The following is a 72089-nucleotide window of genomic DNA, read 5'->3' as shown; positions in this document are numbered from 1 at the left end:
CACTGGTTTTGTTATTTGATTATTTGTTTGATTTCCCCCTTTGAGATCTGTTTTATAAGCAATACTGGTAGAAGAGTATCTCTGTATAGAATTCATGTTTGAACCAAGTTACGGGGAATGTTGGACTTTATTCGTCGGCCCTCAGATGCACCAACAATATCTTGTGGCATTGCTTCTCTTTTGCATAGGCACATTAAAATGGGAAAATAATACATATGCAAACAAGTTCTTATCTAATAGAGATGGGAACACAAATTTGGTAATGCAATTAGGCCTTATACCCTGAACATTGGCATAATGATTTGGCTTAGACCTCAGAAGAATGAGCATCACCCATATACACCTGAACAATGGATACCATCTACAGAAACAACCACAATTGTCTATAACATTACCAGGATCCAAACCTTTACCAGGGAAGACCTACCACTGCTCGGGGAATTGACTTACTCTAAAGAGTGCTCTCAACACCCAGACGACTCAGCAACAGCCTGCTTGCAGTGCAGATTGCTCCACATCTAATGGTATGCTGAAACTAGAGGACGCTCCACATCAGCCTGACATTGATGAAAGAAAGCATAGAATTCAGAATCTTTAAATATAAGAACCTGATACCAACAATAGCTAAAGTGTGAAAAAGTTTTGCTGGGACCACGGAGAATGACTAGGGTTGGACAGACTGGTATGACTGGAACCCAGAGTAGGTCTTATGCCAATAAACTTCTGGGGTGAGGCCTTCTTGTAATCAGGCCAAGGATTTTTTTTCCATTTTCCCCATATTTTTATGGACCTATTCAAACAATAGCGATTGCCACTATCACACCTTTACTATATTTTTTTATTCTTGTCCTTTAAGGAAAAAAAAATCAATTTACTGAATTTAAAAACAAGTAACTGTAGTAGAATGTCTCAAATACAGGCAGGGGATGGGAAGGGGAGAGGAGAATGTTACACTGGTGAAGGAGGGTGTTCTGTTTGTGACTGTAACCCAACTATGATCATGTTACTTAAATAAAAATATATTAAATAAATATACTGGTATTTAATTTTAGTATCCTGGAATATGAATAGAATGCTCTCATTCTCTCTCTCAATCTCTCTCGCTTGCTCACTCACTTTGTTTCAATCTCTTTCAATCTCCCTTCTCAAACTCTACTTTCTTTACTTTTTAGAATCTGTGGTTTGCACTACTGTTAATAAAGGGATACCATGCATATCACATTATCTCCTTTCAGCATCCCGTTCTTATCCAGAGGGATAAATTTCAAATATCATTGTCGTAATGGTCCCTTCTATATTTGAGCTACACTGCTCCACTATATGTGGCAAGCATCTTAGGAACACTTTATATTGTATTAAGTTCTAATTTTCTTAGGAGCTCTTTATATTTTATAAAGTGATCAAAATAACTACTATGTATAAAATTAAAATGTTTTGACTTTAAACATTAATTTTAAAATTTGTCCACCATATTAGCATAAATACTAAGATATTTTAATAATGTGTATCAAATTACTATTTAGTAGAGAGCAGTAATAGTATAGTTTACTTATAGTAAAAATAATATTTATAATATTTATTGTTGGTCATAATATGGAAGTGAAATTAGTATACTAAAATAACTATTTAAATATTATTAATATTTATAAGTGTTTTATAAATCTCTGAAAATAATTGTTTAATGATGCATCAAAACAGAGATTTAATAAATATTTTACACTGCACATGGTCCCTGAACACAGAGACCTGTTATTTCTAAAACAAATCAACCACTGAACACTTCCAAGTTTGACCCCAAAAGAAAAATATATAAATAAACAATTAGACTCACCCGTATTTATATATTTTGATATTTTTAACCATATTATATATCTTGGGTTTTGTTTTTGTTTTTGCTTTTGGGTTACACTCAGTGGTGTTCAGGGATTACTCCTGGCTCTATGCTCAGAATTGGTCCTGGCAAACTTGGGGGACCATATGGGATGCCAAGGATGAAACACAGGCCTGTCACAGGTTAGCCGTGTGCAAGACAAATGCCCTATCCATTGTGCTATCAATTCAGCCCCATCTCACCAGCATTGTAAGGACAGATATAATTTAAATTATAATATAGATCTTTCATTTTATTTATTTATTGTTGGGGCCACACTGGCAGCTCTTAGGGGTTATTCCTGTTTAAGTGCTCATAAATCACTCCCAGCAGTCTTGGGGAACCATATAAGATCGAACCCAGGTGTGTGCCAGGTCAGCAGCATGCAAGTCAAATGCCCTACCATGGTGCTATCACTCCAGCCTGGATCTTTCATTTTAAGATGTTAAAAGAATGTTTATCATGTATGCTTCATGATGTAAGTATACATACTTATATAAGTATATATATATATTTATGTATTAATAGTATACATATTTTGACGTGTTTTTGCATATTTATACAATCATTCACTTGCCAATATTTAAACATTAATGTATACTGCAGCAGCCCAAGGCTACCAGGGCTACAGGGGAGGCTGAAGATACCCAAGACTGCCAGTGCCCAATGCTGCAAGACTCACAGGGGCTCAAGGGGTCACAGCTGTCAGGTGGGGCCTCATGCCCACCCAGGGATGCCAACATGTAGTGGCCATCTTCCTGTTACTGAGAAGAAAATAACTGTGCTTTTTTATTCCTCCAGGTGTTTGAGGCTTGTATCCACTACCCAGGGATTACAGAGAGGGATAAAGTTTGATGAAACTTTATAGGCCTGAGGTGGCCCAGAGACGCATTGGTACAAAAAGTAATGAATACAAAGTAGATGCAAAACAGGCAATATCTCCCTGATGCGTTTTCTCTGCCCCCCCACCCCGTGGACCAGCAGGTTTTCTTTGGTCATTATTCTGCCTGCCCCAGCAACAGCACGACAAGAGGGTGTGTCCAGGGGCATGTCCAGGTTCAACAGTCATTACAGTGGGGGTATCCAAGAGGAATTTCCAAGACCAACTGCTATACATCTTCAAATTTTATTTTTTTGAATTTTCTTGTTTGTTTTTTGTTTTTATATATGGAGAGTTATCCACAGCAGTCAGTGGAATTCATTCAGGTGACGATCTGCAAAATCCATTATGGTTGTCAGGTGCATTTCTGATTCACTTCTCCTTCAATTCTTCAATTCAATTCTCCTTCAACCCTTCTTGAGCCCACTCAACTGTTTAAGGAAACCAAGGCAAATGTAACTGCCACTCTCACTCTTAGAAGACCTACTCCAAAACCAGAACAAAAATGCTTACTCTTGTACCCAGAAAATCTAATAAGGTGGAGATATCTGCTGAATTTACAACAAAATAAGGGAAAGGCATATTTTCAGTAGAGATCAGGGTGCAAACCATAAATAAAAGAAAAGCAAACACAGTAATTATCATAAAAAATAACCAAGATATACCCACATATTCCAGACTTGAGATAATCCATAGTGCCACAGATGATGAGCCTATAGTACCTGCTCAGAGTCAGAATTGGAACTAACTAACTCAGCCCCATTAAGATCAAAACTAGAGGCCAACAAAAATAGACCCTGTGAACTGCTTACATATCAAAGGTTAAAAATAAACTGAGTAGTGTTAGAAAGACCTGCATGACATGTAGGCCAACATCCTATACTGCTCTTAGTATATGTATGTCAGGCTGACATATACTCACTTTCAGATCACGGCCAAAATTTGCCTGAACCCATCTTAATATCTGCATTGGCAAATGTGGCTAAGTGGTGAGGCAAAAGCTAGATCATTCAACTTAGGAAAATCTGGCAAGAGGCTATCTGCAATTAAAATCACTTTCGATATGTTGTTAGAAGGAGGAGAATATAAAAAATAAATTAGGCTACCATACCCTACATCCTAAGTTATATTAGGAATATTGCTCCAGCTGCATGGGAAAATAACATATGTGGAATCTCAATTTAAAAGATATTTTCATCAATGTCTTCTAGGATGAATAAAGGCCATTTGCCTAATTCAGCAACAAGCTTCCTGAGGTGGTACAGAGAAAGTTAAGAATAAAGAAGTCCACGATCATCTAATAAAGCAACTCACATTTAAAAATGCTAATGAGGACTGCCAAGCCTTTCTACCAATAAAGGAGAAAAAAATATAAAATGAGATACGTTGGTTCCATTTCCCACCAGGCATGGGTAAATGCCCTTGAGGTTTATTCAGTCTAAAAACAGTTTAGTAGACAAAGACACCAGTGAAGAGAATTTAGAGCCCCACCCAACTGTGCATTCTCGAGGCCACCAGCTGGACCTTGCCCTAAGTGTGGTAAAGGTAATCACCAGGCAAGAGATTGCCGATCTGCTTATGTAAACAGAGGACAGACCCAGACTTTCCAAATTTGGGGTAGATGTCTTAATTGTAGCATGTTTGGTCACTACTGAAGGGAATGCAGGGCCCTCCCTACTGCACCCTCTGGAGACCATAATTCAGACCATGCCCACAATGCAATGGAGGTAATTTTGAGATTAGAGATTACATTAATAATTTTCAGCAAATGATGGGGAAATTGGGCAAGGGGTCTAACATAGGCCCCACAAAATTTGGGGAAACAAATCCTACAATCCTATGGCCCATAAACTAACTATAGCCCACCACCACGGAAGTACTGCCCTATAATTCCTTGCTTGACTGATATAACCCTGAATTCAGCAAAATGCCCATACAAACTATACTAAGGAATAAAATGACTGACACCACTGATACAAATAGGTCTGCTGTTGGATAGAAGCAGACTAATAATAAAGGGTATTAATGTCCACATGGGGGTTATAGATCTTGACTATGAGGGAGAACTAATAACTTTAAGAACAGTGCCTACAATATGGATTTTCAAAAAAGTTAGAAAAAAGCACAACTCCTATTTCTTTCATTTGTAATGCTGACCTACTCTTATTGCCCAAGAATTCGAAGATGTGGTCCCATTAATCACCTAGGAGCTTCTACAAACCCTATGATGGCATTCACATATAGCCTGCACTAAAAGTTTGCCCAGTAATTCCCCTATAGTTTGATGGCAAACAGTTAGATGGATACAGGGGAAGGTCCTCCATCATATCTACCTGATACTGGCTGGCCTCATAATTGGGCTTTACAAAAGATTTCTTATGGCTTATAGGAATATGCCTTCTTCTGTTCCACATAGCACTAGGAGACTAAAAGCCATTACCACTGAAGTATAGGCATGTTCCAACCTTATGTGTTTTCTGTGTCCCTAAATCTATGGGGACAGAATTTACATTATCAAAGTGTTGAGTTTACCATTCCACCCCTATAAATCACTTGCCACTCTTCAAGCTCATAATTCAGAAGACCCGTATTTTCTAATCTTGGTCTAAAAGTTACAGTGCCTATCACCACTCCACAAAAAGTGGAAATCTAATCATCCTGTGTGTACATGTCAGTGATCATTTAATGAAATAAAAGTAAGTGCACTTACAAGTTTAGTACAGGAACAATTATAATCGGTACATATAGAAACATCATTTTCAGAATGGAACTCTCCTGTCTTTGTTCTACAGAAAAAAAAAACAGGAAAATGGCTACTATTGATTGATTTGCATAATGTTAATGACATAATAATTCCAATGGAAACCCTTCAGCCTGGCCTCCTTCACCTGTAATGATTCCTAGAAATTGGCATCTGAAAATGATTGACATCAAAGACTGTTGCTATAATACCCCTATTCACCCAGATGACCATAAAACCATTTTCATTCTCTGCTCCTTCTTTAAGTCATAAGTCACCTATGCACAGAATTTAGTGAACTGTTTTACCTCAGGGAATAACTAACTCACCAACTATGTGTCAGTATTTATTTTTATGTCCTTCCAGAGTCAGCTGCCTGTTCCATTTATATTATCTTTTAAATAATCTCTAGTTCACTTTAATATTTACTTCTGATATTGTACCACTATGAATTTTAAACATACATTTTATTATGTATTATTTTTACATATGTACTTATAGTTTTTTGAATATCTCATTTGGCTCTTGTCGTTTTTAACACAAATACAAATGTTTTTCTGAAAACATACCTGGATAAGACTATATTACACTCAAATTGTCTTTTATATTGCAATTCTATGATGATTTCCCAGTATTGGTGAATAAGAGAATTCCTTAAAATATGAGGAAAAACTCAATATATTCATCTGTATTATCTAATATAAATTTTACTTCATCCTCCTCAGATGATTTAAATATGAATCTGAAATAGCCATGTTTTTAGTTTGGTAAAATCTATATCATTAATTCATTAATTTAAATCATTTAAGGAATTTATAAAATGTGTATACATATATCTCACAGAGGCATGCTATTTAAAGAAAAATTGTGGAATTAGAACATTGAAGATTCCATCATTTCTCTAAAGTGGCAGTTATACTGGAAAAAATTGTCTACAGTGACTTTTTTGAAAAGTCTATTATCTATTTGAAGTCCTAAAACAGATTAAGAATTTTTAGTTTAAGTTGTGGCCAATATTAGTCTATTTTAGATTTTAAAATTATAGCAACTACCAATATTCTATACCAGACTTCCTGGACTGAAAAAACAAAATCCATTTTCCAAAGATTTTCTCCAAAGAAAAATAAAACTAGAGAGAACAAGTAAGGAGTAAGCACTTGCCTTTTAGATGAGTGGCATTGGTTCTATCCATGGCACAGTATATGGTACTTAGAGCACTGCCAGGAGTGATCCTTTAATAGAGAGCTGGTAAAAAGTTCAAAATAATGCTGAATATGGTCCCCAAATCAAAACCATCATCATCATCATCATCATTATCATCACCACCATCATCACCATCAAATTTATTTATGTGCATCTACATTTATTTAGTACTAAAGTGCTAACTGAAATAATCCAAATGTGGGAACAACGTAAATGAAAAATAATTTAATAAACAAAGTGTGGAATATAGACACAATAACATACTATAGAACACTAGAAATAGATAAATTATGTAGTTTTTTATAACTTAGATGGACTCATAGAACATAATAGTAGGGGGCCGGGCGGTGGCGCTAAAGGTAAGGTGCCTGCCTTACCTGCGCTAGCCTAGGACGGACCGCGGTTCGATCCCCCGGCATCCCATATGGTCCCCCAAGCCAGGAGCGACTTCTGAGCGCATAGCCAGGAGTAACCCCTGAGCGTCACTGGGTGTGGCCCAAAAACCAAAAAAAAAAAAAAAAAAAAAAAGAACATAATAGTAGGTAAATAAATCAAAAGAAGAACAAGTATTGAATAATTTTGCTTTTCTATAGTATACACAGAAATAAAACAATAAAACAAAAAATAAATTAAAACAACTATTTTATCTCTGAGGATTGTGAAACAGAGGTTAATAAACAATGCAGAAAGAAGAAATATATGGGCTATAGGTTTAATAAGGAGAGAAATTAAAAGTGAACACTTTAGTGGAGCTAAAGTTAAAATAACTTAGTAAAATCTTATAATAATTTAATGATAATTATTATTTTAATTATCTTCATTAACTTCATTTTTTTATTTTTTTCTTCATTAACTTCATTAATAATACATTTCAATCTTCATATTTCCCTTTCTCTCTGTGTGTGTGCTCTACTCAGAAAATGTGCAGCTGTCAACTCTACTTAACATGTTTTTTAATTTCCTGTAAAGCAATATATATTACTTAGCAGGGGTTCTCAAACTTTTTAAACAGGGGGCCAGTTCACTGTCCCTCAGACCACTGGAGGGTTTGACTATAGTAAAAACAAAACTTATGAACGAATTCTTATGCACACTGCATATATCTTATTTTGCAATGAAGAAACAAAACAGATACAAATACAATATGTGGCCCGCGGGCCATAGTTTGAGGACCACTGATTATTTAGCATAAATGGCAAAATTTCAAAGACTAAAGAAAGTATTATAGCAAAGAGTTCTTTTAGACAATCAGGTGGGTAAAGATACAGTAAAAATATAAATAAAGAGATATATTGGTCAAAGAAATTGCTTTGTCCTTCTTATGGAAGACAAAATAACACTAAATAAACAAAAAAAACTGGTAGTCTATTTTATTCTTTTTCAGATTATTACCTTGGAAATGGATTTATTCTTGAGCTCCTGGATTCTTGAATATTGTATTAGATTCACATGTAGGTAACTAAGTGGCAGTAAAGTGGGTAGGGCATTTGCCTTGCATGCTGCCAACCTGGCTTTGATCTCTGTCACTCTAAATGGCCCCTAACCACAGTAATAATGATGCCTTAGAACAGAGCAAGAAGCTTAGCAAAGAAAAAAAAGTTTTTTTCATCTTTTATAAATTTTACATACAATTTTCTTTTCTTTGTGATGAGTATAGGCCATAACTGCAGTGCTCCAGGCTTTTTCCTGATGTGCTTAACAATTGAATAATAAACTTTTTATTAATAACTAAGGAATTTTGTGGATATATTGATGATATAATATGGAGGTGGCTGGGCAATGGATTTTTTTTTGTTCCAAATAATTATATAACATTTAAGCTCCTATTTCCATTCATGATTTTAAAAGGAGTCTTTCCTAACATTTTGATTAACTTTTTGAATTTTACTTATTTTAATATTCTGAATAACTTTTAAAATAAAGTTAAGGGATTGGAGAGATAGCACAGCAGTAAGGCATTTGCCTTGTATGTGGAAGGATGTTGGTTCAAATCCGGCATCTCATATGGTCCCCTGAGCCAGGAATAACCCCTGAGCATTGCTGAGTGTGACCCAAAAAAACAAAATAATAATAATAATAATAATAATAATAATAAAGTTAAAAGTTGAGTTGTATATTATCCTTAAATAGATTTGTTAATAAAGCACAGTATTCATAATCAAAATTTAGATGCAAAAAAATGTTTCTCCAATAGTTTCTGGAGAGTACTGGTCATGCTGTGTGCTTCACACAAATGCTCCCACTATGCTATTTTAATTCTCTTGTATATTCACGTTACGAATGTGTATTAGGTCTTTCTAAATTGTAAATGTACTAATACTGAGCTAACTTCTTCTGAATTTCATTTTAATTGAATTTGCTTCTGAAATCTGTTTACATATCAAAGACAAAATGCCTATAAGTTTTAATTAATATGTATTTTTGTGTATATTATTAATATATATCTGTAGGGGCCAGTGAGGTGGCGCTAGAGGTAAGGTGTCTGCCTTGCAAGCACTAGCCAAGGAAGGACCGCGGTTTGATCCCCCAGCTTCCCATACGGTCCCCCAAGGCAGGGGCAATTTCTGAGAGCTTAGCTAGGAGTAACCTCTGAGCATCAAATGGGTGTGGCCTCCCAAAAAATATATATCTGTGCATATATTTTAGAGAAATAAATATGTAACAGAGTATAGTGATCAGTGTTATAAATATAATAATGTATAATTAATATAAATATTACACAGATAGAAATAGAGTACTTGTACATCAAAGACTGATAATTGGAGTTAAATTTTAAATGTAAAGTATTATGTTCAAATGTCTAAAATCAAATGACAAGCTATAATTTGATACTGCACAAAGAAGTGTCTTTTATTTCCTCTCATCATATTTCACCTTACTGAGCCAAATAGATTAGTTTCCTATGGTTTCCTCAAAATTGTTCCTAATTGTAATTTTAAATTATTTCATCTTTAATTTTGACACAGAATTATTAAAGTTTTAATAATATAAAATAAAAACATGAGGTGCTGGAGTGGTGGTGCAAGTGGTAAGGCATCTGCCTTGCAAGCGCTAGCTTAGATGGATCTTGGTTACATCCCCTGGCGTCCCATATGGTCCACAAAACCAGGACTGATTTCTGAGCGCATAGCAAGGAGTAACCCCTGAGGGTCAACGGGTATGGCCCCCCTCAAAAAAATGCAATTTTTTGGTAAACATTTCTGAAATGTTAGAGTCATGCACATCTTCTAATCAATGAACCCCAGTACAACACATGGAAAAAGCCACAATGGGGCCAGAGAGAGTGCACCATGGTAAGGTATATTCCTTGCATGTGGCCTGCCCGAGCCAGACACGGGTTCAATTCCCGTTATCCTGTATGATCCCTAAGCATTTCAGGAGCAATTTCTGAGTTCAGAGCCAACAAGAATCCCTGTGTGCCACCAAGTGTGACTCAAAACTCCAAAAAAAAAAAAAAAGTGAAAATACCACACTACAATTGTGACAATGGGGAAATGACACAGGCTCCACCATGTGTATAGAATGAAGATGACTTCTCTGATGACCTTAAAAGTGCCACCATCTATTTAGCCTTTCAAATAAAAAACTTCAGAGAAGAAATATGGACTATTCTCAGAAAATTCAAAGAAAGCATATAATTAACAAAAAAACCATGAATATGAATCAAGAGGATATGAAAATAGAAATCAGCAAACTAAAATAAGAGTACTGAAAAGCTTAGTAGGTGAAATAAAAACCTCACTGGAAAACCTCTATAATAGAGTAATAGTGGCTGAGGACAGAATCAATTAGCTGAAAGATGAGATGCATGACAACTCCATGCAACAGAAGAGATAGGAAGAGAGCCTTAAAATATGATCAGACAATGAAAAAAATTCCTCAAATCATGTCAATAGATAAAATAAAAAATCGAAGTCTGAGGCTGGAGCGATGGTGCAAATGGGAGGGTGTCTGCCTTGCATGCACTTACCTAGGATTGACATATGGTCCCCCCTCAGATGGTCCCCCAAGCCAGGAGCAATTTCTGAGTGCATAGCCAGGAGTAACCCCTGAGCATCACTTCAAGTGGTCCAAAAACCAAAAAAAAAGAAAAAAAAGAAAAAGTCTAATAAACTCAACAGAAATAATATAAGAATTAGTGGAATTCCAGAGACTAGAAGCAAATCCCCCAAAAGAATCAGTAGTTAAGCAGAGAAACACTGAGAGCTAACAAGTGCATGCAATCAAATCCTGCATACTCAAAAATTACCAGATAAAATAAAATAAAAGGAAAACACCCAAAGACACATACTAGTCACAATAATACCACAGATAGGGATAGAAAACTGAAAGAAGCAAGATCAAAAAGGGAAATTACATTCAAAAGAACACCCTTAAGATTAACAGCAGACCTGCCCCTAAAAAAACACTCAGAACTGAATGCAGTGGTGGAGTATAGAGACAAAACTCAACAAAATGAATACTTCGTCTAGAATATTTCACCAGCAGACTCACATTCAAGTTTGATGGAAGCACTCACAGCTTCATGGATGAACAACAGCTCAGAAACTTTATAAACTCAAAGCCAGAATAAAAGGATAAACTGAAAGTTCTACTTGAAGACAAGACAGAGCAAAATACACACCAAACTCATACATAAATCCCATGCGAATTACTCTCTCATCATTTGTGCACCATATAAGAGACACAGATTGGCAAAATGGATTTTAAAAAAAAAAGCTGAATCCAACATTCTGCTGCCCACAAGAAACACAGCTCAGCTGTCAAAACAAGCATGTTTTATTGACTCAAAATCAAAGGTTGGAGGACAACTATTCAAGCAAACAACTCCCATATAAAAGCTAAAGTGGCCATATTAATATCAAATGACACAAACTTTATATTTTAAAAAGTTATAAGGGACAGATATGGACATTTTAATAATATATGTTCAACATGAAGAAAACACACTACTAAACATATATGCACCCAATGAAAAACTAGCAAAATGTTTAAAACAATTATTGACAAATATGAAAGAAGACCTCAATAGCATTGCAGTGATAGTGGAAGACCTCAAAACTACCCTGTCATACATTGATAGGTCAATCAGGCTGAAAACTAACAATAATAACTAAATCTGATAGTAGAAAGTGGCTATATATATATGGCTCACCACATCCAGAAAACTGAATACAAATTTTTTCCAATTCATATTGGTAAATCTACAGGATAGATAACATACTGTAGATAATACACACCTCAATAAAATCTAGAGGATAAAAATTATATAAACTACCTTCTTAGAACATAATGCACTGAAATTAGAAGTGAATTACAAACATTCGAACTACAATCTACAAAAGAAGGGAGGGAAGGAGCCTTAACACCTGAAAATTAAACATCTAAATTCTAAACAAACAGTGGGTCAGAGACAAAATCAAAGAGGAAATCAAGATATTCCTGGAAAGAAATGCAAATGAAGACACAAATTATCAGAATTTGTGGGACCCAGCAAAAGCAGCACTAAGAAGGAAATGTATATCTTTGCAAGCACACAGGAGGAAGGAAGAAGGGGCCTACATAAGTAACAAGCTTATAAAAATAGAAAGTTATCAACAAAATGAACCAAAAATAATCAGAGGAAAGTCTGTGTTCTAAAGCTTAGAACAAAAATTAATGAATTTGAAATACAGAAAGCAATCCGAAAGATCAATGAAAGCGAAAGTATGTTCTTTGAAAATATTAGGTTCTATTAACAAATAGCAAACTCAAAAAAGGGGGGATAGAGAGAAACTTATAAACCAAATTAGAAATAGAAACAGAAGATCACTACAGATACTACGTAGATTCAAAATGTAATCAAACTACATTGATTAATTCTATCCCACAAAACAATTGAAACTGGAAAAATGAATAAATTTTTGGACTCATAATCTTCCACAATTGAACTAGCATGATCTAATATATCTAAGCATTCCCTGAGCCCAGGGCCTGTACCCTGAGCCATTACAACAGATCCTGAGCACCATGGACTGGAGTGAATCAGAAACAAATGGGGAAGATTCTGGTTCGAGAAAAACATGTCGGGGACTTCTGCTATGTAGGGGAGCAGTATTGCATAGTCAACACTCTGCAGAAATCAGTGTCCTGAAAGAAGTGTTCAGCCTGCAAGATCGTGGTGCACAAGCCCTGCAGTGAGCAGCTGGAGAAGATAATTTTTTGTTGTAAGCCATCCTTCCAAGGAATTCGTGAGCCAACCTTTTTGTGGCACCACTAGGTTCACTGGCAGAGCCAGGATGGCAAGTGTCATGTAGAAAGGGCTTTCAAGTTCACCTTCCACAACAAGGATTTGTGGCCATCAACTGGTCCTGGTGCAAGCAAGTCTACCACAGCAAAGTATCCTGCTTCATGCCGAAGCACATGAAGGAACCCTGCTCTTGGGCACACACATCGCCCTGATGGTCCCCCTACTTGGTTGGTACTCTAAGCCTGCTGGCCCCAGAACATGCTCAAGGTCAGCAAGATCAGAAACCGGCTTTCTTCAGGAGGAACTCGTGCAAGAATGGGTCAGAGATATATCAAAGAAAACATAGGTAAAACACTCCATGACATTGAGACTAAAGGCATCTTCAAGGACAAAACGCCACTCCAAAGAAGTGAAAACATATAAACAAATGGAATTACACTGAGAAGTTTTTGCACCTCTAAGGAAATAGTGACTAGGGCACAAAGCCCACCCATAAATGGGTTATGGCCCAAAGACAAAAAAAAATTTTTTTTGTAAATGAGAATGATGTTAGATATTTGTAACTTTTAAGAAGTATTTTTACGTATTTGTTATAGTCATATCAGTTTTGTATCAATGAATATGTAGATTAGCTGTTCTATTAAATTTAATATATTACATTTTTGTGTGGGAAGAAAGGCTTTGGGTTACATCAGATCATACTCAAGGACTATTCCAGTTCTTGTGCTCAAGTAAACTTTGATAATAATTGAGGAAACTAGATGCTAGAGGTCATTGTAGGATGCATGGAAAATGAATTGATTCCTTAACTGTCTTTCCAAACCCTAAATGTTTGTAATATTTTTAGCTCTTTATTAAACAATTTTTATTTAAAAATTTGGTGTTTAGACACAAAATAGTTCAGGACTAATACCACCACCACTGTCAACCTCCCTTCACCAATGTTCCAAGGTTCCATCTCATGCCACCACCACAACCTTAGCCTGCTATCAAAACAGGCACTTTTTAAGGTTTGACTGTTAAAGGTTGGATGTCATGAATTCATTGTTTTTGGTTCTGGATTGGATATTTAGTTCTACCTTTACTTTCTTTCTTTTATTTATTGGGGGGGGGGGGTTGGGCCACACCTTGTGACGCTCAGTCCTGGCTATGTGCTCAGGAATCGCTCGGGGACCATATGGGATGCAGGGGTCTGAAACTGCAGTTCATCCTAGGGTAGCACGTGCAAATCAAATGCTCTACTGCTTATGCCACCACTCTGGGCCCTAGTTCTACATTTTCTTAACACCACTAATGTACTTGAGATCTCTTGGTCTCTGTCCCTCGACATTTCATATTTGTCTTTCTCTTCCTCCACTTAATATCTTCTCATCTCCTCACTGTACTCTAGGGCCTAGAGTGAACTCAAAAAATACCCATGTCTAAAATCAGGCTTTCCAAATCAGATTGTATTTTAATACATTTATATCTGTATCTCTAGACCATACATCTAAACACATGTATCTCACATGTATTTACTAAATACATATATAATATACATATATTGGATATATATGTGGACATACCAGGATATATCTATGTCTGAAAGTCTAAAAATCACATATGAAATTTAAATGTTTTTTTTTAATTTAGGGTCACAGAGTTAATACAGTAGCTAAGACAGTTGTTTTTATTTTAGGAAACTTTGTATGCAGCCTGAATTCTGTCACCAGCATCGGTATTGTCCTCCAATCACCAGGTGTAAAAATAAAAGAAAATTAACCATTTTTATACCACAATGTAATGATAGGGATACTACTGTTTTTGAAGGGTAAAATATAACTTATTTTTTTAGATTACTAGATATTAAAATTTTATAAGTGGAGCCAGCTAAAACCATCGGTTATACTGATATACTCTGGTTTTAAGAATTTTGAAAATTAAAATAACCAGGTAAAGAACAGTTCAAAACATATGAACAATAACTTGAGAGAAATAAATATTAAAATTTGTCTAATTTTGCAGTTATCAGACTTAGTAGACCTTTATGCTTTCATACATCTATTTATTCATTCTTCCCTTCATTCATTTACTCATTTAGCCAGCCAATCGATATAAAATCCATTAAATTAGAGAACTTTAGAAAAATGGCTTACTACTTAGTTATAAATCATTCAAAAACTGCATATTATGCTCAAATGAAAGTGTTTAAACTTTAAAGCTTCACTAGATTAAAACTACCTTTTTATTCTACTGGACTTCATACTAGTAAATATATATGATATATTTATCAAATCTCTTACATTTGTGATATAAAATCATTGCTTCATTATTTAAAGTAGCATTTAAAGATTTATAATAATATAAATTTATTATTAACATATTAATATACCCAATATTATCAGTATTATAATATTATTTGGGGGAATATTTAAATTTTTTAAATAATAACACTAGTTTTAGAATAAAGAACAAAATATTCAATATGTATTTGTGGGTTAAATAACTGTTCCTTCTTCATAATTTTTTCCGATACTCTTTCTTAATCCTCTCATTCTTCTTTGTGATTCTTCTAAAACTCCTAACAATTGTATTCATGTTGAATATGTGTTATTTTTCCACATTTCTTTTTTTTGTTTCTTTGTTTTTGTTTTTGGGCTATGTAGTACTCAGGAGCTACTCCTGGCTCTATGCTCAGAAATCCCTCCTGGCAGGCTCAGGGGACCATATGGGATGCCGGGTTTCGAACCACCGTTCTTCTGCATGCAAGGCAAATGCCTTACCTCCATGCTATCTCTCCAGTCCCTTTTTCCACATTTCTAATTTGTCTGTTGCATTACACTAAGAATTTATAAACAAATTATTGTGTAATAATATTTTTAAATTATAATCAATTAAAAATGAAAACTTATCTCATGAATGTCCAATAGTAAAAAGAAAAAAAAAAGAGTCTGGAGATATTCTTTTTCATTATTTTGGGGATCCATATTAAGAAGTACTCAAGGCTTTTCATTTGTTCTTTGTTCAGAGAATACTTCTCATAGGAACGACAAAACCCTAAAGAGTTCTGGGGATCAAATCCAGGTCAAGTAATAGACAAGAATCCTATTTGATGTACTATCATGCTGTCTCCCAAAATTCTATTTTCTATGCATCATATAAAAGCATATTTCTATTCTAGTACAGCCTTAAACATGCAGCTAAGTACTGTAGAGAGAGTACAAAAAGTAGGTTTCTTGCCTTGCACAACACCCATTTTGATTAGATCCTATATACCACCATATAATTGTTTGAGCCTCACCAGGACTCATTCTTGAGCACAGACCTATAAAAAAGACTGCTAATCACAGGGTGTGACCCAAACTTAAAAAAATACATAGAAGGGCTGGGAAGATAGCATGGAGGTAGAGTGTTTGACTTACATCCAGAAGGATGGTGGTTCAAATCCTGGCATCCCATATGGTCCCCCAAACCCCACCCCGTGACTGCCAGTGGTGATATCTGAGTGCAGAGCCAGGAGTAACCCCTGAGCGCTGCCGGGTGTGACCCAAAACAAACAAAAAATACATAGAATACTTTATTATTATCTATGTATCATCAATCTTCAGATTATGCAGTTCCATTTATACTGCACTTAGTTATCTGAGCTCTACAGTTCTAAGATAAAAATAGTTATCTTTTGAAGTTCATTGACTAAGAAAAATAACTAGATTTCAAAACTTTTTTAAATATCTTCAGAAGAATCTTTCTGCAACGAAAAGAAATGTGTATAGTGCTGTAAATTTTCATTGAAATAGAAGTGAAAGGAAATAACATTTTATCAAAGCAAAAAGAAAATACATGAAGATAGTACAGTTGACAAAATGTTAGAGTTTTATATAGCAGACTTTCCTGCTACCTTGAACTCTACAAGGTGTGATTACTGAGTTATGAGCCAGGAGTAAGCCCAAAATATAAGCAGGTGTTTTTCAAAAAGGGATGGTGAAAAGGCATAATTAATTTCTACCATATTTTCTGATACAATCTGTAAAGAGTAAATAGCACACTATTCTTGTTTTTGCATGTATAATAATTCCTAGGATACATGATTTAGAGCAAATTGCACCATTTTAGGTTCTGAATATATTATTTCATATCAAACAACATTTTTATTATTTTTAGCAAACATGAGAGTCTCAGTAAACAGTTTAAAAGCTAATGGAATGTTATCGATAGTTTAAATTGCTTTTGTAATCATGATATTTCTGCAATTCCTTTATAGAAAGAAATAGGAACCTTTTTGTTAATTGGTTTTATTTTTGGAAATATAATATTAAAGTAGATAAATAGCAACACAGTTCTATTAGTTCAAATGTAACCTTTTTTTAGAAAACATGCAAATATAACTACAGCCTATCTAAGAGATAAATAATATTTTTGAGACTATATATTTTAATTTCATTTCAATTTAAGAAACTTTAAGTATATTTGAATGATAAATTTAAAAAATATATTTTAATAATGCTCATATTTTGTAACATTAATTCTTGGTGTAAAGAATAATTTTTATATTTGTATTTATACTACAAAATATACATATTTTATCCATTGCACATATCAATATTTGTGATTACCTTTGAATTTTAGAAAACTGCATCTTTGATTAGTTCATAATTTGCCTTGCTTATATGAGATGTAATAGAAATGGTTAGAATAAAAATTTCAGTCAGACTTGTAAGTTATTGAAAATTGCATAAAACTAAAATAGCTAAAACATGATATTTTAAATACTAAGAGAATAGGTTTAGTTGTAAATCAATAACCCTAACTGAAATACTGAAAATTTTAAACGAATTTGTAAAGATTTTATGTAGAAATCGGATGAACGTTTTTCAATTAGGTTTGCAGGTTGTCATATTTTGCACTACTTTCACTGATTTGAGGCAATACCAATTTTCTGGACCATACTCCTGAAGGCTTGCCTCACTTGTTGATTTCTAAGGGTATATATGAAAGGATTCAAAAGAGGAGCTACTGAATTATTGAGCACAGCTACTCCTTTGCTCAAAGTCACCCTTTCTCTTGCAGAAGGCTTAATATACGTAAAAATACAGCTACCATAAGAAAGTGAGACAACTATCATGTGGGAGGAACATGTGGAAAAGGCTTTCTTTCTTTGGCTTGTAGAAGGAAATCTCAGAATTGTGCGGATAATATATGTGTAGGAGAGAATAATCAGTGTTAAAGTCACCATGAGCGTTATTACTGCAAAAGAAAATGCCATGAGTTCTAATAGGTGAGTATTTGTGCAAGAAAGTTGTAAAATTGGAGAAGCATCACAGAGATAATGATCAATTATATTGGAGGCACAGAAATCCAACTGTAGCAGCAGCATTGTTGATGGAAAGATGATGAGGAATCCTGCCAGCCAACAGCTAAAGACAAGGAGGATACAGACTCTGCTGCTCATGATGGTTGTGTAATGCAGAGGTTTACAGATAGCAACATAGCGGTCATAGGACATGGCAGCCAGCAGGTAAAATTCTGTTACCCCCAACAAGATGTAAAAAAATAGCTGTGCAACACAATCATTATAAGAAATAGTTCTGTCCCCTGTCATTAGAGTGACAAGGAATTTGGGAGTACTGACTGTTGTAAATGATATTTCTAGGAAGGAGAAGTTCCGAAGGAAGAAGTACATTGGCGTCTGTAGTTGGGGATCTGATAGCGTGAGGGTGATAATAGTGAGGTTCCCAGTCACGCTTAGCAAGTAGGTAACAAGAAGGAATACTAAAAGAACAACCTGCCACTGAGGATCATCTGTAAGTCCCAGAAGAATAAACTCTTTCACCTCTGTGTTATTTCTCATTGTTAAGTTTCTCCAAAGACTTTCTTATTTAAGCTGTAACTAAGACAAATAAGAAATAACAAATAAAAAACTAGTAAGGTTTATACAGCATTTTATCATATATATATGCATATATACTTAAATATTATCAATATTCTTTAATGTTGGAGTAACATTTTTCCAGTGCATCAAAAATGAATTGTATTTTTATGGTATATTTATACATGTATTCATCATTCCTATAATTTCTTTGTTGTATTCTTACATATAAGTTCTTGTTTTCAGAATGTCCTAATCCATTTCTAAAAATATGAAAAATCAAATTAGAGTCTCTGAGATTTATAGCTTCTAAATAAAATCAGATATTTTACCTCCATTATACCACATTACTGGTAGTACACTCTTTTGCTGTTGGTTTCTTCTTATACAAATATTTACCTACATGTACTTTATCAAAAATAAATCAAATAAGTAAATAGTAATATGAAAATAAGTAAATAAAATAAATAAAGTAAATAAGTAAGTAAATTACTTTTACTTATTAAAAGCAAGCAGTTACTTTTTCTTTCCCTCTCAAAGTTTTGCAACCTATGGAAATATGGTTATATGTTGTGATATACATTAAAAATTGTCTTAATTACTAATTTTAGTTTTTTAGGTAAGATTATAAATATATTCTGAATATATTGATCACATTTCCTATTAGGAGGATATTTACTATATATCTGCTGATTAATAATTTATATTAGTATAATTCATATAAGGAAGAATCTACAAGTGTTCTTACTTATTTTAAAACAAGAATTTTCCACAATGTTACTTTATTTCTCTCTCTTGAGGGATAATTAAAAGAATGGTTCAATTTTGAAGTATGTTTTGAAAAAACAAAAATTTATTTAAAAATTTTTCTTTAAGTGTTTTTAAATTTCTGGAGCCAAAATTACACAGTGTTGTTACTTATTTTTGTTTTAAAATTATAAATTTCACAAATCTTTTTAATGTGCTAACATCTAAGATAATTTTATGACTATTTTAATGACCAAATAGTCTCTTATGTTTTATATTAATTTTATATTTGATAGGTGTCATAGCTTTCAGAAATTATAATATTTAATAATTAGTCAATTACTTTTATTAAATAAATTTATTCAAATTATTTTCAAGATTTCTGAGAAGAGTATACACTCATTTTTCTATTCTGTCCTCATTGTGGTCATAAAATATGGCAGCTTATTATTTTTCTTTTCTACAGATAGCTTTTTACTAGATAGAGGAAAATAAACGCAATTGTACCTCTGCTCTGTTATTTGACATAAATTACACTGGATCTTGTACCAAAATGATTCCCTAGTGTTCTGCTATTATTTATTAAAGTTATTATTAAAAGGTATGTGGAAATAATATAAAAAGTCTCATCTTATTCTATCAAGCAAAATTACTCATTTTAAAAAGCAGTTTGTAATTTAGCTACTAAATTATTATAGTTTTAATGAATGCATATACATTGTATATATTAATTTTATGGATACATATTACTATGAATATACAATATTACTTATATATAAAATGTAAGAAGGTTTTTGTACATGAAAATATCCATAACATACTTACTTTTATGCTTAATATGACTGTTTAGTTTACATCAATTGTTATAATTTCTGTATTTGTTTAAACATTTTTCTACAGTATTCTTTTAAAGCTGTTGTAATGTTTATCCTATAATAGTTGTAACCAGACATTTAAAACAGTGAAAGCAAAGTGGTAATTCTATAATATCTCCTTTACAATATTTATCAAAAAGTTGCATATCAAAACCCATTTTGTATGTCAGCTTTCCAATTATCTAAGTTTCCAGGATTTCTTATCAATTGACACTTAAGGTATCTTAATTCTTAAAATAAACTGTAGTTGAAATAGAGACCCGTCTGTTTCAAGGTTGCTTAGTGAGATAAATATTTTGTGCACATATAGTTTTATCTAGACTAACCCTTTTCTATGTCTTAATTATGTTAGACTTAAGAGAATTATCTGAAAGAATAAAGGTTCCATGGGAATTGGAATTGTTCTCTTGACACCAATGATTAAACACTATTTGGATCACTACAAAATTTGGAATATAACATTTATGTGATAGTGGTCTATATTGAAATAAGTATAAAAATATAATTAATAATTCATGATAATACATAATTTCACAAATGAATATATGTAGATAAACAGTTTCTTAATGATAGCAAACAATATGAACAAGTGAGATTTTACTCTAATCCTTAGAAAGGTAATGCCTTACAAGATTTTACTACTAAATGATGTCACTAAATTGTCTATAAAAACTTTATATATTTATATGGTATCTTTTCAACATATAAAATTTGTTATGATTATAATCACAAACATTTATTTTTAATTCACACATTTTTGGAGCTTATTATGCTGTTGACCAGGCTGAGGTTATCAGAATATCTAACAAAAAACTGGCATAATTTTCACTTTTTGCAGAAAAGTGTATGAAAACTTCTTATTTTTAACTCCCTGATTTCCTCTTTAATGTCCAATAGAAAAAATATTTCTAATAAGAAATATATTATTACTCACTGTTTTTGTATAAAAGGAAGAACACTTCTCACTAGTAAGACTGAAACACATCAGAATGATGAAAAATAACCATGTTTGCATGAATAATGGAAATGGACTCATTCATTGTTGGTGAGATTCATTCTAATTTGTTCAAATTTGAGAAAAATACAAACATTATTTAAAAAAACGAATAACTGTGCTTCTTTATGACCCAGCAATCTTTCTTTGGACATCTACATGGGCCAAAAAATATACTCAGAAAAAACATATGTGCTTCTATATTCATTATAGCACCATTCACAGTAGACAAAATCAGAAAACAATTTAGATTTCCACAATAAGATAACAGGACAAAGTAACTATACATCAATGGAATACTATTATAAAATATGAAAAGACAAAATAAGACTGAAGCAATAATATGACAAACAGAGCCCTAGCTAATGCTTATGTGCCCTTTAGGCACCACCAGTAGTGATACCTGAGAGCAGAGGCAAGAGAGTAACAAGTGAACATCTTTGGTTGTAATGCTCATGGGTCACTCCAAAAAAGAAAAAAAAAAGAAAAAAATTCAGTTTGATGGTACATGGTTGGAAATGAAGATATCATACAACATGAAGTTAGTCAGAAAGACAGATACCAAATTATATGTCGAATATTTATGTGGAATACTTAAAACCTGTAGTAGGGAAACATAAAATGACCCAAAGCAACAGAAACTTAGTAGTGGTCTATAGAACTCTTATTTCCAGATTATCTGAGTTGTGGGGAGTGGCGGGCTGATAGCCTAGTAAAAACTTAGAAAATTGAGGAAAATAAAAATCATGGTAGAGAGTACAGTACTAGAATATTCTATACATTTAATTATTTACATTGGAAGTATTGTAAAATTGCAACTCATAGTGTCCCATATAAAATTAAAAATAGGGATTAGAGGGGCCAGAGTAATGGCACAGCAGTAGGGAGTTTTCCTTGCACGTGGCTGACTCAGGACCTACTGAGGTTTGATTTCCCAGCGTCTTATATGGTCCCCCAAGCCAGTAGCAATTTCTGATTGCATAGCTAGGAGTAACCCCTGAGCATCACTGGGTGTGGTCTAAAATAAAAAAGAAGGGGAGGTTAGAAAGATAATAGAGTGGATAAAGCACTTGAGTGTTCTAGCTTTGAAAGATACTGAGAAATCCATGGTCCCCCAATCTCTGTCAGAGAAATCCCTGACCCCACCATGAAATTAAGTAATGTGTTTTCAAAAATAAGTGGGAGGAGAAAATGAACATCTTTAAATGTTTTTGTCTTCTTCAGAAATGTGGCTAATCATTTCCCTCTCCACTTTTGTATGTGATTATTGTATTATTATAAGTGCTTTTCTTACCTTGAAATTTTATTATTTATCTATTATACTTCGTGCAAATAATTGTTCTTATTCAATAAAATATGTCTTAATTTTAGTTCATATTTATTTATTTTATCATACATAAATTATTTCATTCGCTGTGTCTCATTTGTTTGTTTCTGTTTGCCAGTAGAAAAATATAAATGAAGACATCTTGATGTACAAGTTTTGAACCATTTGTGCTCCATTTTTCATATTTTTTCATATGACCTTAAATAACCTTAGGGCTTAGTGGCAATTAATTTTTAATTTGTTAATTTAATTGAAACCATTGTGACATACAAAGTTCTTCATAGTTGGGTTTTAGGCATACAATGTTTCAGAATCAATCCCACCACCAATGTCAGCCTCTTTTCAACAATATTCCCAGGGTCCATCCCATGCTAACACTCATTGCCCCTCAGACTGCTAACATAATCTTTTAGTTGTTAAAGTGTGGGACTCATGCTTTCATTGTTGTTGTCTCTGACTTGGATATCCAAGTCAGTTCTTAACACCACCAATGCATCCGAGACTTCATGTACCCTGTCCCTCGTCTATTTATAATTGTATTTCTTCTCCAAGACTCCATTTTTTCTCCTCATCACTGAGTCCCAGAGTGTTTTCAATAATTCCTGTTTAACCATTACAGTTCATAATGCAGTTATTCTAAATAGTATGTATTGGTGATAAATAACATTATGTATGTATTGGTCTTCTGGTTTAGTTTTTTAGTTTGTTTGTTTGTTTGCAGAGGCAATCCTGGTGGCACATAATTGTTACTCCAGGCTTTGCTCTAAGAAATTTCTCTTGGAAGGGTCATGGAGCCATATGAGATGCTATGGATGAAATCTGGGTCAAATCATGGTAAGAGCTCATTTTTTTGCATGAAGTTGACCAGATGTTCTAACACCACTTGTTGAAGACGATTTTCTTGCTCCACTTTGTATTGCCTCTTTATAAATTTAATTGATCACATACATGACTGTCAGTCTGATAATATTAAAATCTGTCACAATGATCTGAGAGTCTGTCTTTATTCTTGTACCATGCCGTTTTAATGACTACTGCTTAAAAGTACAGTTTAAAGTTGAGAAAAGTGATACCTCACATATCTTGGCTTTTGGACTGATCAAAGGGTGACAAGTCTTCTGATTTTGTCTTATCGTTAGCTGGTAAGGTAAGATAACCTGCTCTTAGGTCAAGTTGTTCCCATTTTCCTCGTTGTCAGGATATAATATTAGAGCTGGCACTTGTTGGTGACCAAGCAGTATTAAGGCTGTCCCGGATGGGATTTGTTTCCTATAGCTGTTGTGAAGAACTGTGCCGTTTCTATGTCTGGGATCCAGGGTTCAAGGCTGGACTGATGGTGTCTAATCACCTGAGGTCTAAGTTGGGTCCGCGTGACATATTTTCAAGGTGGGAGATATCCCTGTATTGTAAACAAGTATGAGTTCCTATCCCTAGTAGATAAAAGCTCTTTTTTATATGTAAGATTTTCTCTTTTTTTAGTGTGCCTTTGCAGGGAGAAATGGTGCTACATTATATTGTCAGTGCATTTGGGGGTGGACAGAGAAGAAAACAGAAACAGATCACACACCCAAAAAAGATAAAAATAGGAATAAAAATATATGTGTTTACATATGTATATGTAGAATAAACATTAAAAAATAAATTAACAAAATATTTAAAAGAACAAAGTGATGCAAAAGACTACCTTACTTTTGGGGAAAAGCAGGTAAATAGGTGGTGTAATACAGGTCTTATACTTATTTTGGAAGTACAGGTTTCCTCATTGTCTTTTGGGATTTTCTCGTGGTGTGTGGGTTCCCAGGAACCTTTCCATCACACCCCCTAACCTTCTTGAGATTGGCAAAAATTTTGCGGCAGGGAGGTCTTGGAAGAGTCCTTGCATTGGAGATACTTTTGTAGCTAAGTCCTGTTTCAAGTAACAGTCCACGTTAGGGGGAGTTCGTAGGGAGGGCCGCACAGCATGAGTCTGCAGGGGACTTGGCTGCCTTTTCTTGCAAGGGACGAGGTGTGGGTTTGACTTTGTGTCCCTTCGCTTGGGTGCTGGGTACTGGTTCGTTGGGGTACAAGGTCAGTCTTGATGCCTAATGGATTAAAGACTGAGGTTGAAGAGTTTTAATATGGTGGGAGGTCTGGATGGGATTGAGGGGTGAAGGGATAGTTGGATTTCCAAAGGGGAAAGGGGAAAGAGTATGGAAGAGGTAGGAAGGAAGAAAAGAGAAAATACATTAGAAAGAAAGGAAGAAGAAAAAAGAAAAAAAAGAGAAGAAAAGAAAAAAATAAAAAAGAAAATAGTGAGAAGAGAGGAGAAAATAGCAAGGGAATGCTAGTTTGCTTGAATGTGTTCGATGAGTAGCGCCTGTAGTTTAAGTCTGTATGTCACAGTTGCTGCTTCGGTGGTCTGACTGGTCACGTGCTTCAAGTCCTAAAAGAAGGTATAAACTAGAGATAAAGTGTATGTCAAAGAGTTTTCTTGGGACCATCTCGTAGTGCAAGCTGGGTATGGTATCTCGTGTGACTGAGCCCCGAGATGCCATCTTAGTTTGTCCACCCTTTGTATCCAAGAATGCCTGTAGAGAAAAAACTGAGAGGTTATTTTAAATATAGTAAGATAAAGGCATTAAAACATAGTGTTATGGGATGTTTCCATTGGAGTCAGTGATTTCCCATGGTATTTTTTACCTGTGATCTTGTATACGATCTCTAAGGGATTATTATGGGCCTTTGTTGTAGAAGGCTGATTACATACCTGTTCTCTCTATGCTGCTGTTTCTGGTGTTGCTGGTTTCTTTGTGGTATAATGTGTTGTCAAGAGTTTGTGTTGTTCCTTTTTCATGTGTTTGGGGCACTGCTCCCGAGTATATGCTGACTATTACAGCGTTTGGAGTTTCTACCATATTAAACCCTTTTTATTTGATTGTTGAGTATTAGTTGTGTAGATGTATGTTCTAGGTGCTTCAGAACAGTGCCTCATTCTGTGTTTATCTTTTGTCTTCTGACTTACTTCGTTAACATAACATGTTTTAGATCCATCCACGTTGCTGCAAAGTCTGTGATTGTATCATTTCTCAGTGCCATGTAGTATTCCGCTGTGTATAAATACCACATCTTAATGATCCATTCATCTGTTGTTGGACATCGAGGTTGGTTCCAAGACTTGGCTATTATACTGAGTGCTGTGATAAATAGTGGGGTGCACACGTATTTTGGAATGAATGTCCTTCCAACTTGGAGGTATATACCTAGGAGAGCAATTGCTGGGTCAAATTATAGCTCAACTCTGAGTTATTTGAGCACTCTCCAGACCGTTTTCCATACCTGTTGGGCTAGAGAGAATTCCCACCAGCAGTGGATGTGAGTGCCTTTCATACTGCATCCCCACCAACAGAGATTATTCCCATTATTTTTGATGTGAGCCATCCTCACTGGTGTAAGGTAATATCTCATTGTTGTCTTCATTTGGATCTCCCTGATGATGAGTGAAGGTGAGCATGTTTTCATGTGTTTGTTGGCCATCCTTCTGTCTTCCTCAGAAAAGTGTCTATTCATTTCATCTCCCCATGTTTTATGGCTTTATTTGGTTTTGGGAGGCTCAGATTTCTGAGTGCTTTGTATGTTCTAGATATCAGACCTTTATCTGATATGTCTAGTGAAAAGATTTTTTTTCATTCTGTTAACTGTCTTCTTGTGTTAAGTAAGGTTTCTTTCACTAGATAGAAGCTTTTTAGTTTGATGTAGTCCCATTTGTTTTTATTTGATGCTAAAGTTATTGCTATTGGTGCTTCATCCTCGAAGACCTTTTTGATATATAGGTCTTCAAGTATTCTGCCTATTTTATTCTCTATAAACTTTATAGATTCGGGTCTGATTCCAAGGTCTTTGATCCATTTTGAGTTGACTTTTGTATAAAAAGTGATGTATGAGTCAATTTTCACTTTCATACATGTGGTTTTCCAGTTGTGGCAACACCATTTGTTGAATAGACTTTCTTTGTTCCATTTCAAGTTTTTGCCTCTTTTATCAAATATTAGTTGGCTGTAAATCAGGGGGTTTATGTCTGGGAATTCTGTTCTTACCCACTGGTCTGAGGTCCTGTCTCTGTGCAATACAATGCTGTTTTGATTACTATGGCTTTATAGTATAGTTTCAATTTAGGTAAGGAGATGCCACCAGCTTCTTGTTTTTCAGTATGTGTTTGGCTATCCTGGATCTTTTGTGGTTCCAGGTGAATTTTGTGATTGATTGTTATAATTCTTTAAAGAATTATGTCTGAATTTGGATAGGGATTGCATTAAATCTATATAGTAGTTTGGGTAGAATAGTCATTTTGACTACATTAATTGTACCTATCCATGAGCATGGGATGCTCTTCCATTTCTTTAGATCCTCTTCAATTTTTTTCTGAAGTGTTTTGAAGTTTCCCTGGTATAGGTCTTTCACTTTCCTTGTAAGGTTGATTCCTAGGTATCTGATATTTTTGATACTATTTTAAATGGAATTGTATTTTTAATCTCTCTCTCCTAGACTTAGTTGTTTGTATATAGAAATGCTACTGTCTTTTGTGTGTTGACTTTGCATCCAGCCACTTTGCTGTATTGGTTAATTGTTTATAGGAGTTTTACTCTGGACTCTTTAGTGTTTTCGTTGTATATCATCATGTCATCTGCAAATAGAGATAGTTTGAGTTCCTCTTTCCCAATTTGGATTCCTTTGATTCCCTTCTCTTGTATGATTGCTATTGCAAGGACTCTAAGATTATATTGAATAAGAGTGGAGAGAGTGGACAGCCTTGCCTAGTTTCTGACCTTAGTGGGAGTGCTTCTAGTTTCTCGCCATTAAGTATAATGTTGACTGTAGGCTTTTCATAGATAGCTGTAACTATCTCGAGGAGGGTTCCTTCTAACCCTATTTTGCTGAGTGTCTTTAACATGAAAGGGTGTTTGATTTTGTCAAACTCCTGGTCTGCATCAATTGATGTGATCATGTGGTTTTTGTCATGTGTGTTTTTGTTGTTGATGTGATGAATAATGTTGATTGATTTGCGTATGTTGAACCAACCTTGCATTCCTGGTATAAAATCCACTTTCATGATGTATGATCATTTTGATGAAGTGCTGGATTCGTTTGCTAAGATTTTGTTGAGTATCTTTGCATCTATACTCATTAGTGAGATTGGTCTATAGTTTTCTTTCTTAGTGGTGTCTTTTTAATATTTGGGGATGAGTGTGATATTAGCCTCATAAAAGTAGTTGGGGAGGATTCCTGTTTTTTCGATGATTTGGAAGAGCTTATGGAAAAGTGGTAGTAAGTCTTCTTGGAATGTTGGATAGAATTCACCGGTAAGTCCATCTGGGCCTGGACTTTTGTTCTTTGGGAGTTTCTTAATTACATCTTCAATTTCCTCTGAGGTTATTTGTCTATTTAGGCTTTCTAGTTCTTCCTTTTCCAATCTCGGAAGATGGTATTTTCCAAGAATCTGTCAATTTCTACTGGGTTCTCTAGCCTAGCTGAATATAGTTGTTCATAATATGATCTCATGATATGTTGTATTTCTTGGGGTTCTGTTGTAATCTCTCCCCTTTCATTTGTGATTCTACTGATTTGGGTGCTTTCCCTCTTTTTTTGGTGAGTTTTGCCAGTAGTTTGTGTATCTTCTTTATTTTTTTGAAAAACCAACTCGTGGTCTCATTGATTTTTTGTATTGTTTTCTTAGTTTCTATGTTTTTTTTCTCTGCTCTGGTTTTTATTATTTCTTGTCTTCTGGTTGTGGTTGGATTTCTCTGCTGCTGTTCTTCCAATTCCTTGAGGTGGTCCTTTAAATTGTTGATTTTGTCATTTTCCTGTTTCTTGATATAGGCCTGTATTGCTGTGAGTTTCCCCCTAATTACTGCTTTTGCTGTGTCCCACAAATTTTGACAACTTGTCTCTTTATTATCATTTGTCTCAAAGAATCTTTTTATTTCTTCCTTGAGTTTCTCTTTGATCCAGCTGTTGTTGAGCAACATGTTGTTTAATCTCCAGGTATTAGTTTTTCTCCATTGCTTCTTCTTGAAGTCAATTTTGACCTCTGTTGCATAGTGATCTGATAGGGTGCTTCTAATGATCCTTACATTTGTGGTCTTATATATATATTGGCTTTGTATCCTAAGACATGGTCTATTCTGGAGAAGGTTCATGTGGGCTTGAGAAGAATGTATATTATGCTTTCTGGGGATGGAGGGTCCTATATATAAATCTATTAGCCCTAGATCTTCTAATTTTTCATTTAGAGCTCTTATTTCTTTACTATTTTTCTGTTTGGTGGATCTCTCCAGTGGTGATAGTGAAGTATTGAGGTCCCCTATTATTATCACATTTCCCTTCATGTGTTTCTCCAGGTTTGCGAGCAGATGCCTCACATATTTTGCTGGCTCTACATTAGTTGCTTAGATATTGACCAGGGTTAGTACTTCTTGATCTAATGTTCCCCTGATCAGTAAGTAGTGACCCTCTTTGTCTCTGATCACTTTCTTGAGGTTGAATGCAATTTGGTCTGCTATAAGAATGGCTGTCCCTGCTCTTTTGTGTTTTCCATTGGCCTGAATAATTACTTTCCATCCTTTTATTCTAAGTTTGTTGTTGTAGTTGTAGGTGTGTTTCTTGCAGACAGCAGAAGTCCGGTTTATTTTTTCTAATCCAGTTCTCTACTATGTGTCTTTTAATTGGAGAGCTTAGTCCTTTCACATTTAGGGAGATTATTGACTGAGATGACTGTTGTGCAGTTGTGTTTTGTAGGGTGCTTTTTGTTACAATCGGAGGTTTGGATTGTGTAATCGTCTCTGAGTAGGTCGTTTAGGATTGGCTTTGTTTGCACAAATAATTCAACTTTGTTCTTGATTGAGAAAGTTTTTAGTCTGCCCTCCCATATGAATGATAGTTTAGCTGAGTATTGGACCCTGGGTTGGAAATTTTTTTCATTCAGTTGTTTAAATATGTTATTCCACTCTCTTCTTGCTTGAATTATTTCAAATGGGAGATCTGGTTTGATTCTTATGTCCCTTCCTTTGTACTTGAGGTTTTTTTCTTTTATCCCTTATTGCTTTAAGGAGTTCATCTTTCTCTTCGTTTTTTGTCATTTGGATTACTATATGTCTAGGTGTTGGTTTATTAGGGTCTATTTTATTAGGGACTCTCTTCAGTTCCTGGATTAGCATTGAAGTTTCTTTCCAGAGGGTGAGAAAGTTTTCTGCTATTATTTTCCTGACTACTTATTCTTCCCTTTTACCTACTTCCTCCCCTTCTGGTATACCCAAAATTCTTAGATTGTTTCTTTTGTCCTTGTTCATTAGATACTGGACTTTTCCTTCCAGTGCTTTGCCTTTTATTATTTGTTGGTTTTTTGATCATTTTTTGTTTGCATTTTTCCTTCGACTTCTTCAATATGCTTCTCCAACTCTGTGTTTCTGCTCATAAGGCTTCTTACTTTGTCATTTGATTCCTTCAATTCTTTTTGTATGGAATCTCTCATGTTTAACATTTCTTCTTTAATTTGGCTGATTTGTTCATCCATAGGTTTCTTATACTCAGTAGCTTGTGTTTCTTTCATTTCTTTTATCACTTCTTGCATTTCCTTCCTCATGGCTGCTTTTAGATTTCCTTCCCATGGATCTGTGCATTTTGTTTGACTTGGAAATGCTAGGGTTTTTCTCTGTATCTTCAGATTTAGGGTTCTCCTTGATTTACCCATATTTTTTTGCATTTGTTAGTGTGGTTTGTAGTGCTGTGCCTTCTAAATTTAACCTGCTTTGGTCCCCTGTGTCATGGGGATGGGTCCCCTCCCTGAGGGTAGTTCTAGAGGGGGCTGTTGGGTGAGCTTGCTGAGGTTTGGCTCTTCCTGTGCTCTTTTTATGGCTTGATCCGTTGCTTTTCCCTTTGTTGTCAGCTAGTGCAGGTCCTCTCCTGGCCACAATGGTTGCAGGTGCTGTTGAGCCTAGCTCTCTGTCCTCCCTCCCCTATCTGGGAGTCAATGGAGCTCCGCCCCCTTTGACCTTCAGCAAAGAAATTCCCACAGCCAACCTGTAGCTGCCCTCAGCCCTTGGGAAGTCTCAGGTCCACTCCAGGGCTCAGAGGGGTAGGCTGTTCTAGGTTACCTAAAGGTCTAGGTGGCAGGCCCAAGCTCACGCAGTCTATTGGTCCCAGCCAGTCCCAGCTGTGCAGAGTGGGCTTGGTGCAGGCGTCTCTGAGCGACTATGAGCCAGGGAACTGCACTCCCCTGTCTGAGCTCAGGTCAGGTGGGGTGATCTCTGGGGACAGGAGAGTGAGGCAGCAGGCAAGGTGTTCTCTGCATACCCACGTGGAGCAGCCCCAGGGGAATGCACTCACCCTGGGGACCAGTGCATGGAGTGGCGGATGCGGGGGTCTCTGTGTGCCCAAGTGGAGCAGCCTCAGGCAATGTACTCAATCTGGGGACAGGCGCGCAGGCTGGCGTGTGTGGAGGTCTCTGAGCACCCACATGGAGCGGCCCCAGGGGAATGCTAAGTTATTGTATTTTTAAATGATTTTTATAATTGCAAGATGAATTGTAATAACTTACATAATATTTTTGCTTTACTTATTTGTATATATTTAACAACTTTAGTCTGTGATTCAAAATAAATTTAGATGCAGAAAATGTTGCAATGAATATGTAGATTTGCTAGATCATTGGGTAGTTTTATTTAATTTTCTTCATTTTATATTTGAGATATTATGACTTATAGCAGTATCATTGGTATTGCTTTATGCTGTATGCTTAAATACTACTATATTGAATCTAATACACAGTACTAGATCTCTTCTCCAGCATACCTAGGTCCCCTTTGGCTAACTCAGTTTTCAGTTTTTTTGGCAGTATCTCAGTTTGCTTCCATTCAGGATGTCTATTTCTATGTTTTCCTTATATAGATTTTACACATGAGCATGTACACCAAGCATTTATCTTTCTCATTCTTCTCTAACCATTAAATTTAACTGCATTTACACACATATACTTATGTATAACACTACAAAGTCTTTGTCATTCATCTGCCATTGGACACAGACCATTGCATATCTGAGCTATTATAATATACTATTGCAATGATAGCAATACATTTGTGTTTATATATCATTATGAATAATGAGTAAATGTCTTTTTTTCTTGAGAAATTCCAAGGGAATTTATATTTAATTACTATAATTATTTTTATTTCTCCAACTTTTTTCTATAGAATATGAACAAATTGACAGTCTATCAACAGTGGATAGGGTTCCCTTTTTAACAACACCCCAACATGTATTGATTGTTTCCAGTATTTTTGATATGTGACATTCTCATTTGTATGAGATGATATCTCATAGTCATTTGATTTTTCTTTGCATGATAATCTGTGAAATTATACATTTTCTCATATGTCAATATGTCATCTGTATGTTTTCTCTGAGGAATTGTCTATTTAGTTTTTATGTTCTTTTTTATATTCTTTGCTTTTGGTCTTTGAATTTTGTCATACAGAAAATATGCAAAAGTTTTTCCTATTCTTTGATGTTACTTGTAGTTTTTGCAGCATACATATAATTTTAATTTATTTAAATAAATTTATTTAAATTTAAATTAATTTAATTTACAAATTACAGTTAATTAATTTCTTTTTTGTGAGTGTCACACCTGGCAGTGCTCAGGGGTTACTCCTGGCTCTATGCTCAGAAATTGCTTCTGGCAGGCTCGGGGGACCACATGGGATGCTGGTATTTGAACCACCATCCTTCTGCATGCAAGGCAAACACCCTACCTCCATGCTATTTCTCCAGCCCCAGTTAATTAATTTCTGAGTTTTTGTTTTTTGCAAAGGGGTCATCTCCCTCAAATCTCCTTTGAAATATTCTTGGAGAGGGTGAGATTTAGGGCACATTTTCATCCCACACCGTGGTCTTGTTGAATTTGAAAATGGTTTGCAGCAGTAAGGGGATCAGGTAGTGTGCAGTCCACTATTTAGTAGTGTGTGTGAGAAGGAAGGCCACATAGAATGGTTCAACAGGAGTGGTGGTTGCTGCTTCTTGCCAGGGCCTGAGATGTGGGACTAAAAGGGCATCCTTTCACTTTGGGAGTTTCAGAGGTGGCTTGATGAGGCAGGTCAAGTCTCATTACCTAAAGAGTTAAGAACTGACTTTAAAGAGGGTTAAATAGGGAAGGATAATGGGTCAGGATTGAGGGCACGAGAGTATAGAAGGAGTTCTGAAGGGGGGAGGAGGGATAATCTATGAGGAGCTATATACAATATAGGCTTGGATTGTTTAAGAACTGTCGATGAAGAGGATTAACTTGGGGGATATCAAGGTTTAGGGTTGAGGGGGGAAGAGGACTTGTAAGGTGATAGATAAGGGTGGGGAGGAGGGATATTATACAATAGGAACTATATAGGAATATCTATATTTTCTTTGTATGTTTATTTTCTCAATAATTATACCTCTTAGTGTGTTTATTTTCAAATGAAAAGGAAACCTCCTCCATCTATCTTTTTTTTATATTTCACTTGGTTTGATTCTGCTTGGTATGAAATTCCAGAAGAAAATGTCTTCTGGACATTTTCTACACAGAGATTGTGTAGCCTGCCAGTTTTCCCCCAAATGCACCAGCAATATAATATGGCACCATTTCTTTTTCCATAGCATACTATAAAAGTGAAAATTTTATGAATAGAAACAAACTCTTATCTCCTAGGAATAAGAACTCATAAATTTTATAATACAGTTCTCTGCAACAGCACCAGGAATCAAACTCCCCCTGGGATTTCCTAAAACTGCTCTGGCACCAACTTGCCCCAGGTTGATAGAAACAGCAACAACTTCTCTCTCTCCCTCTCCCCCTCTCTTTCTCTCTCTCTCTCTCTCTCTCTCTCTCTCTCTCTCTCTCTCTCTATCATCTCTCTCTCTCTATCTATCTATCTATCTATCTATCATCTATCTATCTATCTATCTATCTATCTATCTATCTATCTATCTATCTATCTATCTCTGTGTCTCTTTGTTTCTATCTGTTTCTGTGTCTCTTTCTCTGTTTGTCTGTCTCTCCTTTCGGTTTGGGGGCCACACCAGCAATGCTCAGGGGTTACTCTTGGTTCTATACTTAAGAATTACTCCTAGTGGTTTTACTGGAAACCATATAAAGTGCCACAGAACTAATTTGGGTTCACCAGTACAAAGCTAGTGCCTTTCTTGCTGTACTGTTGCACTGTCCTCTCAAGCGTCCAATTATCTTAATGAGCCTGTAATATCTAACTTGTCTTCAATGTATTTTTTCCTGTATCTGTTACTATTTTGTTTTTGAATTTAATTTGTAAATTATTTTAATATTTGTAACTTTTAAAAAGTGAACTACTATTATCACTACATAATGAATGTTTTGAGAGAAGAGGTCACACCAGAAGTGCTCAGAGCTTACTCCCTGCTCTGAATTCAGGATCACTCCTGGCACAGATAAGAGGTCAGGGCTTGAGTCTGTCTTTTGCATATAAATAAGAAACTTCTTAATGCTACTAACTCCCAATCCCCATTAATTATCTTCTAGTCAATAAATAAAACTGTATATTTGATTTTAATCCTGCTTATAGATAATTGAATAACCCATAACAATGAAAAATAAGCCAAAATACTCTGAAATTAATTTTATATTTATCAAAGAGAAAAATCTCTGAGCATGATTTTGGTTTGAAACAAAATATGGTAAGTGTCAAAGGTTGTTTCATCAAATTACTTTAATATAAACTAAAAATCAATAAAAATATGGGGCACAAAATATCAAACTATTTTATAGGTGCAATTGAATAATGGAGAATATATTTTATTATACTCTAATTCATCAAAATTTTGAGTCATTTGAGAATAATTTAATTCTTTTTATGGAGTCATTAAAAGCTTGTTTCACTTGCTTATTTCTTAAGGTATAAATAAAGGGATTCAACAAAGGTGCCACAGAGCTAGTGAGCAATGAAACTCCTTTATTTATGGCAACCTCATCCTTTGCAGAGGGTTTGATATACATGAAGATGCAGCTTCCATAACTGATGGAAACCACAATCATGTGGGAGGAGCAGGTAGAAAATGCTTTTTTTCTTTGTTGTATAGATGGAAATTTTAGAATTGTCCTGATAATATATGTGTAGGAAAGAATTACACACACTAGGGTAATAATGAGTGCAAATATAGCCATAATGATAACCATTTGCTCTATTATCCATGTATCTGAACATGAGATCTGTAGGACAGGGCTTGCATCACAGCTGAAATGATCAATGATATTGGAGTTACAGAACTCCAATTCAAGACCCATACCAAGAGGTGGAAGAATGACCAGCAAACCAGACACCCAACATGTAAGGACTAATACAGTGCATACCCTATTGTTCATGATGGTCATATAATGAAGAGGTTTACAGATAGCAACATAGCGATCATAGGACATGGCTGCTAGGAGAAAAAATTCTGTTGATCCAAAAAGGAAAACAAAAAATAGTTGACTTGCACAAGCATTGTAAGTAATGGTATTATCACCAGTTGATAAGCTGTATAGGAATCGAGGAATACAGACAGTTGTAAAGGAGACTTCTAAGAAAGAAAAATTCCTAAGGAAAAAATACATAGGTGTTTTAAGATGTGAGTCCACCAGAGTGAGGGCAATAATGATCAGGTTTCCTGTTACACTCAGCATATAAGTGATAAACAGAAAGATGAAAAGTAGAATCTGCAGTTGTGGATCATCTGTAAGTCCCAACAAGATAAAAGTTGTTATTGCTGTGCGGTTTCTCATGATTTCCTTTTGGATTCTACACAATCAATATTAAAAAAATTAATGATGATGTAGACATATATTTTAGAAACAAAGTAATACACAAAGAAGTTAGCCTACATTTATTTTCTCTTTACCATTATCAATATTCCAACTTTTCAATTATTAAAGATGCTATATGTGTAATTATTAACAAAGCTTGTAGGATTTGTGTCTTTGCAAAACTTTCTACATTTTTAATTATTTGTTCCCCAGTATTTGCAAAATTTTTATTAGTACTGTATTTATATAGATTAATTGATAAATAAGTAGAAAAAATTTAGTATTGCTTCAATTTACTAAAACACTATTTTTCCAAGGCAAATTGTTATGTAAGATATAAGATATAATTAGCAACATGAGTTTTTCTCATTCTTCACTATCAATGTATTTATTTATACTGTAAACATAAGTAACAATAAAAAATCATCAAGTCTGGATACAGAAGTTTTATTTTATTTTATTATCCTACTCTCCTTTTATTCCTCATCTTATAGCATATATGATTTGATAAATAATATTTTATCTATCATGTTTTAAAGATTACCAAAATATTTACAAAATAATATAAATATATTCTTAAATATATTAAATACTAAATATAAAATATTCTTACTTGTACTCAAATTATTTTTAAATATGTATGGTGATTTTATTTCTTTCAATATCCTTGAAGAATTTCCTTTAATATTCCTAAACATGATATTACATATGGAATTTTACTTATTTATGGACTACATCATTTAGGTGATACTTAGGAGTTATTACTGACCATGTTACTGATCATATATTGAGGAGTATTCAAGAGATTATGTTCTGCTAAGGAATTAAGTTGGAGTCCATTGAATGCAGGCAAGAACTTTACCTCTTACATCATCCCTCTTAACCTTATATGTTATTGTATTTTTTTTTCACATTTCAAATCCTTTTTGGTAGTCACTAATATCATGACCTTCTCATCTTATCTCTACTCAGAATAATTTTTTTTCCTGCAACCTGACATTTCTTCTAAAACCCCACTCTTTTTTTAACATCAAGTATTTGAACGGTGACAAGTGATTTTATTATATTTAAATTTTATTATCTTATTATATTTAAATTGTCACTACGTTTTTAAGTTTAAATATCACTCAAATGAATTTCACCATTCTAAGTTTATCTCAGAAATCAAGGTTTTTAGTGTTTCAAATAGACTTATTTTATTGTTCTTTCATGTGAAGACTTTGTTTTAATGTTTCTATTATAATTTAAGTAACATGTTGAATGTTTTACCTTCAGTTGCAAAAATACTGTATTTAATTGATTTTTTCAATTGCACATGTCACTCTAATTAGAGTAATAGACTATACTTGTCAAAATAGAAACATTTTCACTCAGAGAGATACCTGTGTAATTTAAATTTTAAAATATTAATAATATTTTCTAATAAATTAGGTGTATATTAATGTTTGAGAAGCTCCTAGTCCAAAAATTTAGTGTCCCACCCCAAGAATTTTACCTATGAACATACACCTTTTTAATAAGCACATTTTGTTATGCCATAAGCAATTACATTTATTTTAAAATTATTTAAGAAAGTGTAATGGATGGGTAAATTGATAACAGCATTTTTCTTTTCCCTGAGTCTCATTTTGCTTGTATTTTAGTTATTTTACATATTTTACAGTCAGAAGATTTTATTATTGTTCAGAGATTATAGATGCTAGTCCTTAACCAGAATATTTATTAGTATCAACAGTTAAGATTGTATACTATCTAAAAACAAAGACTCTTGGGTTCCTTCTGTTTATCACTGAACAGATTTCCAGAAACTACTAAGTTGGTTTGATGGACTTCCCTCATTCATACTCTTTTAAACTATTTCCTGAAAATGTTCTGAATAATCTGAAAATAAAAACATCTCTCATTCTTCAGATATAATAATGTGTGATATAATATAAAAACCAACTTATTTGCTCAACCTTTAATGAGGACATCATTACTGGATACATAGAAAAGTATTTTTTAAAAATAAAATAAATAAAACTGTGAGAAGAGAGGCTAATAGTTTAGACTTTGCAGAATTAATAAGGCAGAAACAAAACTACAGGAGCATAATTAGTAGCAATAGTCATACATACTGTCAAATACACTACATCATTGATACACATAAGATTTTATGGAAATTTTTCAATTGTGGAAGTCATTTCCTTCAATGACATGTTCCTTTTCAAAAGTCATTTTTGTGACTTTTCACAGTTATCTATATTTATACAGCAATGGAAAATAGGATTCATTGCTTTTAAAGTATTTTTTCATCATCACTTCCCAATACAAGTTTTTGGGAGAAGGTTTTGTTCACATCCGGTGGTGCTCAGGGGTTACCCCTGGCTCTGCACTCAGAAATCTTTCCTGGCTCCCTCAAAGGACCATATGGGAAGCTCAGGATTGAACTCAAAGAGGTCTAATTAAGAAATGATGCTTTTCTATTTATTTTAGTTTTAAAATGACATAGGTCGAACAATTAAATAGTTAAAATTAACGTTCTTATTCTCTTCCTTTTTTCATAGACCTGCATCTGGAGTATAGCAAAACAAACAACCTCAGTGAAATATTCTTCTCTATTTTGAAGTCTTGTGTAATGCTTCCTGAACAACAAAAAATCTTTTATTCTTTACTCAACCATAAAATTACTCTTTATTCAGTATTAAGAGGGCATCTCTTAATAGTAATTACTGTTTAGAAGAAATTATTAGCTCTGTTAAATTAATATCATAAAGATAAAGATTTAGAAGATGGAAAATATTTTAAACTACATAATATTCTTAGAGGGATAAAATCCCAGACATTTTGGAAGGAATAACTTTGAGGATATATTTTATGTGTGATAATTTGTTCATAAAAATATATATTTTATATTATTTTGGGGATGTCATACCCTGCAGCTCTCAGGGGTTACTTCTGGCTCTATGCTGAGAAATTGCTCCTGGCAGGCTCTGGGGACCATATGGGATGCCAAGATTCGAACCATCATCCTTCTGAATGCAAGGCAAATGCCCTACCTCTATGCTATCTCATTGACCCCAAGATATTATCTTAATCTTACAAAGGATTATTAAATAGTAATAACAAGCACTATAATCTTTAAACCAGATGTCAAATAGAATTTAAGTAACTTAATTATAGGAGAAAATACTAGCAAGTATTTTCTTTTCTCAAAAGGGAGAAAAAATTCTCATAGTTACTTATAATACTTACAATTTTGAATTTTTTTTCATAATTTCTGTTGGCAGTTCCTTATTGTGTTTAACTGTATTAATTAAGAGAGATGTTTATGTAGTGATATAACAGGTTCATTAAACTAAATTTACCTCTCCAGGCATTTTCTGGAGGTCATGAATTCTCCAACTTTCCTACTCAATTCATAAAAAGCCACTTGTTAAAGACTTTGATTTTTAATTCTGGAGTCATTGTTTTCCTATTCTTTAACCTGAAAAGAAGAAAAGATAATGAATTGTCAACAAAATACTTTTTACTATTTTGTTGTTGTTGAGCACTATGTTGTCTCTGGCAAGGAATTGACTTTTCTACAACAAATATAAAGATATTGATGTTTTATCTGCTTACTCTCCGAAGGGACTTTGGGATTACCTGTGCAAACTCAGTAAAGAATTCTAATCTCATGGGTTCATGTGTCGCCAATTAAACTTTAGTAAAGCAATCAAAAACAAGGATTCTGTCCTTTGAGACAATAGTAGAACAACTGCATCAGAAAGAAGTCAAGTTCCTATCTTATTAATTAGATTTAAAAAAGCACAATTTCAATTCAGCTTTCTACTACACTTTTTATAGTGATGGATACAGGATGACCAAAATAATTTACTTAATCTACAATTATTTCTTATGTATATTTTACATAAAATACATGTTGGGAAAATATATTTTGTGTTATATACATGCACTTATAAAATCAGGATAATTTTTCTATGTGTGAAAAAAGGAAAAGCATATGATAGCTATATTCTATGTTCTGCCTATTTACAATGTAGATTAATTAAAAAAATGACTCAAACTTAGTTAAATTTCACTAATTTAAGTTTTGTTTTGTAACAACTACATTTGAAATAAGAGTACTAAAAATAGTGTATTCCATTTGCATATTTTTATTGTTGACCTTTATGGAGTCAAGTCATTGAAGACTTCTTAAAAGTCAATTTTGGGGAGTGTTTTGTCTTTTATGTTTCAATATATTTTATGGATTCTTTATCAGTCTTAAGGTCTCTAATCCATTTTTATTTAACTGTAGGAATGCTGTGAGATACAGTTCTAGATTAGTTATTTTACATGTGAGTGATCATTTTTCTGAACAACATTTAGTGAAGAGATTTGCTCCATGGACTCCATGTATTTCACTTTTTTTGTTTCATAAATATGAATATTTATCTCAAGACTTCAGTAGTTTAATTGGTTTATGAGTCTAAATTTGTTCTAATACCATTTTATAACAATGTTTTAATTATTTTGTATAATGTAAACATATTTTATATATAATAAGTTAAAATTTGTATTAAAATCTAAGCATCTGGGAACTGAGTAGTGAGCAATGAGCTTGTTTTCCATACAGTTTACCTGGGTTTGGTCCCTGGAATCCATATGATTGTTACAATGTGTTAGCATTGTAAGGAGTGACCCCTGAACAGAACCAGGAATAATCCCCAAGTACAGTCATGTATGGCTCAATGCACCATATGCAAACACACACATATTTGGGTATATATAGGCATACACATAAATATATATATACATATACATATACACATCTATGTGAGACTTGAGTTATAAACTTAGAAACATTAAATTTAGGACATGCTAATGTCTGTATGTCTAGAGGAATATCTATACTGTTTTATATTTTTAATTTTTTATTTAAAGACAATGTATCACATAGTTACTATAACTAATCATAATACATTTGTGTCAAGATGACATAAAGCAGAGCTATTAAAAAATAGACAGAAAATATAAAGAAAAACTAAAAAACATAAAATAGAAGAAAATCTTCAGTAGCAAGTATATTTGTGAAAATGATTGTACTTCCAATAATGTCATTAATACAATAACTGAAGGTTTAGTAAGGTCTTTTTTATTTTAAAGTAAGCTCTTTATTTTTTTAAAAAATACAATAAAAAATGGTGTTTTTGTGGCAGTTGTTATTTGCATAGCCACAGCAAAATATGAGAGAAATAGAAAGAAAGAAACTTTGGCCTAAAAACTGAGTCATTATACGTGAAGTATTCTGGCATAAGTATTCAGGCTCCAGGCACATTATTTGTCCAAATCCAAAGTTTTTCTCTGTGGTCCCAATAAAAGCTTTTCACAATCAAGTTTATAACTGTCAGATTTCTGTAGTTGGAGATCCTGGTTTCTGTACAGATCCTATTTTGAAGTCAGGGTAACATAGAGTGTCTTCTAATTTCATCTCACATTAGGTGGCAATGCAGAGAACTCTGCCCTGAAAGCAGGTTGTTGCTGTTACCAAGTCGTCAAGGTGTCATAAGAACCCTCTTTGGAGTGAATTCATGCCAGGGCAGCAGTAGGGCCTACCTTGGTAGAAGTGTGATTCCTGAGGATGGTGTAGAAACCCGTGGTTGTTTTCATAGATGGAAACATTCAGGGATGAATGGTCAATGTCCAATCTTCTGAAGTCTAAGCCAAGTCACTATATCAAGTGCAGAGTGTAGGCCCCACTGCAATATAAAATATGTGTTATTATCTCTATTAAATAAGAACTTGTTTGCACATATAAGATTTCCCCATTTTAAAGTGCCTATGCAAAAAGGAACAGTGCCACAATGTATTAGTGGTGCATATGGTGTCAGAGGTAACAAGTCCAACATAACCTGGCTCTAACATGAACTCAAAACACTAGAGAAACTTATCTCCTAAAATTCCCTACTAAAAAGATCCCCCCCAAATGGGTGAAATTGCTGCTACATAAGGAAGATATTCAATTGGGGTTATACATATTAAGGAAATACATCTAAAGGAATATTCAAATTAGACATGCCACTCTCCACTCTCCTTTAAGTCTCTCTCTCTCTCTCTCTCTCTCTCTCTCTCTCTCTCTCTCTCTCTCTCTCTCTCTCTCTCTCTCTCTCTCTCTCTCTCTCTCTCTCTCTCTCTCGTGGTATCTCTGCTTTTGGTATCAAAGCAATGTAATCTTTGGAGAAACAAATTGAAAGTATTTCTGTTTCATCAATTTCTTGGAAGAAGCTAGATTGTCAGTAGATCTTTTAAAAGGTTTAGAACAATTCAGTAGTGAATTCATTTGGGGCTGGGCTTTTGCTTTGGGGAAGCCTTTTTGAATACCTTGTTAATTACCTCAATAGTGATGAGTCTATTTAGGTATTTCTATTTAGGTATTTAGATAATCTTGGTTCAACTAGAGGAGGTTATAAGAGTTCAAAAATGTATCTATTACTTCCAGGTTCTCTTTTTGTGTAGCATAAAAATTCTCAAAGTAAATTCGGAGTATCCTTTGAATTCTGTAGAATCTTTATTATACATCTTATTTCTGATTTGGTTTATTAAAATTTCTCTGTTGTGAGTATTGCTAATGCTTTATTGATGTTTTTATATTTTCAAAAAACCAACTCTTCTTTCATTGATCTTTTGGATGATTTTTTTCAGTTACTGTCACTTTAATTTTTAACCTAAGTTTATTATTTCTTTTATTTGCCTGTTTAGCTTATTTTTTGGGTCATTTTCTAACATTTTACTCTGTGTCATTAAGTTATTTATGTAAGCCCCGTCTTCCTTCCTAATGTTTGCTTGCAGTATAAATTTTCCTCTTAATACAGCTTCTGCTGTATCCCAAATATTCCAATAATTTGTGTCTTTATTCTCATTTGCATTTGAGTAGCTTTTAAATTCCTCCATGATATCTCTGACACACTCTTCTTCAGCAGTGAGCTGTTTAATTCCAGGTATTAAAGTTATTTCTCCATTTTCATTTGTAATTAACTTCTATTTTCAATGCATTATGGTAAGAGAAGATGGTTTATATAATTTCTATCTTATTGAATTTTCTGGTCTCGTTTTACGTCCCAGCATGTGGTCTATCTTCGAGAATGTCCCAAATGCATGGAGAAGAATGCCAATTCAGCTTTGTAGGATGAAAAGCCCTACAAATGTCTATTAAGCCACTGTCCTCCATTTCTCTCTTCAAAACCAAAACTGTCCTCCATTTTTTTCTTCAAAGTCAGAACATTCTTGTCAATATTTTGCCTGGTTGATATATTATGAGGTGGCATGTGGTGTTAAAATCTCCCACTGTTATCGGGTTGTTTGATGTCTTTCTTCAAATCTATAAGCAGTTGTTTTAAGTATTTTGCTGGCTCCCTATTGGAAGCATATATGTTTAAAAATGTAATTTCTTCCTGATATATTCATGCCTTGATTATTATGATATGTCTGCCTCTGTTTCTTATAACTTTTAAGCCTACTTGGTGTAGTCTGATATTAGACTGGCCACTACAGCTTGTTTGGTTGAATGATTTTCCTCCAGCCTTTAACTTTCAGTCTGTATTTTCTCTGATTATTCAGATGTGTTTCTTGCAGACAGCAAAATGTTGGATTCAATTTTCTGATACATTTTGCAACTTTGTGTCTTCTAATTGGTGCATTTAGTCCATTAATGTTGTTAGGGAGCATTGTCATGTAATTTTGTGCTTACTTTTTTGTAGATATTTGGTAAGATTCTAGGGACTCTCTTGCCTTAAAGTAGACCTTTCAGTTCTTCCTTTAATGTTGGATTTTTGTCTTTAAAGTTCCTAAGTTGTTGTTTATCCATGAAGTAAGGTAACTTTCCTTCAAATCTAAATAAAATTGTGTTTGGGTAAAGTATTCGTGGTGAGGTATTATTCATTTTATTGAAAAATGTTTCTCTATATTTCACCACTGCCTTCAGGCTTAGAAGGTTGTTTGTGTATATATGTTACAAATTTTAAGGATTCTTCTTCATAAGCATTTCTTTCTTTTTGATATTACTGCTTTAAATATACTATTATTCTATCTCTATCTGTGGTTTTCATCATTTTGATTAGGATGTGTCTTTGTGGGTGTATTTGAAATTTTGATCTTGTGTAGTTGTTACTCTTCAGATAGCCAAAATGTGGATACATTTAGACTTCAGGTCTGGGAACTTCTTAGCAATGTTGTTTTTGGCTATTTCTTCTTCACAGGGATTTCTTCCTGCCTTCCTGAAACCCCAATAATACGTTTTTTTAATTAAATAATTCTTATTTTAACTAAGGTGGATTACCAATGTTTCACAATAATATTTTAGGTACATAGTGACATTGAATCAGAGGCATTCCTACCACCAGTATTGTCTTCCCTCGACCCCAGTTCCCAGAATGCCTCCCATATCTCCATCCTTTGACCCCTGGACCGCTAGTATAAGTGGTCCCCTCTGTGTCTAGCTTGTTGTAGATTGGGTTTCATTCTGTTATTGTTGGCTTTGGATTTGGTGTTTAAGTCTGATCATTTTTTATTTCTACTCAATGTTCATACAACTGTTTGGTCCTGGTACCCTCCATTATTTCCCCTTCAATTTGTGAGGCCGAACAAGATGGTTTAAGTTATGTGGTCCTGTTTGGAGGAAAGAAAAATGAAAGAAAAAAGTGGGGAAGGGGCAAAAATCAAACAAGCAAAAAATGAGAGTAGTTTTTCTAGAGTCTATAAATATAAAATTTAAGAGAAGAAAGGGGAAAAGGAAGAAAAATATAAAAACAATACAAAAAAAATCAAACAAAAACCCAAAAAAAGCACCACAGCAATAAAGACAACAATCAAACAATAACCATGGTCCCAAAATAAAAACAAAGTACAAAAAAATAAGCCACACAACAATAGCAAAAAAAATTAATTTGTGCTTCTTCATTTTTTTTATTTTTTATTTTTGCACAGGCACAGTAAATATTGGGGAGATTAGAAAGGGAATTCCCTTGGCCTAATAATTTTTTAGCACTATTTTATAATAATGGATGCTTTTCTGTCCTAAATATGGCAAACTTCCTACCATAAACTAGTCCTCTAACCCTCATCTCTATCGCTTTTGGATATTATTGCATGCAATCAGTTAACTATATAAAAATATATATGTATATATCTCACAAATGATTGTGATCATTCTGTGTCATTTCCTTTCCCTCTGACTCATTTTTTTAGTTTTTATTTTATTTATTTTTTTGGTTTTTGGGTCGCACCCGGCGGTGCTCAAGGGTTACTCCTCGCTGTCTGCTCAGAAATAGCTCCTGGCAGGCACGGGGGACCATGTGGGACACCGGGATTCGAACCAATCACCTTTGGTCCTGGATCGGCTGCTTGCAAGGCAAACACCGCTGTGCTATCTCTCCGGGCTCCCCTCTGACTCATTTCACACAGCATAATACTTTCCATAACTATCCATATATAAGAAAATTTTATTACTTTAATTTTTCTAACAGCTGTGTAGTTTTTCATTTTGTAGATGTAACATCATGTCTTTATCAATCATGTTCTTAGAAATTTGGATAGTTTCTAAATTCTAGGGAATATATATATGTGTGTGTGAGTGTGTGTGTGTGTTCTTCATTTGTTATTACCTTAAATGCTTTTATTGAATGTAAAATATTTGCCTCAAAAAGTGTTTAACAACTCTTCCATTTTCTTGAAGATTTTATGAAGTCAAGTCTTTATCTAAGGTATATGCAAAATATTTCTACTTGGCAAGTTATATTTTCACTTCAACCTGAATAACAATTTTTATTTCTAATTTATTAGATCGTGATGAGATACAAAATTACAAAGATGTCCATAATTGAGTTTCAGTGGTACAATATTGGGGCATAATCCTTTCACCAGTGTCCATATACCTCCACCAATATCCCCATTTTCTTTTTCAAAAAGGTTATGAAATTTTTTTGTTTGGGGAAAATATAGCAACTGCCATTATTTTGTCCCCGAATTCACAATACAGACCAGGCAAAGGGCCTAGGTTGAGGTGTAAATGGGGTGCATTTACTGTACCTCCTCTTTCTATACAGTTAGTGTAAAGAATACAGCCTGTGGTAAGAATTGGAAGGCCTTTTCTTTTCTTTATATGTATATATATATATATATATATATATATATATATATATATATATATATATATATATATATATCCTTCACCAGTGCAACATTCCCATGATCAATATCCCAAGTGTCCTTACTCCCCACCCCACACCGGCCTGTACTCTAGACAGGCTTTCTACTTCCCTCATTAAGTCACATTTTGTTATAATAGCGCTCAGTGTAATTATTTCTGTGACTGCACTAAACAAAAGGAAAAACATTTGTATAATGATTCTCAGAGACAAAATAGAGGAGGATGGAGGGTCCAGCTCCTGACATGAAGCTCACCACAGTGATCGTTTAGTACAACAATTGCCTTTTTTAATCACCTGGGTTTTAGTTGGTTTTAGTTTGGAATTTACATTCAAAATTTAGAAATTCATTGATTTCTAATAACTTAAATATTTTCTCTAACTAAAAAAGAGAAACAATTACATCCTAAGGTAATAGTTCAATATTTGATTCATCTATAGAGGAAGAACTTTAAAAAAATTTTGTGTCATTCTAATACCTATTATATTTTATAATTTCTTCTATAAAATTTTATAATTTTACATTTAAATGATAGCATATAAATAAGTTCAATTACTTTTAAATGTATTTCATAGTTTCACATGAGAAAACATACCATATAAGAGTTTGGTCACAGTAAAAGCTTTTTGAAAAGTTGAAACTAACATGTAAATTCAATGAATATATGATTAAAGAAGAGTTGGAGCAATGGTACATTACAGCAAATTGGACATTTTCATTGCACGTGGCTTTTACAGGTTTCAATCTCAAGCATAATAATTTTCTCCAATCACTATCAGCAGTAACTCTTGAATGCAGATACAAGAGTAACCATTGAGCATTACCAGGTAAGGTTCAAAAACAAACAAAAATAAAGTATATAAAATATTGAAATAGTTAAGATATATTCAAGTATGTTGGAACTATTTTTATTATACTCTGAATAATCAATGTTTTTATTTTTTATACAGAAAAAAAATCCTCTTCATAGAGTCCATAAAAGCCTGCTTCACTTGCTTATTCCTTAGGGTATAAATAAATGGATTCAACAAGGGTGCAACAGAGACATTCAGAACTGAAACTACTTTATTTATTGCCAAGTTTTCCTTTGCAGAGGGCTTAATATAGACAAAAATACAACTTCCATAGGCAATAGAAACTACAACCATATGAGATGAGCAGGTAGAAAAGGCTTTTTTCCTTTGTTGGATAGAGGGAAATCTCAGAATTGTTCTGATAATGTATGTGTAAGAAGTAATTACACACACAAGGGTAATAATGAGGGCAAACACAGCCATAATGATAACCATTTGTTCTATTAACCAAGTATCAGTACAAGAAATCTTTAGGAGAGGACTTGCATCACAGCCAAAATGATCAATAGTATTAGAGTCACAAAATTCAAGCTCAAGACCCATGCTAAGAGGTGGGAGAATGATCAGCAAGCCAGAGACCCAACAGGAAAGGACTAATATGGAACATATACGATTGCTCATAATGGTCATGTAATGAAGGGGTTTACAAATAGCAACATAGCGATCATAGGACATGGCTGCCAAGAGAAAAAACTCTGTTGCTCCAAAGAGAATAACAAAAAATATTTGAATGATGCAGACATTATAAGTAATTGTATTATCACCAGTTGACATACTGTACAGGAACCGAGGAATACAAGCGGTTGTAAAGGAGACTTCTAAGAATGAAAAATTTCTGAGAAAAAAGTACATAGGAGTTTTAAGATGTGAATCCAATAAAGTGAGGGTGATAATAATGAGATTCCCTGCTACACTCAGCATGTAAGTAATAAACAGAAAGATGAAAAGTAGAATTTGCAGTTGTGGGTCATCTGTTAATCCTAGCAAGATGAAAGTTGTTATTGTGCGGTTTCTCATGATTAACTTTGGTTTTGCCAAGCAGCATGTAAAAATAAAAGTTAAAGTTAAATGAAGCAGAATTTTACATTTTGTATACTTTATATAATATATAAAAATAAAAAGTCAAATTTATATTTATTATTTCCTTTCTTCATAATCAATAAAAATAAAAAGTCAAATTTATATTTATTCTTTCCTTTCTTCATAATCAATATTTCTATTTCTATTCTATTATGATTTTATGTCTGAAGAGTAAATCAGTATCTAAATATTCATGCTACTTTTATAAAAATACATGTTGTAACTATTTATCACCTTTTATTAAGAACAATACATTTTTGAGTCTAGGAATCATTTTCCATCAATTACATTGACTTTCAAAATTAAAAACAAAGATTGTAGAGCCGCTGACATACTATATTGTTGAGGTCTACTCAGGGCATATCAGTATTGTTCAGACACCTCCAAGCTGTAACTGTTGAAACTTGGAGGCCATTTGGTACCAGAGTTCTAACTAGAATTTGTTGCATATAAAACTTATGACAACCCTATATTGCCCCTCAAGTCTCTATAAATCTAGTTATTGTTCCTTCATTATATGGATTAATATTACAAATAAGTTAGAGGAAAAAAAAGACATTACTCTCAGTATACTTAGGTTTTATAAAAGATAGATTTTAAAATAAAATATATCCCAATAATTAAAAACTTATATTAACTTCTAACATTAATATGAAATCTTTTCTATTTCTTATTCTCTGGTTATATAGTCCTTATTTTTAATTCACTTATGGTTTGATATGCAATTTCTCTTCTACTAAGTGAGAAATGTCCATATTCAATATTTATAAAATACTTACCCTAAAAATCATTTGCTATTTTTCAGATAATAAAATATGATTAAATTCTCATAATTCCATTTGATATCCCAAAGTATAATCTTCTAACTTGTACCATTGTTTTCTTTATGCCTTTTGAAATGTCACCAGTGTTTTACTTTCTTATTTTGCCCCAATTAAATTTCATTCCATCTGATTTTTATTCCAATTAAAAATGTTATTATTTTATAATCTGAAGTACTTGTACTTATATTATGAGGCAATATTAAATTTTTCAGTTAAATTGTTTATATCTCTGTCAAATTTTTATTAAATTTAATCTATTCTTTAAGTTAATTTCAGCATTCATATTTTTCTTCTACATCTATATTTCATTTTAGAGTTGTAAATATATTTTGTTATTTAATAACATAAGGTCTGATCATTCCACATATTTTGTTGTAAGAAATCTTTGTTATTATTTGTAATATTTAATTTAATATGCTCCACAAATAGTTGTATTCAAAGAATTGAAAAAGTTATTCAGATGATGTTTGTCAAAAGTCAAAACTGTTCTGACAATATTGCGAACAACAGTGTATAAAAGATAAAAAGGAAGAGAGAAAAAGAGAGATTGAAGAGAGAGAGAAGAAAATCGTTTGCCACAGAGGCAGGCAGTGGGAAGGAAACTAGGAGAAGGAAGGAGGGAAACTGGAGATATTGGTGGTGGGAAATGTTTACTGGTGCTGGTGAATGGATGGGTGTTGGACATTGTAGGATTGAAATTCAATCATTAGTAACTCAGTAACTATGTATCTCACAATGATTAAATTTAAATTTGGCTGATGGAAAGGTAATGAGGGATTGAGAGGGAACAAAGGGACATCGATGGTATGAAGGATTCACTAGTGAAAGGTGAAAGTGAAAGGTGATGTACATTCTATGGCCAAAACCCCAAATTGAACGATTTTGTAACTACAGTGCTTATAAAGCAATTAATCAAAAATTATTTAAATACTTTTATGAGTAAAAAAAAACTGTTGATAATAATGAATTAATTGTTTCATATGTATATTATATATTGTGGGTCTATAGTAAAATTCGAATGCTTTCTTCAATATTTCTCACTTTCTTGGTAGTTATTTCTAATAAATGTTAATATTATTGTAAAATATGTCATAAACAATTTATTTCTTCTATTGTCACACCTTAATTTAAATTGTTGAAGATTATTTTATCAGAATTTAAATTCTAAAACATTATCTATAATTTCCTCCAATATACTATTTTTATTAAAAAATAAGTTTACTCAAAAAGACTTCTAAACATAATTTTATGTGTCCTGTCATGAATAAGTACATCAGGTAGGGCACTTGTCTTGCCAACACATTTTCAATCCCTAGGCCCTATATGTTCCCTGGGGCACTGTCAGAAGTAATTACTGAACACTGTCATGTGTAGACAAAAAATATTTTAGTGGTAGAGACCAGAGAGATAGCACAGCAGTAGGGTGTTTGCTGTATGCATCTGACCCAGGACAGACCTAGCTTAGATCCCTGGCTTCCCATATGGTCCCTCAAGCCAGGAGCGATTTCTGAGCGCATAGCCAAGAGTAACCCCTGAATGTCACTGGGTGTAACCCAAAAAACAAAAATAAATTTAAGTGGTAGTCTCAATTTTTTAAAACATATCAAAGAAAACAAACAAAATGCTCCATGATACACCTTCAGTAGTATCTTAAATTATTTGAGTTTAATAGAATGAGCAATTTATTTAATAAGTCCAGAGATAGTAGATTGGGTAAGGCAACTGCTTTGCATCCAGTGAAAAATAGTTTGATTTACCAGGACAGCCACAAAAATCAAATAAAACCTTCAAACAAACAACAAAATAGTGAATAATTCCATTTTGTTATACATAGAGAACAAAATATGATTGGTTATAAGGAAAGATAAACTTTTGCATTTCACAAAATAATGATGGAACTAGAGTAGCTCATGTTTTGGTTTTACTTCAGTTTTTTAATAATAGCTTAGGTAATATGCCTAAAATTGTGTTATAGTATTATATATAATGTTGCAGTACCTTACCATCACTAAATATCCATGGATCTAAACCTCTGAACATATATCACATGGTCCTCTCTTTTATTCCTCCTCCCCTCACAACCAGCAAAGTAGAGAGACAAAACAAGGAAACAAGGAGAATAACAATTCTTTGGCCTTAAATAGAGGATGTCATTTTAAGTAAACTAATCAAAGTTGGAAGGCAACTGCTAAATTAATTCACTCATATGTGTTTTGTAAACAAATCAATCAAATATATAATGTCTAAAAAAACCAAATACCTACATTTGATATAGGCCATGATTTAAGGAGTAAGCTCAATGTGGTACTATGGACTGTCGAGGGGAATGTTAGCATATTAGTGGTGGGTATGATATGAAAATGAACTCTTAAAAATAAGTTTTTTCCTAATTATGCATTATGTTAGCCAAATTTATAAAAACATTGTAAGTTTTTGCTTTCTGTATGCTAAGATCTCTGAAAGAGATAATCCTTTGATAAATTAAAGCTTTGGGTTTTATAGCTTATTATAATATGTTATCTCTTTAAGAACATCTTTACTTACCATTCTTCACAATATGAAGTTATGATCCTATGTATTTCATAGCATGAGTTGTTCACACAGGCTGAAATAGTACTGCACTGAAGATTTAAATATGCTTGGTTTACATATTTGTTTCGATAAACCTCCATAAAATAGATACTATATTTTTGTACATTTAGATTTTGTAATGCCAAATGTACCATGTTTTGTACGTTTGAACAGATGATAATGAATAATTATCTGATCAATAAATAGAAGACATTTTAACGTCTAATTTAAAGACATAGGATACCCTTCCTGACACTGTATACTTCGGCCTGCCAGATGAAACCCCTGTAGAGCTATATGTTCCTGGTGGCTCTGTAAAGCGATTGTTCCTGGGTTTATTCTCCTTGAGGATCAAAGTTTTGGAAAGTGCACCACATAAAATATGGGGATGGGCAGCACAAAGAGGGGCACCATGCCCTCAACCCCTCTGTGATTAGTAATTCCTATTAGGCTTGACTTTGAGCTATCTCTTCTCTCTCAAAGAGAGCTATGGCTAAAGGAGATAAACTGCGTTGCTCTAAGGGCACTCCTAAATCTTTTTACTCATGCTGAGCTTATCCCAAACACTCCACCTACCCAAGGCTAAATCCTTTTATTCTTCAGAAATCCAGTTCCTCTTTTGATCCTATATAAGCATTGAGATAAAGGAAAAAATAGTCTCTGGTCATCAGCCTAACGCCTATAGTTTCCTGGACATGAACTGGAGGGATATCTTCTGTCCCAGAACACACCTGGAAGAGGAAGTTGACTCTTGGTACTATATTAATATAGTTTTGTTTTCTCGGTTTTGATTGCATAAACAAAAAAAATCAATCAGAATTCAATGTTAGAAAGATTAAAATGCTACTAAATATTGTGAAAGTATTGTATCAGTTTCTATTCACAGACTATTAAAACCAAGAAATTCAGGGGCTGGAGAGATAGCATGGAGGTGTAGGGTGTTTGCCTTGCATGCAGAAGGACAGTGGTCCAAATCCCGTTACCCCATATGGTCCCCGAGTCTGCCAGGAGCGATTTCTGAGCCTAGAGCCAGAAGTAACCCCTGAACGCTGCTGGGTGTGAACTCCAAAACAACAAACAAAAACAAACCAACATATTCAGAAAGAGAATCACATGATCATTATGTGTTAAAGTAAATTTCCAAATTATTGATTTGACCTGCTGTATACTTTTTAACTCTCAATAATTTATAATAGTGCATTTGATTCAGACATAAATTTAGCTACTGTCCTATTTTATTTATTTCATCAGAAACACAATAAAACACGTTTTTGGTAAAGCTTAATTTTGGTTTGGGATCACATCCAGCAGTGTTCTAGGGCCTACCCCAGACTAGGTAAGACTAGGGAATAGCTAGAATAAAATCCTAGGTTATAGTTTAAACATTATGGGCCACAGTCCTTTGACCTATCACTCCCATCCACAATTTTTTTTCTATTCTCAAATTTTATAAGACAATCTCTATAGTAGACTAGGATCATCTCATTTTTCTTAATCTTTGTAACTCTTGGAATTTTTTTACTGAAAATTTTTCATAATAGGAGGCTATGCAGAATTATGATAAAGATGAAATTTGGTTCTCAACACTTGCCTGGCTAGTCTTCCAACTTCTCTGTACTGGAATCTCCCAAAATGAATTAACTTGTGGTTAGTTGATTGTTGTTGGTGGTGGTGGGGTAATTCTTTATTTTCATTTGCTTTCTTTAAGCACTGTGATTACAACATTGTTTATTGTTGATTTTATCCTTCACCAGTGCAACCTTCCCATGGACACTGTGTCTCCCATTTCTCTTCCACCTCCAACCCCGACCCCTGCCTTGATCTTGGGCAGGCAAATTGCTTCTCTCTCTCTCTCTCTCTCTGTTTTCTCATTTAATTATGCATCTCTCTGCCTTCCTCTCCTTCTACCAATATGAAAATTAACACACAACTCTTTAACAAGACTCCCTTTCCTCTGGCTCTTGTGAACTCTGAGAAAAGCTATTGAAATAGATTCCAATGTTTGTAATTTGACAAACACAGGACAAGACTTGATACCATAAAGTTGATTTTCCTTATTCATAATTTCTCTATACAGCTACATATGTCATGCTTCACTTTATTTTGCCAAATTACTCTCTTTAGGCAGTTAAATATTATACTTTTCAGGATATAGTGTACTCAAACTCAAGAGAATACAAGAAATCACTAGATTTGTTTTATTCAGGAGTGAAGTGAGCTCAGAAGACTTATTTATTCTCTGAACTCAAGAGATCGTTATTATTCCAGGATGAGGTGAGACATATGTTAGGTAAAATTATACGTTAGTGGAAAATTAAGAATTTAAATGGTAATATGTTATCCAAGAGTATTATGTGAATATTAATATTTGAAATGTACTTCAATTATAAACAATATTTTGCCAGAATTCAACATTAACCCTTGTAGAGATACTTTTTCATTCATATGTGATATTCTTTATATTGTATATAATGTGTATATCATAAATAATCAGTTTGAGGCTGGAGAAGTAATTCAATAGATTGAATACATTGCTTGCATACAGGGGATCTGGGACTGATTTTGGCATCACATGATTCCCTAAAAAATGGCAGCAGTGTTCCCTGAGAATTGTTTGGTATGATGAATTTAAAGACAAAAATATGTAGATAATTGAAATTACTTCTGTATATATGTAAATCATTTTTATATATAGACACTAATTCTTTGGAAACTTAAAATTAAAATATAAAATAACTTAATTTCTCAGTTTAATAAGTCTCAATTCATTAGAATAATTTTTGATAATTTGCATATTATCCTGAAAGATATTTCCATTGTATAAAACCTTCCATTGTAAATGAGTAATAGCTACTAATATTTCTGAAACTGCTAATTATTCATAATAGTAGCAGATATTTTATCTGCACATATTCTACAGGGTTCTTTATATTTGTACATCACTGAATAAAATGCAATCATTCCAGGAAACATAAATCAGCTTGTTGAATCAACTTTTGGAATGAATGAATGAATACCTTTTTCATCATTCAAATCTGAAATAAAGTATTTCCTCCAAACAGTCTCTGTGTCTTCTGAATCTGAAAAAAAATTTCACTCTTTCTCTACACATGTGCTTTAAAAAAATAATATGAAGCCAATAACTAGGTCAAATTTTTATCAGCTTCTGAAGAGTGTTACAGTAGGACATATACTATAGTAAATAGAAACAAAAGAAAAATTATCAAACCTTTTACAAGCAAGACATTTAATTGTACAGGTTAAGACAGCAAAGAAATGCAAATAAAGCTATAGAGGAACATTTACTAACAAGAGCCAGCCATATACACTTACCTCACAGTAATTAAGCACTTAAGGTCTTTAAAATTGGGAAATTGTGGATACTGTCTCCTTTCATGAACAGTCTTAGTGATCTCTCATACGGTACAACAGCTTAAAGGAGGAAATAAAAATGAAGTTCTTGGCTTTCAAATTCATGATTCTTCAATCATACTTCTCTATGTAAATTCTTTTATTAACTTTGTTAGATAAGATTAAATTTCTATGGGTTATCTTTTATGGAAGTGAAGCTTGCACTAACAAAGTTCTATGCTTGGTTATTTCCTTACCCTTTATGTTTTGTTCTTCTATGTTTATAATAGAATAATCTCCCCCCATTAATTTAGAATTAGCAAAACATAGAAATGTCATAAGTAATAGAATAACAACCAAAATCAAACATGTTTTCTCCTCCTTGTTATCAGCTCCAGTTTCCTACATTCCCCTCTGCATATGCAGCAATCAAAACTGCCTTAGGGACACACTCCTTTAATCCTGAAGAGGATTACTAACCAAGAGAAAATAAAACATTCTTTGCTTACTTAAAAATAATTGTTTTCTTTTTTGTTTATCTCAGTTATAGTCATTTTCATTTAAATAATTCTTCCCATGTAAAAGATTTGTATTATTAATAGATTAGCTATATCTCACTTAATTCTCTCAAAAATAATTATAAAATGATATTTTATAAGGATATCATATACTTAGATATACAGTATCAGAGATATGGATGTAAATGTTTGTAATTTGACATCTATTTCCTTTGTAGTTACTTACTAACTAGTGCAAAGATATACTTGGCTATTATCTAATTACACAAAATATTATTTTTGTACCCTTTACCCCTTTTGCATGCTAAAATTGTAAGTTTATATAACAGCATTACATAATTGAAAACCAATGGACATTTTACATTCTCAAAGACTCAGCAACCCTCACATATATTGCATGGTTTTCTTCATCATTTCTCATGATTTCAACTAGTTACCTCTTACCAGATTTAAGTGAGTTGCTTAAAAAAACATGGCTCAGCAAGAATTTAACAGGATCACCAAACAGAATGTTTCTCTCTTGGTATCTTCTGGAGGGTCTTTAGTTCTTCTAGTTTACCAATTTTATATATTCAGCTTCTCATTAGAGATGCTTAAATCTTGGGATCACTACATTGTCCACTATCAAGGAGAGAAACATTCTGATGGATAACAAAAAATTAATACTGAAATTATTTCAGAAGAGCTCTGATCTTTCCAAGCAGAGAGTAAATTTTGTTACAACCAAATGATGTGATTTATATTATTGTGTTCTATCTACTACAGGTGTTTAGAAATCTCCTGAGTACCTAAAGAATCTAATTCCCCAGTTCTAATGTTAGTAATTAAACCACTGAGTAAATAAATTTCTTGAAGTAACTAAAATCATGTCGCGACACTGTCCTTTGAGACACTAATTGTGCAACAACATCAGAAAGAATTTATTTTTATACTTACAATGTAGAAAGATTACACAAGGCCAATTTTCATTCCTACTGTACAATAAAGGATATAGGCTTAAAGTATTTAAATTACCAAAATATTCTTTACTTCATTCTTTGCAATTGTTTCTCATGTAACTCATTGCATGTGAAAATATATACTGAGAACAACTACTTTGTTGGTGATACTGTAGAATAAATTTATATATTTTCTATTAGAGACATTTTTATCTCTATGTTTAAGAAAAGAAAAATTAACAAAGCACTTGGGCCTGGAGCATTAGTACTGTGGATAGGGCACTTGCCTTGCACGTGGCCTACCCATGTTTAAACTCTTGCATGTCATATAGTGTAGCATGTCCATAAAGAGCGAGTCCTGTTAACTGAAATTGTGGCCCAAAACTATAGATTATATATACATAATTAATTTAAAATACATATATATTATATGTGTGTATATATACACACATCTATGTACATATATAAAACCTGCATACTATCTACATAATTGTGCCTTAATGCAATGTATTCTAAAGCCTTTAGATAGCTACATGATGATTCACACCATATCTTTTAGGTAAAATTATAAATCTAATAGATTCATGATTTGAAAAAATTCTGTTATTTTTAAATAAGGATATTTTGAAATGATTTTTGAGGTTGGTAATATTTGAAAGATTTATTAAAAGGAATGCTATGGATAAAAACCGGCTATCCTTTGCAAAAGCTGGCTCCCTGTGTGTGACACCAGGCGGGGAAAATCCGCGAAAGTACACCGGCCCAGTGGGGCTCAGCTGTGAAAGACTGTGAGTGTGACCTGTCTATGTCTGTCTACTGTCCTCTTGCGTGAAACTCTTGCGAGTGGGGAAAAAAGAGCCTCCAGAAACCTCGCTCGCCCAGACGCCATTTTCAGGGAGGGACTTCAGAGCATAAAAACCAGCTATCCTTTGCAAAAGCTGGCTCCCTGTGTGTGACACCAGGCGGGGAAAATCCGCGAAAGTACACCGGCCCAGTGGGGCTCAGCTGTGAAAGACTGTGAGTGTGACCTGTCTATGTCTGTCTACTGTCCTCTTGCGTGAAACTCTTGCGAGTGGGGAAAAAAGAGCCTCCAGAAACCTCGCTCGCCCAGACGCCATTTTCAGGGAGGGACTTCAGAGCATAAAAACCGGCTATCCTTTGCAAAAGCTGGCTCCCTGTGTGTGACACCAGGCGGGGAAAATCCGCGAAAGTACACCGGCCCAGTGGGGCTCAGCTGTGAAAGACTGTGAGTGTGACCTGTCTATGTCTGTCTACTGTCCTCTTGCGTGAAACTCTTGCGAGTGGGGAAAAAAGAGCCTCCAGAAACCTCGCTCGCCCAGACGCCATTTTCAGGGAGGGACTTCAGAGCATAAAAACCGGCTATCCTTTGCAAAAGCTGGCTCCCTGTGTGTGACACCAGGCGGGGAAAATCCGCGAAAGTACACCAGCCCAGTGGGGCTCAGCTGTGAAAGACTGTGAGTGTGACCTGTCTATGTCTGTCTACTGTCCTCTTGCGTGAAACTCTTGCGAGTGGGGCAAAAAGAGGCTCAGAGGAGCACGGCCGCTCCGCTTCGCTACGCGGCCGTGCACTCTTTCTAAGGAAAGAACTCCATTGCAACAAGAAGGAAAAATCACACTAAGAACGGCGCTATATCACAGAAGCAAACATTTCTCTCTGGACTGTCTTCTCTGTTGCATGCTCGGGCCTAAGATTTGACCCAGTGTGAGGCTTCATCCACGGAGGACTCCCCTCCCTTAGAGGCAAGTCAGCCCATCCAGAAAGGGAGGAGCCAGAGGAGTGTGCTGCCTACATCATATAGACAATGAATACCACTACAACACGTAGAAAAACCCACAATACAAATGTGACAATGGGGAAACAGCGCAGGCCAGCATCAGACATAGAGAATGAAGATGACAATTCTGAGGACCAGATAATGACTGAACAACTAATCAACCTCTCAGATAAGGACTTTAGACTAGCAATATGGAAGGTGCTCAACAGACTCCAAGAAACCATGGATCGAGTTGAACAGAACACTAATAAGAACCAAGAAAATATGAAGGCAGAAATGACAAAACTCCAAACTGAAATAACATGTCAACTAACAGGCCTGAAAAACTCAGTAAACGAAGTGAATGACAAAATGGATAAGCTCTGGGACAGGGTATCAGAAGCTGAGAATAGACTTGGTGCTGTGGAAGATGAGATACATAACAATTCCATACAGCAGGAGAGATTGGACAAAAAACTTAAAGCAAATGAGCAGACAATGGAAAAATTAGTCAAAGAATGGGAACAGACGAAAATACAAGTTTATGATAAGATCAACAGAAACAACTTAAGAATCATTGGAGTCCCAGAGACCCAGGAAGAAAATTTCCAGGAAGAATCAATGGTCAAGAACATCATTAAAGAGAAACTTCCAGAGCTAAAGAATATATGTGATCAAATCCTGCATGCCCGAAGAGTACCAACCAAAAGAGACCCCAGAAAAACCACCCCAAGACACATCCTAGTCACAATGACAAATCCCACAGATAGAGACAGAATTCTGAAAACAGCAAGATCAAAAGGGGAAATCATGTTCAAGCAAGCTTCCCTGAGATTTACAGCAGACCTGTCACCAGAAACGCTCAATGCCAGAAAGCAGTGGTGGGATATTGTGACAAGACTGAATGAAATGAATGCTTCACCCAGAATACTATACCCAGCAAAACTCACTTTCCGGTTTGATGGAAGAATACATGGTTTCACAGACAAAAAACAGCTCAGAAACTTCATAGACACAAAACCAGTCTTAAGAGAAAAACTGAAAGACCTAATCTAAGACAAGACTACCCAAAAGACACACCAAATTTTGAAATAAAGATGGCGTTAAATCCCAGGACAATTCTTTCTCTCAACGTCAATGGACTAAATGCACCAGATAAGAGACACAGAGTGGCTAAATGGATCAAAAAACTCAATCCAACCTTCTGCTGCCTACAAGAAACGCACCTGAATAGTCAGAACAAACATAGACTCAAAATAAAAGGCTGGAGAAAAGTTATCCAAGCAAACAACACCCATAAAAAAGCTGGAGTGGCCATACTAATATCAGATAATGCAAACTTTATACTCAGGAAGGTTGAAAGGGACAAAGACGGACATTTTATATTAATCAAGGGGTACGTAGAGCAGGAAGAATTCACTCTCCTAAACATATATGCACCGAATGAGGGGCCAGCAAAATATTTAATACAACTGTTGACAAATCTGAAAAATAATATCAACAACAACACAATAATTGTGGGGGACCTTAACATGGCTTTGTCAACACTGGACAGGTCAACCAGACTGAAACCCAACAAGAATATACTAGACCTGAGGAGAGAAATGGAAGAAAAAGGCCTAGTGGATATATATAGGACACTCCATCCCCAGAAACCTGGATACACATTCTTCTCCAATGTACATGGGACATTCTCCAGGATAGACTACATGCTGGCACATAAAACATACCTCCATAAGATCAAGAGGATAGAAATTTTGCAGACTACCTTCGCTGACCACAAGGCTCTGAAATTATTTGTGAACTCCAAAGGGACTCAGAAGAAACACTTTAACACCTGGAAGTTAAACAGCCTCATGCTCAATAACCAGTGGGTCCGAGATGAAATCAAGGAGGAAATAAAAAGGTTCCTGGAAACAAATGACAATAAAGACACAAACTCTCAGAACTTATGGGACACAGCAAAAGCAGTACTGAGAGGAAAATTTATAGCTTTGCAAGCACACATCAGGAAGGAAGAAGGAGCTTACCTGAGTAGCTTAATGACACAGCTAATAGAACTAGAAAATGCTCAACAAAAGGACCCAAGAACAGGAAGACAGAAGGAAATAACAAAGCTGAGAGCAGAAATCAACGAAGTGGAAACTCAAAAAACAATCCGAAAGATCAACGAAAGCAGAAGTTGGTTCTTTGAAAAAATAAACAAGATTGATAGACCACTGGCAAACCTAACAAAGAAAGAGAGAGAGAGAAACTTGATAACTCGTATCAGGAATGAAAAAGGAGAGATCACTACTGATATGACAGAGATTCAAAGGGTAATCAGAAACTACTTTGAAAAACTCTACGCCACTAAAAATGAGAACCTGGAAGAAATGGATAAATTCTTGGACTCTTATAATCTTCCACGGTTGAAGGAAGAGGATGTAGCATATCTAAACACCCCCATCACCATTGATGAAATTAAAACAGTAATCAAATGTCTGCCGAAAAACAAAAGCCCAGGTCCAGATGGATTCACTAATGAATTCTATCAAACTTTCCAAGAGGAACTACTGCCAATCTTGGCAAGACTCTTTCATGAAATTGAACAAACAGAAACACTCCCAAATAGCTTTTATGAAGCCAACATCACCTTGATACCTAAACCAGACAGAGACGCTACCAAAAAAGAAAATTACAGACCAATATCACTGATGAATGCAGATGCAAAGATCCTCAACAAAATCCTGGCAAATAGGATTCAATGCCTCATTAAGAAGATCATCCACTACGATCAAGTAGGTTTCATCCCAGGAATGCAAGGCTGGTTTAACATCCGTAAATCTATCAACATAATACACAACATCAATAACAAGAAAAATAAAAACCACATGATCATATCAATAGATGCAGAGAAAGCATTTGATAAGGTCCAACACCCATTCTTGATCAAAACTCTCAGCAAGATGGGAATGGAGGGAACCTTTCTCAATATAGTGAAGGCCATCTACCACAAGCCAGTGGCAAATATTATCCTCAATGGAGAAAAACTGAAAGCCTTCCCTCTAAATTCTGGCACAAGACAAGGCTGTCCTCTCTCACCACTCCTATTCAACATAGCACTGGAAGTACTTGCTATAGCGATTAGGCAAGAAAAGGATATCAAGGGAATCCAGATAGGAAAGGAAGAAGTCAAGCTCTCACTGTTTGCAGATGACATGATACTCTACTTAGAAAACCCTAAAGACTCTATCAAAAAGCTTCTAGAAACAATAGACTCATATAGCAAGGTGGCAGGCTACAAAATTAACACACAAAAATCAATGGCCTTTCTATACACCAACAGTAATAAAGAAGAAATGGACATTAAGAAAACAACCCCATTCACAATAGTACCACACAAACTCAAATATCTTGGAATCAACTTGACTAAATATGTGAAGGACCTATACAAAGAAAACTATAAAACTCTGCTCCAAGAAATAAGAGAGGACACACGGAAATGGAAACACATACCCTGCTCATGGATTGGCAGGATTAACATCATCAAAATGTCAATACTCCCCAAGGCATTATACAGATTTAATGCCATCCCTCTAAAGATACCCATGACATTCTTCAAAGAAGTGGATCAGACACTTTTGAAATTCATTTGGAACAATAAACACCCTCGAATAGCTAAAGCAATCATTGGGAAAAAGAATATGGGAGGAATTACTTTTCCCAACTTTAAACTGTACTACAAAGCAACAGTTATCAAAACAGCATGGTATTGGAATAAGGATAGGTCCTCAGATCAGTGGAATAGGCTTGAATACTCAGAAAATGTTCCCCAGAGATACAACCATCTAATTTTTGATAAAGGAGCAGGAAATCCTAAATGGAGCAGGGAAAGCCTCTTCAACAAGTGGTGTTGGCACAATTGGATAGCCACTTGCAAAAAATTAAACTTAGACCCCCAGCTAACATCATGTACAAAGGTAAAATCCAAATGGATTAAAGACCTCGATATCAGCCCCAAAACCATAAGATATATAGAACAGCACATAGGCAAAACTCTCCAGGACATTGATACTACAGGCATCTTCAAGGAGGAAACTGCACTCTCCAAGCAAGTGAAAGCAGAGATTAACAGATGGGAATATATTAAGCTGAGAAGCTTCTGCACCTCAAAGGAAATAGTGCCCAGGATACAAGAGCCACCCACTGAGTGGGAGAAACTATTCACCCAATACCCATCAGATAAGGGGCTAATCTCCAAAATATACAAGGCACTGACAGAACTTTACAAGAAAAAAACATCTAACCCCATCAAAAAATGGGGAGAAGAAATGAACAGACACTTTGACAAAGAAGAAATACGCATGGCCAAAAGACACATGAAAAAATGTTCCACATCACTAATCATCAGGGAGATGCAAATCAAAACAACGATGAGATACCACCTCACACCCCAGAGAATGGCACACATCACAAAGAATGAGAATAAACAGTGTTGGCGGGGATGTGGAGAGAAAGGAACTCTTATCCACTGCTGGTGGGAATGCTGTCTAGTTCAACCTTTATGGAAAGCGATATGGAGATTCCTCCAAAAACTGGAAATCGAGCTCCCATACGATCCAGCTATACCACTCCTAGGAATATACCCTAGGAACACAAAAATACAATACAAAAACCCCTTCCTTACACCTATATTCATTGCAGCTCTATTTACCATAGCAAGACTCTGGAAACAACCAAGATGCCCTTCAACAGATGAATGGCTAAAGAAACTGTGGTACATATACACAATGGAATATTATGCAGCTGTCAGGAGAGATGAAGTCATGAAATTTTCCTATACATGGATGTACATGGAATCTATTATGCTGAGTGAAATAAGTCAGAGAGAGAGAGAAAAACGCAGAATGGTCTCACTCATCTATGGGTTTTAAGAAAAATGAAAGACACCCTTGTAATAATAATTTTCAGACACAAAAGAGAAAAGAGCTGGAAGTTCCAGCTCACCTCAGGAAGCTCACCACAAAGCGTGATGAGTTTAGTTAGAGAAATAACTACATTTTGAACTGTCCTAATATTGAGAATGTATGAGGGAAATGTAGAGCCTGTTTAGGGTACAGGCGGGGGTTGGGTGGGGAGGAGGGTGATTTGGGACTTGGGTGATGGGAATGTTGCACTGGTGATGGGTGGTGTTCCTTTTATGACTGAAACCCAAACACAATCATGTATGTAATCAAGGTGTTTAAATAAAAAAAAAATTAAAAAAAAAAAAAAAAAAAAGGAATGCTATGTTTAAATGAAAAAATGAGGAGCTGGAGTGGTGCACAAGCAGTAGGGCATTTTCCTTGCATGCACTAAACTAGGCCAGATCGCGGTGCGGTCCCCCGGCTTCCCATATGGTTCCCCAAGACAGGAGCTATTTCTGAGAGCACAGTGAGGAGTAACCCCTGAGAGACTCTGGGTGTGGCCCAAAAATAAAAAATAAATCAAAATTAAATAAATAAAAATTGTGGGGAAATTTGTGGGGAAATTGTGGGGAAAATTGACTTTTAATGAATACTAGTCAACATTACATTGTAATTATGTGATTGTTTTCTGAGATAATGTTTGAATGATGACTTATTAAGTATCAGAATCATGATTAAGAAAGCAATATTAACACCACAACTGAAAGGACATAACTAAAGGAAAGAACAAACAGAACTATATATCCAAGCCAGAGTCAAGAGTAATGAAAACATAAAACCCAAACTTTCCCAACCAAAATTAAAAATGGGCCTGTTAAGCGTGAAGATAAGGCAGTGCTGGTGGTATGGATGAACTCTGAAAACAGTATTAGAGGGACATTGACATGCAGAGTAGGATTTGTGCAGAAGGATAAAATTCAGGTCATTGTATTGGACATACTGGTTTTGTATTAATGGATCTATCTTTTGGCATGCAATTTATATATATTATATTAAAGGAAAAATTACCACGCTGCAATTGTAGAAGTGTGGGCAATCTAGATTAGGTATAGATATTACTTGTAACCTAAAATGTACTTGCTTGTCATCCTCTAATAACTTACTTTATTCCTAAGAGAATAATTCCTAACTCGACTTAGCTTCTATTTTTACATTTCTTCATCCCACTCCATGTTTTTAGAAGTGCTCATATTGTTTTTGATGTGGCTAAGCCCATTACCATACCTACTATTAGTATATAAGCATTACTTTTTACCTACATCATAAAATATTGTAGTTACATGTAAATACTTATTTAATATATGTTTATTTAAAATAACAGATGTAACTATTTCAAACCAACAATTTATTAATGCATGATATGAACTGGCTGAACCTTGTTTCATTCATCTATACAAAGTCAAGGTCCTTGAATACATTACAGTTGTGAATAATAGTGGCTGGGGTATGCATTACATTTGTACAATAAAACTGTAAGCATAGACATTATTGAATAATATTGAATAATATTACCTCTATTATGAAAAAAATTTATTGATAAGCAAGTGAATTGTATATTTTTCTCTAAAAATATAAATAAGTCTCTCTGCTAAAAGAAACACAAGTTTATTGTTCAAATTCATCAAAATATTTTTTCTCAGGAAGTACTTTCAAGAGTAATAGAAATATGCTAGAAGCAATCAGAGAGATTAAGTAAATCATGACATTTTTATTATTAAAGTATACTACCTTATCCTTTATGTCCTTATAAAGCATATAAGAAATATATTTGACTTTATTAATTTTTTCTCATTACTATAATGTGAACTTGATTATATCTGCTGCTGTTTTTCTCACTATCTCAAAGGACAGTGTCCCTGTTGTACATGATTGTAGTTCCTTCAAGAGAATTTTTACTAAACAGTTTAATTAGTTGCATTAGAACCTGGCAACAAGGATTCTCTTTGTACTCAGGAGATTTCAGAGATCTACAGAAAATAAAATGGAGCAATACAAATATCATTATTTGGCTGTAGCAAAATCAAAATCTTACTTGAAAAAATAAGAACTATTCCAAATTTGAGTGAAAGGTGTTTGATTTGACAAGAGAATAGTTCTCTTTTTGATAATGAACAAAGAAAAATTATCCCAACATTTAAGCTAATAGTCTCTAAAAAGATGTGATATCTACTAGCAGAATTAAAAACACTCTAGAAGATACCTGGAGGAGTAATTTCTAGTTTGATGAGTCTGGAAGACCACTGCTGAATTATGCATCTTAACAAAAACAATTAAACACAGCGATAAAATCATTAAAATGAACAAAATGTAAGTAGTGTAAGGTAGATAATTAGAGTTCCTATCTGACTTAAAACTGTCTGCCAGTTTTTATTTTTTATAATAATGCAATTACATTGACCTTTCTACTATATAATAGTAATAAATAACCTATTATTTTTAATAATACTTGGCAAATAAACAGAATTAGTGTTAAAATAATGCTCACATTAATAAATAACTAAACATGAAGTAAATTTCAAGAATGCGAAACTATGCTGACAAATCTCTGGAGTTGTACCCTAAAAGAACATAAAATCCTTACAATGGATCAGTAAAAATAAACTTTATAAAGAAAATTAAACAGATATATAAAACTCATATATTCCCTAATTATTTAAAAGAAAAGGTCCTCTCTTTAATGGAGATAACACAAATTTTAAAAAATTGATGCTTAATTACAAAAACATTTTTTGGTCTGCTTAAAGACACTGCACAAAACTGTCTACTTTGTAGAGTATATTCCTAAGGCAGTTCTTGCTTGCTGTATATGCAAACTAGGGTTTGAGGTTTGAAAAATGTAATGAGGAGGAAGAACCTAAATGGCAGTTTCTAGTTGTTACTTTACTCTTTATTCTAAGTATGTCCTTTGGTAACCCTAATAAATTTGGGAAATAATTACTCTAGTGTAAATCTAGAAAAATAAAAAATAAGGAAGGAAAAGAGTAAGCATAGACAGTTATACATGAATATTTATTTGAACTAATAAATGTATCCATACCCTTTTGATAATATATTACAAAGGTGAAAAAAAGTTTTATTAGGGAAAGTTGATTGAAGAAAGTTGATTGATTATGAGGAACACAGAAATTTCAAATTCATGAATTCCATTTTCTTTCATCTGTTAAGCTGTTGTCCAGTGTGAGAGATCTCAAAAGAACCATTCTTCTGTGAAGTGACTGTTTATCAAAGGAGACGGTGCACTATTTCCCAATTTAGTAAAGAACCTTAAGTTTTTAACTTAAATTTTAACTTGAGGTAAGTGTATGTGACTGCCTGCTACTATAAAATATGTGTCAGTAGTTTTATTTGTGTGGGTTATTTTTGGATCCATGTATTCACTGTTAAATTTCTCAAAGTTTTGGTAATTTTGTTTTTGCTTTGTTTTGTTTTGGGACCACACCCAAAAGTGCTCAGTAGAGACCCTGGCTCTGCAGTCAGGGATCATTCTGGCTTTGTGTGGGAACATATGGGATTTTAGGATCAAACCAGATTGGGCCACATGTAAGACAATGGCTCTACACACTGTGCTATCACTCCAGCATTTTTTTATTCACTAGTGTATCTGTGAACTGTTCAGAGGTGGTTAATAATTTGCTATTGTCATTGTATAATATACAATTTGATAAGATGTGTAGAGGAAGAGGGGAATTTAATTTTCCAGATTCAGGAGTTTGGAGGACATAATTTATTTGAGGTTTGTATGATTGGAAGGGGATTCATTAAGATAACAAGTAAGTTATGTTGCCTGGCCAGATCATTTGATTTAGTAATGTGCATATAGAGGATACCTTTGAGACTACTTTCTCAGGAAAATATTATCAGTTTCTAGTGTGCAGAAGTCATTGATTTAGAAATAGCAGTACCTATGACTCAGATACAATATAAAGTTTTTCCTCTTTCTGAATAAATAAGCAAATTATTGAATATTATGACAACAAACTTAGAGTTATAATACTGAGAAATTAAATCAATTAATATCATTATTACGTTATCAGTTTCCAAATAATTAGTAAGTGTCTATATATAAATTTGATGATCTCATGATTATCTGTTAATTATTCATTTGTTTCTGTTTATTTCTGATCTTTAGTATCATATTTCCTTAGAAATGCTAAGGGATCCTTCTTGATTCTGTTAGTGGAATCATATGATGTCAGGCCTAGCCCTAGATCCCTTGCAGGCAAACAGTATGCTCAGTCCATTGACCTTTATGTCTGACACCAAACAGATGATTGATTACTCATGCTAAAAGGAATATCACTTCATGGTAAAAATTCAAGGATAATTAATGATTTTGAAATCTGGAAATAATCATTCAAATAGGGTAAGTGTTTTCAAATATTAATCTGCACCTAAAGTTTTTAGTATTTTACTACTAATTCAATGACTAATTTTCCACTAGCCAACTAAACCATACCTTACTTTATCTCTTAACAAAGGTCTCTTAAATTCAGAATAGACAGGTCTATTCAGTATACTTTATGCTGAATAAGACAGATCTCTTGAGTTTTGTTTTTTTTTCCTAAAGTTTTCTTATATCTCTGACTAATACAGATGCAAAGACATTCAAAAGCATAATTCAACAGAAATATATCAGGAGTAGAATGTGATTAGGTTATTTCACAGAGATTTACAATTACATTTCCCTTTTCTGTTACTAAGGAAAACCACTTCCTTAAACATATCATCTATACCAGATTCTTGGAAATTACTCATAGGCAAAAATCTCCACATCTGAAATGAGAACTCATTTGAAGATATCTTGTCTCTTGTATAATGGAAACCCACTTCTCATGTTAGGTGTTAAACTATACACTTTAAAAAACGTAATTGTTGCCATAAATAAAATTTTCTGCATTAAAAAAAAAACGTAATTGTGGGGGCCGGAGAGATAGCACAGTGGTAAGGCGTTTGCATTAGACGCAGAAGGACGGTGGTTCAAATCCCGGTATCCTATATGGTCCCCCGAGCCTGCCAGGAGAGATTTCTGAGCGTGGAGCCAGGAGTGACCCCTGAGTGCTGCCGGGTGTGACCCAAAAACCAAAACAAAAACCAAACCAAAACAAAAACAAACAAAAAAAATCCCCACGTAATTGCCTTTGGCACTTTGGTGATAATAAACAACAAGAGTGCATCAAAACAGAGTATATCTCTGGTTTGAGGGACTGTTTAGAAGATAGAAATTTTTCTTGAATAAGTTTAAATACCTGGTTGCATATATGGTACCCTGTGCAGTATTTGGGCCTGCTTCCTCAAAATATAGACAGGAGTACCCCAGAATTCATAACCCTTTCCCCCTCAAAAAATCAAAGACAAACATAAATGTTAACACCATCGCATACATGTTGTCTGAAATAAAATTAATTAAAAAATTGAGATTAGAGCGATAGCACTAATAGGGATAGGGAATTAGCATTGCATGCAGTACCATCCCTCAAATCCCATATGGTACCCTGCCAAAAGTAATTTCTAAGTACAGTTGTGTATCACCCAAAGTTAAAAAAAATAAAGTCATAGTGTAAAACATAAAATCATAAATTAAAAATAATAAAAATAATGCTATAGGACCAAAGTGGTAGCACAGCATTTGCCTTGCATATGTTGACCCAGAACAGACCTCGATTTGATCCACAGCATCCCATATGATCCCCCAAGCCAGGAGAGATTTCTGAGCGCGTAGCCAGGAGTAACTTCTGAGCATCACTGGGTGTGGCCCAAAACACACACACACACCCAACACACACAAAAAATAAGAAGAAAAGAAAAAGAATGCTGTAAATGGATGATGACCTGGATTAAAGAGAATCTTTAATTTAGATCTTGAGGTTTGTGCATTTGTACAACATTCAAGTGTATATGAAGTAACAATAAATTTATTTGAAGAATTTTTTTAAAAATGCATTTTATAAAAAAGTTTTTAATTGAACATAGTAAAATAATCAATGGATTATATTAAATAATTACAAATAGCAAACAAAATTATTTCAAGATAATAGGACACAGGGAAGTAACACAGTTTAGAACACTGAAAAGAAATATCTAGGGTTAGGGAAAAGGGACCAGCAATAGAATACAGTAGGTCTGCCACTATACTTGAACAAAAGTCCATCTCATGTAGTCTTCCAAGCTTTGTCAGGGGTAATTATTGAGTACAGAGCCAGAAGGAATACCATAAAGCAAAACAAAACAAAATACCTAGAGTTAGGGAAAAATAGGATTTATAGAATCCATTTGAAAATATCTTTAACTTAGCTAAAATATGACATATAAACAAGGAAATGTGATACTGATACTGTCTTCAGAAATAGTATTCAGTTTTTGATGTTGAGGAAAAAGCAGTGTCAAATTGTAATAAAACTCAAACTGTCCTGAAAAAAAAAATCTAAATTTAGTAGGAAAAATGAAGAAAATATAGAAAATAGAATCACTAATATAATTTCAAATAATTAAAACAATGAAAAAAAGGTACATTTTTAGCAATTTTAAATATGATTCTTGCTTCAGGGACATTTAGGGACCACATTTAATTATATAAATACAACTAATGAAAATTTATAGGGGGGAATTAGTTTTCTAAACATGTTAGAAAATAATAATATTTCACACATGAATAAAATATTCACTGGTACTGAACTCTTAAGTACAATTTATAAGCAAGAGGAATGCATTAGTGGAGAAAGATAAGAGACAAAGGAAAGTTTGAATGATTATCAGTTATCATTATTATCTTGTTTGTAGGATAAATGTATCAATGAGGAATATTGAAGTTATTAATTTTGGGATACAGCATATAGAAGTTCTTCTTGCATAAAGAAAGTTTTAGTACCTGGAAAAAGTGATTTTTTGCATCTAGATTATTTATGTGCATAAAGTTTAAAAAAATAATATAGGTAATATGATACGAAATTTGAATGTCACCAACCCCAGTTTGGTCATCCATGCATTGACAGGTATAGGCTATTAATTGACACTATGCAGTGTCAATTAAGACACTCGTAGTTATTAGCATCACCAGACTTGAACAGCACCACATACAAATACCAATTTTTTAAACTCTGGTCTGGTTGACTTAGACCCATAAAAACCTGATGAAAAAGTGAACTAAAAATGTTATCTGGAATTTGAGGTATCAAATGATCTTAGAGAAAGTAATTTAGCTATAAAATCATAATTAAAAGACTATTTGATTGCTCACACATAAAATCAAAATGTGAGGTAATTGCAATAATATAATTATTGAAAGAATGCGTGTATATTGCAGTGTTTCATTTTTATATGAAATATTTTGTCACAGAATGTGAAAGTCAAGTTCCTCATAACTTTTTAATTAATTTTTCCATGCTGCTTTGAAAAATGGAAAGTTGATCATGAGAAACTGCACAATAACAACGTTTATCTTGTTGGGATTAATAGATGACCCACAATTGAAAATACTACTTTTCACCTTTCTATTTATTACTTACATACTGAGTGTAGCAGGAAATCTGATTATAATCATCCTCAGTTTGGTGGACTCACATCTTAAAACACCTATGTACTTTTTCCTCAGAAATTTTTCTTTCCTTGAAGTCTCATTTACAACTGCTTGTATTCCTAGATACCTATACAATTTGTCAACTGAAGATAATACCATTACTTACAATGCATGTGTAATTCAACTATTTTTTGTTATTCTATTTGGAGCAACGGAATTTTTTCTCCTAGCAGCCATGTCTTATGATCGCTATGTTGCTATCTGCAAGCCTCTTCATTACATGACCATCATGAGCCATAGAGTATGTACCATCTTAGTCCTTTGCTGTTGGGTCTCAAGCTTAGTGGTCATTCTTCCACCTCTTAGCATGGGCCTTGAGCTTGAATTCTGTGACTCCAATGCTGTTGATCATTTTTTCTGTGATGCAGGGCCCCTCCTAAAGATTTCATGTACTGACACTTGGGTAATAGAGCAAATGGTTATCATTATGGCCGTATTTACCCTCATTATCACACTACTGTGTGTACTTCTTTCGTACACATACATCATCATAACAATTCTCAGGTTTCCTTCTGCTCAACAAAGGAAAAAAGCCTTTTCGACCTGCTCGTCCCATATTATTGTAGTTTCTATTGCCTATGGAAGCTGTATCTTCATCTATGTTAAACCCTCTTCAGTGGAAAATTTGGCCATAAATAAAGCTGTTGCTGTACTGAACGGGTCTGTTGCACCCTTACTGAACCCCTTCATTTATACCTTAAGGAACAAGCAAGTGAAACAGGCTTTTAATGATGCTGTAAAGAGGATGTATTTTCTTTCAAAGACATAAAAGATTTGATGATTTGGTAAAATAAAAGAAGGAAGTCTCTGTTTAATTGACTATATCTTTTAACTGACTTCAATATTTTGTACATTATTTTTTACCTTTCACATAAATTAAAGATGCACCCAAATTTTACTTTTCTTTTTTTTAAATATCTTTAGCACCGTAATTACAACCAAGTTTGTAGTTGAGTTACAGTTATATAAAACAAAACAAAACACCCTGTTTCAGGAGTGCAATTCCTCCATCTTCCTATTCCCACACCCCTTGCCTGTATTTAACACAGACATTCTATTTCTGTCACTCACTACCACTCTCATGGTAGTTGTCAATGTGGTTATTTCTCTAACTGAATGCATCACTCTTAAGTGGTAAGCTTAATATTGTAGACTGAACCTTCCAGCCCTCACCTCTATTGACTCTATATTATTACAATAATGCCTTTTATTTTTCTTAAAACCTATAGATGAGTGAGACTATTCTGTATCTCTCTCCATCTGACGTATTTCACTCAGTAAAATAGTTTCCTTGTCCATCAATTAATAGGAAAATTTTATGATTTCATTTTTTCCTGACAGCTGCATACTATGGTTACTTTAGCCACTCATCTGTTGTTGGGCACCTGGGTTGTTTCCAGATTCTGGCTATTATAAATAGTGCTTCAATGAATATAGGTGCAGAAGGCATTTTGTGTTGTGTTTTTATGTTCCTAGAATATATCATTAAGATTGGTACAGCTGGATCATATGAGAATTCAATATCTAGTTTTTAGAGGACTCTCTACCTCGACAGCTCCAGTGGAGTCCATGACATGGTGAAAGCCATGTTCTTGGACCTGAAGCAAAAGCTTCATGGAAGTTAGTCTCCTTGAGCAGTGGCAGGAGGCCCCAGAGCAAAAAAATATCCCCCACATCATGTACTGCTTCTGGGAACAATGATGATTGTTTTTCTTACTCCATGTTACAGTAACCTGAGAACACTGGGTTCTATAGAAAACCCATAACATAATTATTTGAGAACACGTAAATAATTTTTTAAATCACACAAAAACTTCTTAGGATGATTGTTTAGAAAAGAAGTCTTTAGCAGAAAATTAAGAAATTTTGCTTAAAAGCTATTCTGTGCTTAAATATTAATATTCTTAAGAATAATAATAGTAAGAATCATTTAGCCATAACTTTGAATTAGTTATAAGT

The 72089-nt window shown here is 34.1% G+C and overlaps 4 protein-coding genes and 1 non-coding gene across 5 annotated transcripts; 1 reads left to right on the top strand and 4 right to left on the bottom strand.

Moving 5' to 3' along the window:
- Positions 1-17810: 17810 nt before the first annotated feature.
- On the bottom strand, positions 17811-18749 carry LOC126022580 (olfactory receptor 6C75-like). The gene has a single exon (XM_049783549.1). It carries the CDS (start codon positions 18747-18749, stop codon positions 17811-17813), a length of 939 nt encoding a protein of 312 aa, XP_049639506.1.
- A 15812-nt stretch (positions 18750-34561) lies between these two features.
- On the bottom strand, positions 34562-35509 carry LOC126022567 (olfactory receptor 6C2-like). The gene has a single exon (XM_049783537.1). It carries the CDS (start codon positions 35507-35509, stop codon positions 34562-34564), a length of 948 nt encoding a protein of 315 aa, XP_049639494.1.
- A 9993-nt stretch (positions 35510-45502) lies between these two features.
- Positions 45503-45635, bottom strand: LOC126023188 (small nucleolar RNA SNORA51). The gene has a single exon (XR_007500392.1). It is a non-coding gene; the product is annotated as a small nucleolar RNA SNORA51 (small nucleolar RNA).
- Positions 45636-46632: 997 nt separating this feature from the next.
- LOC126022589 (olfactory receptor 6C2-like) lies at positions 46633-47568 on the bottom strand. The gene has a single exon (XM_049783557.1). It carries the CDS (start codon positions 47566-47568, stop codon positions 46633-46635), a length of 936 nt encoding a protein of 311 aa, XP_049639514.1.
- Positions 47569-69963: 22395 nt separating this feature from the next.
- LOC126022592 (olfactory receptor 6C2-like) lies at positions 69964-70899 on the top strand. The gene has a single exon (XM_049783561.1). The coding sequence runs from the start codon at positions 69964-69966 to the stop codon at positions 70897-70899; it is 936 nt and encodes a 311-aa protein (XP_049639518.1).
- The last annotated feature ends 1190 nt before the right edge of the window (positions 70900-72089 follow it).

Source organism: Suncus etruscus, chromosome 11 (assembly GCF_024139225.1).
Source record: "Suncus etruscus isolate mSunEtr1 chromosome 11, mSunEtr1.pri.cur, whole genome shotgun sequence".
Taxonomy (NCBI): Eukaryota; Metazoa; Chordata; class Mammalia; order Eulipotyphla; family Soricidae; genus Suncus; species Suncus etruscus.
Note: the sequence above shows the minus strand (reverse complement) of the source record. Positions and strands in the feature narration are given on the sequence as shown.

Excerpts from the sequence above, each read along its gene's own strand:
- LOC126022580 (XM_049783549.1), bottom strand. The coding sequence starts at position 18,749 with ATGAGAAATAACACAGAGGTGAAAGAGTTTATTCTTCTGGGACTTACA.
- LOC126022567 (XM_049783537.1), bottom strand. The coding sequence starts at position 35,509 with ATGAGAAACCGCACAGCAATAACAACTTTTATCTTGTTGGGACTTACA.
- LOC126022589 (XM_049783557.1), bottom strand. The coding sequence starts at position 47,568 with ATGAGAAACCGCACAATAACAACTTTCATCTTGCTAGGATTAACAGAT.
- LOC126022592 (XM_049783561.1), top strand. The coding sequence starts at position 69,964 with ATGAGAAACTGCACAATAACAACGTTTATCTTGTTGGGATTAATAGAT.